The 72,089-nt window shown below is 35.3% G+C and overlaps 2 protein-coding genes, 2 long non-coding RNA genes and 1 pseudogene across 5 annotated transcripts; 3 read left to right on the forward strand and 2 right to left on the reverse strand.

The window, feature by feature from the left end:
- The first annotated feature begins 12,928 nt into the window (after positions 1-12,928).
- On the forward strand, positions 12,929-22,722 carry LOC126764008 (uncharacterized). Its single transcript, XR_007667767.1, has 3 exons — positions 12,929-13,207; positions 21,374-21,992; positions 22,441-22,722. It is a non-coding gene; the product is annotated as an uncharacterized LOC126764008 (long non-coding RNA).
- Positions 22,723-36,031: 13,309 nt separating this feature from the next.
- Positions 36,032-41,018, forward strand: LOC126764390 (uncharacterized). The gene is made up of 4 exons (XM_050482087.1): positions 36,032-38,275; positions 39,845-40,274; positions 40,569-40,775; positions 40,879-41,018. The coding sequence occupies exons 1-4, from the start codon at positions 36,032-36,034 to the stop codon at positions 41,016-41,018; spliced, it is 3,021 nt and encodes a 1,006-aa protein (XP_050338044.1).
- A 1,133-nt stretch (positions 41,019-42,151) lies between these two features.
- On the reverse strand, positions 42,152-46,025 carry LOC126764391 (uncharacterized; annotated as a pseudogene).
- Positions 46,026-62,113: 16,088 nt separating this feature from the next.
- On the reverse strand, positions 62,114-64,058 carry LOC126763948 (uncharacterized). Of its 2 annotated transcripts, none has more exons than XR_007667703.1 (2): positions 62,875-63,130; positions 62,114-62,677 (listed from the first exon to the last, which is right to left on the reverse strand). XR_007667703.1 is itself a non-coding variant. In XM_050481723.1 (2 exons), exons 1-2 carry the CDS (start codon positions 63,932-63,934, stop codon positions 62,471-62,473), a joined length of 597 nt encoding a protein of 198 aa, XP_050337680.1. In that variant the 5' UTR covers positions 63,935-64,058; the 3' UTR covers positions 62,114-62,470. The 2 variants fall into 2 exon arrangements, 1 of the variants encoding a protein (XP_050337680.1); XM_050481723.1 differs by lacking the exon at positions 62,875-63,130 and adding an exon at positions 63,545-64,058.
- Positions 64,059-69,610: 5,552 nt separating this feature from the next.
- On the forward strand, positions 69,611-71,597 carry LOC126764020 (uncharacterized). Its single transcript, XR_007667781.1, has 3 exons — positions 69,611-70,815; positions 70,870-71,049; positions 71,118-71,597. It is a non-coding gene; the product is annotated as an uncharacterized LOC126764020 (long non-coding RNA).
- Positions 71,598-72,089: the final 492 nt, after the last annotated feature.

The following is a 72,089-nucleotide window of genomic DNA, read 5'->3' on the forward strand; positions in this document are numbered from 1 at the left end:
CTTTGAATTTGGGTTGTCCTCTGATATTGAAAAAATCAGGGATTGATAATCGGTGTAAATAGTAGTATTACTAGTGAGACCATACAGATAATTCCTAAGTTTCTTGAGTGCCCAAACGATTGCTAACATTTCTTTTTCGTTTTTTGAGTAATTTTGTTCAGTTCGCGTTAATGTACGAGAAATGAATGATATAGGTTTCTTGCCTTGTGACAACACAGCTCCAATCGCATGATTGCTTGCGTCTGTAGTCAAATCAAATCCTTTTCCAAAATCTGGTTGGAATAATTCTATTTGTTCTTTTAGTTTATTTTTTAGTGTTTCAACTGCTTTAAGTGCTTCGTCATCTAATTTTACATGTACTGAGCTACTTTTATTCTTTGAAATATTACCATTCTCTCCTCGTAGGTAGAGTGTTAATGGTTTCGTTATGGATGCAAATCCTTTTATAAATTTTCTATAATATGAGGTCATTCCCAAGAAAGATCTTAAGTCTTTCAAATTTGTAGGGGTTTTGTAACTATCTATAGCTTCTATTTTTCCTGGATCTACTGTAATTCTACCGTTTTTAATTATATGTCCTAAAAATTCTGTCTTTGAAAACATTTTGACTTTTCATCCGAGATTTTCTTGTTGGCTGCGTGCAAAGTGTGTATTATATTGGTGATATCTTTCATATGTTGTTCAGGGTTAGCTGAATATGTATATTAGGACATCATCTATATACATGTCAACGCATCTTTGAAAGATCGACGGTGCGTTTTTCAGTCCAAATGGTAGTCGTAGAAATTCATATTTGGCATTATTTATTGAAAATGCTGTTTTTTTCCTGTCTACTATTTTATTTTAATTTGATGAAATCCTGATTCCAAATCTAACGTCGTGAAGTACTGTGCTTCTTCTAAGCTTTGGAGCATCATGGAGATGTCCGGAATGGGATATCTATCAGCGATTGTTTGCGCATTTAACTTCTGGAAGTCAATAACCATGCGTCTTTTTGGGTTGCCTTGCTCGTCATTCCCCTTTTTAGAAACTGTCCATATGGGTGAATTGTACGGGCTTTTGCTTGGCTGTATTATTTCATTATCTAATAATTTTTTTATTTCAGTTTCCACAAAAGCTCTATCCGCTTGGGGGTATGGAAGTTAATGCTGCCCACCAATAATATCAACACGCACCTTTGCTGCTGGCAAAAATTTAAATCCTTACTTACTAAAAACTTACATATGTACGAGTTCTTACTAGCTAGAACTTATTTCTATACATCAAATAATCATAACGTAAGCTAAAACCAGTGCGAACCTCAGTTTGGTTGTGAAACGGCTCACATTGCGGCGGCACGGTTTCCGCTTCGGTTTCCGCTTGTTATAGTGCCGACGAAATGTGTTTTTGTTATTGCAATTTTTGGAAATTAATTTTATTTGATTTAATTTTACTTGAGCAATGCAAAATATTGCTGATTTAGATTTTACTTACAAAATTGTCTGTATATTTTGTATATGTGCTAGCTCCCCTTTCTTAAGCATCAGCGTCTCGCTGATAAAATTTCATTTGCTACTGAAATCTGTGGTATTATGATAACTTAACATATTTTTTTGGTTTCTGGCTGTTTCATTTCGGAGGTCAGAATTAACTATTTCTTTAAAGTTTGTTAGATCTTGGAAATTAATTCTCTGCGTTCTTCCAAAGAAAATGTCGGCTGGCTTTTTTTTCGTAACTGAGTGCATAGTGTTATTGTATCTGTCAACTGCAATGTTGATGATTTCTTTAATAAAGCATTCAGAGTATTCCACTTGGAGGCATCTGGTTATTTCAACAATAGTGGAATGCACACGTTCTATTGCACCATTAACCTCACTCTTTTGGGGTGGTGCTAAATAGATCTCTATTCCTAATCCTTCTAAATAATTCAATGTTATTGGGCTTATAAAGCTGCCCTCGTTATCCATGACTAATGTCTTTGGTACAGTAAAATAGTGAAGAAGCTTTATCAGATTATCCCTGATATGCAATACTGATTTATTCTTGATTCTAAAAAATTTCGCAAATTTAGAGAATTTGTCAACGCACGTAATAAACTTTTCACCGGATATTTCTATAATGTCTATATGCAGTATTTCTGTTGGGTATGAAGGTATGGGAGTTGCTTGTAACTTGGGGTTTTGTGGATGTCGGTCGTATTTATTACATTCACAAATTTCACATGACTTAGTATATTTTTTAATAAGTTTAGTCATCTGCGGGAAGTAATATCTTTCCAATATCTGGTCTTTATTTTCCTTACCGTTTCGATGAGCTCTTTTGTGTTCCTGTTCTATTATTTTAAATTTAACTTCCTCATCAGGGATATCAGTAACCACTTTCTGTGTTATCCTGATACGAAATTATGAGAAATATTCTTGGTATACCTGCTGTAATAATGAAATATATTTTTCGTGGATTTTAAAACCATTAATTATATTTGGGTTGAGAACGCTTTTTAAGATTTCAATTAGTTTTTCCTTATTGTAAGCTTCACTTGTAATGCGGTGCCTGTGGTACCTTGGATGAGGTTCTTCGTGAATTATCTCCTCCTTTCCTTCTAAGAATACAATTTGATTTTTGAAAACATTTAATGGCGCTTCACAATGAGGAATGAGTTTTGAGCTATCCTCTTCTGCGCTATGTTGTGAATTTTCATCTGTGGATGTGAGCGTATTTATTTCTATTGGTAACCGTGATAACGCATCAGCGACTACGTTAGTTTTTCCCGGTTTATAAATGAGTTTAGAATTATACTCTTCTATCCTTGCTTTCCACCTTTTGAGCTTGGCGTTGTTGTTACTGTTACTTAGTGCAAACGTCAGCGGCTGGTGGTCGGTAAGGATTTTTATTTCCTTAGCTCCATATAAGTAGGTCCTTAACTTGTCGAGGGACCATACTATGGCGAGCATTTCTGTTTCAATTGTGGAGTAATTCTCCTCGGTTTTATTGAGTGATCTAGATATGTAAGTTATGGGTCTATCTTTACCGATTTCCCCAAGCATCTGTCGTCAAAATAAATGGTTTATTGAAGTCTCGGAATACCAGGATTTCGGAAGACATAAGCAGATATTTTATATCATGAAATGATTTTAAGCATTCCTCTGTTTGAATATTAAATAATTTTGGGTGTTTCCTAGGAATATTTGAAGAACTGTTGGATGGCCTTACTAAAGGTATATTTACCGGTCGGTTCATATAATTTATTTTTTGTGAATGTATTGAAGGGTCTACCTCCATCGGGACCGCAGGCTTGGGTTGGGTTGGCCTAGGTGGAGGTAGCGCTTGAGTTTGAATATTTTTATTATAGATTTGATTTTTTTCGAACGAGTTTAATTCCCTTGGTACAAATACCTGTTTTTGGTTCATTTGGTTTCTTTGCGTTTGGCTTAAGCTACCTATATTCCTTGGGTCGTTGGATGACTAGCATCCTGGATAGTTCACCGTTTAGGCCTCTGATAAATACGTCAAGGGCTCGGTTCCTATAAGTTTCTAGTAGCACGCTACTTGTTTCTCTGGAATAGTCCTGTCCCTTTATTTTATTGATTGTAAAAGATAATTGGTGATTAATTCGAGCATAGAACTGCTCTACGCTAAAGTGCTTTTGAGATAAGGATCCTAGTTCGTGTTCTTGGGTCCTTAGGTCGAGTTTGTCTGCGTAGTGCAGTGACAAGCAACTCTTGATTGTCCCCCAGTCGTCATCAAATATATTATATGATATTAATGTGCCGTAAGATGGCTCTATAGAGTGGCTTCGTCCTTATCACCTCATAGTCCTGTAAAATAGATTCTACATTGTGGATCCAGGAGATAAATTGGATCGGGTCTCCTTCGAATGTCGGTAGGTTCTTTACACTATCAGGCAATCTACTAATTTCGGCTAGGTCTGCCTCTGTTAAGTGAATAAGGTTATTTGGGTTAGCGCTTTCGCTGTGTGGGTTGATTCTAGCTTCTAATTGATTTATTCTATTGTTTAATATCTTAGCTTGCTCGATTTGCGCGTTTATAGCGCCCGTCAAGTGTGTGATGGCTTCTTGTACTTGCTCCATACTGAGGCTCACCAGTTTTTACAATTTTTTCTATTGCTAATTGTTATAATCTTGCTCTTATTACAATTTGTTTTAAATTGCTCAATACATAAATTTGATTACAAAAAAGTGAATAACTTAATTTTAATTCTTACAGTTCAAGCTTTGATTGTTGGCTTGGTGGTTTTGCACTTTTGTCTACACAGTTGAATATGCTGCGAGAATAATTTTCTCAGTTGCACAGTTATTATTGTCGTATTAGAGTCACTTTGAGTACTTGGTGTTATGGCAGCTTTTCTACGTTGATTCCTTCTTGTTTATGGGCAACAATAGTTTTTATTAATGCACAGTTTTGAGTATCTTTGAGCACGTTTTTAGATAACAGCAGTTTTGTTAAGCTGTTTAGTTACTTACACGCGGATAACAGAAGTTTTTATTAATGAGCGATTAGAGTTACTTTAAACACTTTGTTTAGATAACAGCAGTTTCCTAACGCTGTTTTTTTTCTGCTCGCGGGCAACAACAATTTTATCAATGCGCGATTTAGAGTTTTCTAACGCTGCTTTTTTCAACCGATATAGACAATTTAAATTTGAAATCTCGGGCGCCAGTTAATGCTGCCCACCAATAATATCAACACGCACCTTTGCTGCTGGCAAAAATTGAACTCTCTTTATTCAACAAATTTACTTAGTTTTTATAATCAAATTTTGCTTACTTACTAAAAACTTACATATGTACGAGTTCTTACTAGCTAGAACTTATTTCTATACATCAAATAATCATAACGTAAGCTAAAACCAGTGCGAACCTCAGTTTGGTTGTGAAACGGCTCACATTGCGGCGGCACGGTTTCCGCTTGTTATAGTGCCGACGAAATGTGTTTTTGTTATTGCAATTTTTGGAAATTAATTTTATTTGATTTAATTTTACTTGAGCAATGCAAAATATTGCTGATTTAGATTTTACTTACAAAATTGTCTGTATATTTTGTATATGTGCTAACTTGGATACTGTCTGACCCAAATAGGATTATTTGTTTCTGTTCTGATTTCTGCCTCTACTGTAGTTACGTAGGGTAATGTTTTACTCTGCTCATTTCTTTTCATTAATTAATTTATTTCTTTTTTATACATTTCTTCTCCTATCATATAATTTATTCTTGTTAATTTATACTTTTTCAAAATGAATACATTTCTTTCTGTATCTATCATTGCTTTCATTTGCTTTAAACCTTTAATTCCTATCAAGAAATCAAAATCTTGTAAGGTATTGAGTTCTAAAAATTGCATACTGAATCCTATTATATTCACTTTCTTTTTATATTTAATTAATGATTTACCGTGTAAAGTAGCGGCTTGTTTACTTTCGACTTCTATCCTTTTTGCGTGAGGGAATTTGGACATAATTTTCTTCTGCACCACTATCAATTAAAATATACACTGAGTTACCTTCTTCTGTGGTCCATACAAGCGTTGGTAACCCATGCCTTAGAATAAAAAAATATTCATCCTGTTCATATTCTGTATTTCACATTCATTTATTGTCCTTCAAGGTGTACGGACGTGTTTTCTAACTCGCTCCGTGTATTCAAATTGTGAAAAAAGTAACCAATTTATAATAATAAAATAAAAACAAACAATCAACAAAAAATAAGTGCTCACAAATTATTATTTATAAACACAAGCAAATAGTGCACGAAATAAATAGATAAAAACAAAACAAAAAAAAATAATAATAAAAACAAAAATGAGTGCTTCGCAGCCTCACCAGCAAGGCCGTAGGCATTCCCTAAATGCCTACTTCAGCTTTGTCGACCCAACAACAATAACAACTACTGGCAATAAAAAGGGTAACGGCGATGATGAGTCATCGCGACGATCAGCAGAAAAGGGAACGCAGCAAAGAACGCAGTCAGCAGAAGCAGCAGAAAACAGCAATCGGGCAACAACAAATGCACTGACAGCAACCAGTCTACCAGCAAATGCACAGGCAGCGAAGAAAATTACAACGCAAGGTGAGAACGTAATAAAAAAAGGCCCGTCTGTACAAACAGGCATTGACCGCTACGTCAATATAAAAAGGAAATTAAGTCCTTCAAAGGCGGCGGTCAATCCAAAAAAATTTCAAAGCGGCACACCAAATAAAACTAAAACGGAAGTTTTAAATGGCAACAGATTTGCCATACTAAGCAATGGTTCAGACGACGATGCGAAGGGTACCACCACAGTCGTTAATGCCAAACCACCTCCAATATATTTGCGCGAACGTAGCAGTAATACTCTTGTTGCGAAATTAAGTGAAATTGTTGGCACTAACAATTTTCATATAGTGCCTTTGAAAAAAGGCAATATAGACGAAACAAAAATTCAGTCGTACACTGAAAAAAGTTTTATGGAAATAGTTAAATTTTTGTCAAATAAAAACAAAAATTATTATTCGTATCAACTGAAGAGCTCTAAGGGCCTAGTTGTTGTAATCAAGGGTATAGAGTCCGCCGTAGACTCTAGTGAAGTCAAAGAAGCATTGGAAGAATGCGGTTTTGGAATTAAAACAGTTGTAAATATATTTAATAGAAACAAAGTACCTCAGCCAATGTTTAAAATTGAGTTGTTGCCGAACTCAAATCAACTTAAAAAAAATGAAACACATCCAATATATAATTTGAAATATTTGCTGCATCGTAGAGTAACTGTGGAAGAACCACATAAAAGAAACGGTCCGGTACAATGTACTAACTGCCAAGAATATGGGCATACTAAATCATACTGCACTCTACGCAGTGTTTGTGTGGTATGTGGTGATTTACATCCCACTTCTAAATGCACCCTTAAGAAAGAAGAATTAAATAAAAAATGCAGCAATTGTGGAGGAAATCACACTGCTAACTACAGGGGTTGTCCTGTATATAAAGATTTGAAATCGAAGTTGTCACAGGGCATTCAAGCACGTCGTAACCAAATGTTACAAACACCCCGTAATGATATTATAATAACCTCAGAGAAAAGTTCAAAACCTATTACTTCTATCAATAATAATATGCAAGGAAGCTATGCTAATGTGGTGAAAGGCAACACTGTGCAAATGCAACTGCCGCAAAATCCTCCAAATGGAGGTATTGAAACTATGATTATAAATCTTACACAGTGTATGACACAATTTATGTCTAGCATGCAAAACATGATCCAGGATTTAATAAAATCACAAAATCAAATGCTGCAAAATTTATTAAGTAAAAAATGAGCTTACTAAATATATGTATATGGAATGCTAACGGTGTTAACCAACATAAATTAGAGATTATTAGATTTCTGTCTGAAAAAAACATAGATGTAATGCTTATATCAGAAACTCATTTAACAAATAAAAATAATTTCAATATACCGGGATTTAGACTATATGTTACAAATCATCCGGATGGAAAAGCACATGGTGGTACGGCAGTGTTGATTAGAAATCGTTTAAGCCATTATGCTCTAGAATCTCATGCTACACCACAGTTACAAGCTACAACAATATCACTAAAAAATCGGGGTTGTGACCTAAACCTTACGGCTATATACTGTCCACCTCGTTTTAAAATTACAGAAATCGAATTTAAAGACTTTTTTGGAACACTAGGTCAAAGATTTCTAGCAGGTGGAGATTACAACGCAAAACACACGTACTGGGGCTCACGTCTTATTAATCCGAAAGGACGACAGTTGTATCAAACTGTTATAAATAGGCACAATAACCTTGAAATAATATCTCCTGGTAAGCCGACATATTGGCCTAGTGATCGTAAGAAAATACCAGATTTAATTGATTTTGCTGTAATCAAAAATATAGATAAATCGCACATAACAGCTGATACATGTACTGATCTATCTTCTGATCATTCTCCTGTACTAATAAAGTTATTTGAACAACCCATATTCGTTAATCCAAAAGTGGGTCTAACTTCTTATAAAACGAATTGGCTAAAATATAAAAAATACGTCAGTAGCCACATTAATATTGAGTACAAAATAAATACAGAAAGTGATATTGACGAAAGTATAAGAGAAGTTAATGATATAATAACCAGCGCAGCTGTCTTAGCAACACCAAACAAAAGATATACTCGTAATCCGCTTGGCTTCAGAAAAATCTCTAATAGAGAAATAGAAATGCTTGTAAATGAAAAAAGGCGTGCAAGACGTGAATGGCAGATAAATCGCTCCCCCTCCACTCAGCTTCAATTGAAAGCTGCGGTACGTAAATTAAAAAAAGCGCTCAAACGTGAGGAAGAATTGAACACCGAAATGTATATAAAGAAGCTGTGTCCAAATTCAAACAAGCAAAATTCCCTTTGGAAAGCCCAAAAGTCCATGAAGCCACCAACTGACTCCAACATGCCAATACGAGACTTGGGTGGAAATTGGGCTCGAAGTGACGAGGAAAAGGCTAATTGTTTTGCAAATCACCTAGAAAAGGTATTTCAACCCAATTTGCCAAAGAATAACTTTATGCTGTCAATCTTACCCAACACAGCTAAAGAGTCGATCGAGTCTCTTAAGACCTCACCTTCTGAAATTATTTGTATCATCAAAGAACTTAATCCAAAAAAAGCGCCGGGATATGATAATATTTCCCCAAAAATGCTAATTGAGTTACCAATTATTGCTGTAGAGGTGCTCTCTTTGCTCTTCAATGCAATTCTTAGTTTCGGATACTATCCAATTTCATGGAAAAAGTCGCAGATTATCTTGATAGATAAACCTGGGAAAGACTTAACACAGCCGTCTTCATACAGACCAATCAGTCTTCTACCCTGTCTTTCAAAAGTATTTGAAAAAGTATTACTATCAAAGATAACTCCTTTCCTCCATGAAAATAATACAATACCCATGCATCAATTCGGTTTTCGTGCGAAACATGGCACAATAGAGCAAGTAAATAGAATTACTAACGAGATAAGGAAAGCATTTGAGCACAGGGAGTACTGTTCAGCAATATTTTTAGATGTAGCTCAGGCGTTTGATAAGGTGTGGCACGAAGGTCTTTTATACAAGATTAAAAAAATTCTACCTTTAGAACTGTATAAAACATTGGAGTCTTATTTAAAAAATAGACGATTTGTGGTAAAAGTGGGAGATTTCATATCTGATGAACGACAGATAAGAGCTGGTGTACCCCAGGGCAGTGTTTTAGGCCCAACACTATACATCATATATACAGCAGATCTTCCAACAGCTAATAATGTATTAACTTCAACTTTTGCGGATGACACAGCTATAGTGAGCCGTAACAAATGCCACATTTTAGCATCACGAATATTAGCGAAGAATTTAAGTTCTGTCGAAGAGTGGCTAGCGAACTGGCGTATAAACGTGAATGAACAGAAGTGTAAGCATATTACATTTTCGCTAAGACCAAAGATGTGCCCGGCAGTAAAAATAAACAATATATTAGTACCCCAAGCGAACGAAGTAACATATCTTGGTATTCACCTAGATAGAAGGCTCACGTGGAGAAAACACATCTCTAGTAAAATAACATGTATGAAGATTAGAGCTGCAAATTTAAATTGGCTTTTAAATAAAAACTCAAAACTTAGTCTAGACAACAAAGTGCTTTTGTATAATGCGGTCATAAAGCCGATTTGGATGTATGGCATTCAACTGTGGGGTACGACCTGTGCAACCAATATTGATATATTACAAAGGTTTCAATCAAAAATGCTTAGAACAATCACGTGTTCACCATGGTACATGCGTAACGAAAATATCCATAAAGACCTTGGTATCCCTATGGTAAAGAAAGAAGTAGAAGACAGCAGAATTAAATATATATCTAAACTCCGAGATCACCCAAACCCTCTGGCTAATGCTTTGGTACATTCCTGCGATCAAACACGACTTAAAAGAAGAGATATGCCAGCGTACTAAGGAGCAACGTATCACCAAAACAGCTCAATCACTTGCTTGAGCCTGTCTAGTTTTTAATTAGATTTAAGATTTTATAACTTATTGTTAGGCTTTAAGAAAAAGCAGATTCAATAAATAAAATAGAACACATAGTTACTAACAGAAATGCACCTGTGAAGGGTATTTAGCTTCGGTGCCACCGAAGTTAACGTTTTTTCTTGTTTTTCTTGTATTTTCGTCATATCTTAATCCAGAACGTATATTGGTCGTTTGTCGGCATAGGAATCGTCTAGCCTATCGATGATACCTTGGAAGTTTTTCTTTACGTTGTGGTTGATTAGGATCTGTGCTGCTTTGCCAGTAATTTTTCCTCTGATCATTATTAATGCTTAGGCATATATATTATGTCCTTCGAATTGTCGTATGTCTTCCACTAATGTGGTTGCTACTTTCCTCCAATTCCTGTATTCGTTGTAATCACCATTAAATTGTGTTATTGATTTAAACATATTCAGATCCACTTCTTCTGGTCTGGTGTAAGAACATATTTGTTCTGTTGTTGTGTTGTGGAATGGTTGCACTTCTTTCTAATTGTAGTTCGGATAACTCTCGTTGCAGATCGGCGACTGCGTTGGTTAATGCAATTACATAAATTTGCTTGTTCAGTCATCTTGCTGATTTATTTGTTGATTTGTTTTACTAAAGATCGGTCTCCAGTTGTATTCTTGGAGCGCTGCTTGATGTGGCATTCTTTCTATGAAAGCAGGTTGTTTGCCAAGGATTGTATATTGATCCTTTACTTTCAATTTGTTGTTGTATTATGATTTTTATGTGAATCCCTTTTGATTGACGTTGTGTGGGATGATGCACTGGTAAACTTCTTGGATGGTTTAAACGAATCCTTTTTTTGTTTCCAGGGACTAGGTTCTTCCCTTTCAGGCAGACTGACTAAGGATATTATTGATGATCCTTTTTTGTTGCTGCCCCACGTTGGGCGCCTGTTAATTTATTTACTCGTTAGGAATAAAATAAATATATAATTTTAAGTCAGCCAATGAGATTGGTTCTGACTGATCCTTTATTTGTATAATATTTCACCGTATTCACATGTACTTCAATATTGAATATATTACACTTAAACTGTACAAGTGTTACAAGTGGTAACTTGTTACTCGGCAGTCGATAATGATAAAGTGACGTCAAGGCTATTGTACCAGTTGCTTATATAGGCTATGCTTATCGCTGCTCATACTATTGAGATGCTAGTTGTTTACTAGTAAATAACTATTTGGGTTGTTATTGTTTGTTGTACTGATAGTGCGCTTCTATTGTTCTAAGATAAAGTTATTTTGTGATTTTTCTTTAATGTTTACTGAAACATAAGGTGGTGGTTAAAGGTTAAAGTAATAACTCGCTCGTAAAACAGAAGGTAAGTGGATGAAATTTGTGTCATTTTTTACAATATTTTGCAAATAATTACTTCATTTGTTTTTGTAGCATTGAAAATCAAAACAGAATTGGAAATGACAGCAGCAGTTAATATAAATTATTAAGTAAGTATGTGAAAATAAGTGTAGGTTGTTTGAAATTGGTCTGCGCAGTCCAATATAATATGCGAGAATAATTACATACATACTAGGGTGTGTCATTCTGAGGCAACCTTTTTTTTCAACTGAAAAACTTTCGAAAATGTGATTCCGATTCTAAAAACTCGATAATCGAGTTTTCTCGTAAAATAATCGATTTTTCGAATGTCAAGAATCGATTCTTAATTGACTTCGAATACTGAAGATCGATTCCGAAAAATCGATTATTTTACGAGAAAACTCGATTATCGAGTAGAATCCGAATTGAGTTCATCATCCCTACTGGCAGCCATCGCGTGCACATATAATAACCTCCGCACAATAACCACCACAAAAAAAATGATTTTATTTCCATGTTATTTATATGGAAAACAGAAAATTTGAAACAGGCACCTCTTAATATTAATATTAAGAGCTCATCTTTTCAGTGACTTTCTTTTTCACATTTTCGAAAGTTTTTAGCCCGGTTTTCAGTTGAAAAAAAAGGTTGACTCAGAATGACACACCTTAATACATACGTATGTACATATGTGTTTTACGCGTATAAGGCGGTCTGCGCAATCCAAAATTTCATTTTATTTATTTTCAGATATTTGTCTTTTATTTAATCTTCACTTTATTATAATATTTTTTCAGATGTTAATTATTTTTTAAATTAAATATACTTTTATTTACACAATGTTAGCCTTATTATATTTAATTATAATAAATTTTATATGAATATGTATAAAAAATAATAAGATTAATAATATAAAAATTAAAAAGTTTGTTTGAAATTTAAAGAATCTTTAAAAGTAGGAATCAATAAACGCAACCCTGTATCAACTGACGATTAGGGCAATTAGAGCAGTTCGGCTATATTTTTACATATATAATTTATATGGCACTGCTAAATGAGCGCAACAGAGGTGTGTATACGTACGTGTGAGGGGAAAAGTGGTTAGAATCTGCACGCAGCCTATGGCAAACTCACTACTAGTTTTGAGGGTTTGAAAACCTAGTGTTTCACTAGTTTTTTTACCACTTTTGGCTGGCAGGGGTGTCGCTTTGTGTCGAGTTTTTTGAGGTATGCGTACTTTGAGTAGGGGCAAATACATGAAAGAAATTTAATACTGCGTACTTGAAATATGTCCATTTGTATGAATGTACCAGCTAGATTTAGTGTTGGTAATTTACCGATAACATATTTAAGTGGTTTTTGTTCGTATTTATTTTTACAGTTTGTACATATTTTGACTAGTTTTTTTGTGTCTTTTTTCAATGTTGGCTAGTAGAAAGTTTCTGTTACTTTTTAATAGTTTGTTTTGAAAAATTTTGTGCAATATACACCTTATGGTATGTGTCGAATGTATTTTTTATGAGTTTGCGCACATCGTACCATGCTTTCATGCCCGTGTGAAATGCAGTCATTATATTTGGTTTCGTGACCTTTTTTAGTGTTTCCACTAAATAATCTAGTGTGGAAATTTTGATTGTGAATCTTTCATGTTTACTGAAAGGTGTGGTCGTCCCTAGTGAGTCATTGTCGCTATGAATTAGTTCAATTTGCGTTTTGAATGAGTTAAATGGTGATTTTCCGCTTTTGATGTGTCTAATATCTGAGGATTCAGTTGTGTGTATTGATTCGCCTGATGTATTATAAATTTTTCGGGATAGCGTGTCGGCTACAATTTTTCTTATCCAGGTTTGTATTTTAATTTTGCACCGTATTCCTCTATTAGGCATTTCCATCTTTTTAATCTGCTAGCAGGAATGGCAAGAATTTTAAGTGCTAACTTGGACAACCTCGGATATCGTTTGCTATTATTTTTCCACCACTGCATAAAATAAAAATTTTCGAAAAATTCCACATTTTCTTTAGAGTTCGTCTGGCACATTTTCTGTTAAAGAGGTATTCGTACATGTCAACAGATTTGGAAAGAAGAAACTTTCTTCGTAATTTTATGAAGATTTTCCTATAATAAAATCATGAAAGATTTTATTATAGGAAAATCTTCATAAAAATTTTTTTAGATTTTTTTCTTCTGGTATAGATGCATCCGATAACCCATTCACATCTGCTATTTCAGCAGTGCAAAACATTCCAATTTCGTTGAACTGGCTTGCTTGGAGACGCAACGCTGGAGGATAAAAATAATAAGCCACTTTGTGCCATACATTAAATTTTGGAATCCAGGTTCCTTCCATACTTTCCAAAATCTTTAATTTTAACGCAGAAATTGCCTGAATATCATTTTCATCCAACTTGCAAATTTCTCTTATCCGGTTTGTTGCGTGAATTACATAGCACAACGAAGGATTCGAACATCCCTGTAGTTTTTTGAAAATTATTTCAAAATCCTTGCAAATTTTAATTAAGTTTTGAATTACTGATATATTTAAATTAGAAAGTCTCTTCATCTCTGCAGTAGTTGACAGAATTTCATTGATTTTAAACCAATTATCTACAATTGATTTGAACATATAAAAATGTGAACTCCATCGGGTTGTGCAGTGGGTTTGCAACGATATTTGCAGCATGTATTGCATACCCGATTTCTTAAAATATTTTACATATCCCAAATAGCACTTCTGCTCTTCCGATTTTTGCTGAGCTTAGCAATTTGCCTACTAACTCCTCGTTAGGCTTCATTGTGTAATATACACTTGAAATCTATATATGTATATAAAAGAAAGTGACGTTAGTTACTACGCTTATAACTGGAGAACACCTGGACCGATTTCGGTGATTACCACCAATTCGGACAGGTCACCGCCCAAACAAGGAGAATACTTAAGAAAATTCTGGAATATTTTCCGAAAAAAAAAATTATAAAGAAAATTAATTTTCAAATACGATTTTAAAAAGGAAATAAAAACGAACATGATTTTAAATGCTGGCGCATAACTCAAAAACGCCTGGACCAATTTTGCCAATTCTTTTTTTAAAATGTTCGTTGAGGCTCAAGGATGGTTTTTATGGCGAAAAAAATTCGAATAATTGCCGGAAAACCCCTAAAGGAGCCCTTTTCTTTTTCCCATACAACTGAATGAATGCTGTTAGTAACGCTAATGCTCGAGAACAGCTGAACCAATCTTGATGACATTTTCAGAGATTGTTCGCTGTGGATCGAGGAAAGTTTCGAAATAAAAAAACCCTATGCTTTTCGTGAGGAAAAGTCGAAAAGTTGGACAATTCCAAAAAAATAACTTTTTTTCATAAAATTTTTTTTTTCAACTTTTTTCCTTTTGTTTCTCAATTGTCAAATTTGTCGTTTGCTTTCTTTATTCCGGTTATTCAAAAAAAAATTATTGAAATTTATTCCGTGAAAACGTTATGTATGTTTCACACAAAGTGCTCAATTACATATTCAAATTTGTTACGATGCCACGAAGAGGTCGCGTTCGTTTTGGCATCAACATAAGTATGTATATTGACCGCCCATGGCACATGACCGAGTATACCCAGGATGCGATGACATACGAATGAAATTATGGATCGCATCCTGGGTATACTCGACCAATTTCAAACAACCTACACTTATTTTCACATACTTACTTAATAATTTATATTTACTGCTGCTGTCATTTCCAATTCTGTTTTGATTTTCAATGCTACAAAAACAAATGAAGTAATTATTTGCAAAATATTGTAAAAAATGACACAAATTTCATCCACTTACCTTCTGTTTTACGAGCGAGTTATTACTTTAACCTTTAACCACCACCTTATGTTTCAGTAAACATTAAAGAAAAATCACAAAATAACTTTATCTTAGAACAATAGAAGCGCACTATCAGTACAACAAACAATAACAACCCAAATAGTTATTTACTAGTAAACAACCAGCATCTCAATAGTATGAGCAGCGATAAGCATAGCCTATATAAGCAACTGGTACAATAGCCTTGACGTCACTTTATCATTATCGACTGCCGAGTAACAAGTTACCACTTGTAAATTATTTCAAAATCCTTGCAAATTTTAATTAAGTTTTGAATTACTGATATATTTGAATTAGAAAGTCTCTTCATCTCTGCAGTAGTTGACAGAATTTCATTGATTTTAAACCAATTATCTACAATTGATTTGAACATATAAAAATGTGAACTCCATCGGGTTGTGCAGTGGGTTTGCAACGATATTTGCAGCATGTATTGCATACCCGATTTCTTAAAATATTTTACATATCCCAAATAGCACTTCTGCTCTTCCGATTTTTGCTGAGCTTAGCAATTTGCCTACTAACTCCTCGTTAGGCTTCATTGTGTAATATACACTTGAAATCTATATATGTATATAAAAGAAAGTGACGTTAGTTACTACGCTTATAACTGGAGAACACCTGGACCGATTTCGGTGATTACCACCAATTCGGACAGGTCACCGCCCAAACAAGGAGAATACTTAAGAAAATTCTGGAAAATTTTCCGAAAAAAAAAATTATAAAGAAAATTAATTTTCAAATACGATTTTAAAAAGGAAATAAAAACGAACATGATTTTAAATGCTGGCGCATAACTCAAAAACGCCTGGACCAATTTTGCCAATTCTTTTTTTAAAATGTTCGTTGAGGCTCAAAAGGATGGTTTTTATGGCGAAAAAAATTCGAATAATTGCCGGAAAACCCCTAAAGGAGCCCTTTTCTTTTTCCCATACAACTGAATGAATGCTGTTAGTAACGCTAATGCTCGAGAACAGCTGAACCAATCTTGATGACATTTTCAGAGATTGTTCGCTGTGGATCGAGGAAAGTTTCGAAATAAAAAAACCCTATGCTTTTCGTGAGGAAAAGTCGAAAAGTTGGACAATTCCAAAAAAATAACTTTTTTTCATAAAATTTTTTTTTTTCAACTTTTTTCCTTTTGTTTCTCAATTGTCAAATTTGTCGTTTGCTTTCTTTATTCCGGTTATTCAAAAAAAAATTATTGAAATTTATTCCGTGAAAACGTTATGTGTGTTTCACACAAAGTGCTCAATTACATATTCAAATTTGTTACGATGCCACGAAGAGGTCGCGTTCGTTTTGGCATCAACATAAGTATGTATATTGACCGCCCATGGCACATGACCGAGTATACCCAGGATGCGATGACATACGAATGAAATTATGGATCGCGGGCAATCAGCAAGCGATCGTCACGATGTCAGAGGACAACTTTTCAAACAACAGTTGCGATGTTTTGTAAACTTTATCTTAAAGCAACGTATATGTGGTGCTGTTAGATGCTGGATGTACTCTGTTGAGTGGCAAAAGAGAGGTTTGCCGCACGCACATATTCTTCTTTGGATGGTGGATGGTGGTTATACCAAATCAAATTGATGAAATCATTTCTGCGGAAATTCCTGATCCAAAGATAGAGGCAGAATTATACGAAACCAATATGCTTCCTGTACCTTACGAACATCACAATACCACTTCGGTTTGTATGTCTGACAATAAATGTACGAAACACTATCCAGGTGCTTTTCTTTCGGAAACATAAACTAGAAATGATGGATATCCAATGTATCAGCGTCGCTCACCAGATGACAATGGCAGAACATTTAGCATTCAATTTAGAGGCGTAAATATCGAAGTTAACAACACATCGAAGTCGACAACATATGGATCGTACCATATTCGCCACTGTTGTCTAATTCACATTCAAAAGTCATGTCAATGTTGCGTATTGCAGTTTGGTGCAATCGATAAAATATGTGTGTAAATACGTCACCAAAGGAAGCAACATGGCGGTTACTGATCTTGAGCGATACGGTCGATACGTGAACTGCAATAAAGCGCTTTGTATGATAATTACTTTTGCGATTCATGAACGTTTTCCGACTGTTGTGCGTCTCGCAGTTAGTTTGGAGAATGACCAAATAGTCTATTTCAACACGGAGAATACAGTACAGACAAAGAAAACACCCCCAGAAACAAAATTAACATTTACGAGTTTTTTCTCAACTTTCATCAGTGAACCGTTTGCGAGAACTTGCTCTATTCGGAAATATCTTGATAATATACATACAATTACAATTACAATTGCTGGAACATGATAATCACTGGAATGAAGTTCGCACACTTTTCGCGATGATCAGCCATCAAATTAGCGTCAATTATGAAATACGAACAAAAATGACATTGCCGAAGACATTTTACATCGTATTCGCTAAGAATTGGAAATGGGTAAATTCCGGTTGATACTTCCGGTGGTTTGATATCAATTCCATCTTCCCTTTACCAATTACCAAAGATGAACTCATCACGAATATTCGGACATTGGACAAATTATCGTAACTACAATTCCTTAAGTGCACGCGCAATGTTAGCTGCCAAAAATACCGATGTTGTTGACTTAAACTGGAAGACTCAAAGTCAAATTCCGGGAGACTTGCGCTCATACAAATTGATCGATCGTGGAATTTCTAAATTCTTTGAATAGGCTTGGTATGCCACCGCATCATTTGCGTCCCAAAGTTGGATCTGTCGTTATTATGTTCCACAATCTTCAGGCGCCGAAACTGTGTAATGGAACCTGACTGATTGTGAGGCAGCTATCGAATACAAAGGGGCAGAATGCTTGATTCTACGAATTCCTCTGAGTTCTAATGATTTGCCATTTCAGTTCAAACGTATTCAGTTTCCAGTGAAAATTGCATTTGAGACACAAGGATAGTCGCATAGTGTATGGTATACATTTGGAAATGCTATGTTTTTCACTCGGCCAGATATACGTGGCCTGCCCACGATTTAGAAAACCATTTTTTCTATACACCGGAACAGAAACCAAGAAATGTTGTTTATCAAGCTGCGATACATTGAAAAAAAAGTGAAATGATAAATTCAACTTTTTCATTTCTAAACACATAATTTCAAGCAGGACAACGACTGCAGGGTCAGCTAGTAATATATAAATATCAGTATATTTACCTTTACAAAAAATAATTCATACTAAAACACTTACAAATACCGACAATAATGAAACAGTTTCTCACCGCACGATACGAAATTTACACTTTTATTCTTTAAATTATTCAAATTATTTTCGTTCTTTCCTTCAAAAAAGTGAGTAAAATAAAATTATTTGTCTACTATTGGGAGAGTCATAATTTGTTGTCACTCATATGTGTACAAATACTTTGAGGTTTCTTTTTTTCTAGTTACGATTTGGAGAGAACATTTTTCGCGCTATGGAACCTTTTATTTTATTTTTTTGAAATCTTCCTATTTTTTTACGAAAAGCTGTCGAAAAAAAGGGCCAAATCATTAAAATTGGTTTAGATCCTCTTCTAGAGCTCATATTCCCAATAAAATGACTTTCCATTATTTGGTTAGCTTTTCATCCTATACTCGATATACATATTAAGTCACTTGATTGAGTTTGCATCACATATCTCCTTCTTAATTGGCGTAGACACCGCTTACGCGATTATAGCCGAGTTAACACCTGCACGCGAGTCGTTTCTTCTTTCGCTACGTGGCGCGAATTGGATATTCCAAGCGTAGCCAGGTCCTTCTCCACCTGGTCCTTCCAACGGACTCGAGGTCTTCTTCTTCCTCTTCCCGGCAGGTACTGCGTCGAATACTTTCAGAGCTGGAGTGTTTTCGTCCATTCGGACAACATGACCTTGCCAGCGTAGCCGCTGTCTTTTAATTCGCTGAACTATGTCAATGTCGTCATATACGGGTATCACATACAGCTCATCGTTCCATCGGATGCGATATTCGCCGTGGCCAACGCGCAAAGGACCATAAATCTTTCGCAGAATTTTTTTCTCGAAAACTCGTAACGTCGACTCATCAGTTGTTGTCATCGTCCAGGCCTCTGCACCATATAGCAGGACGGGAATTATGAGTGACTTATAGCGTTTGGTTTTTGTTCGTCGAGAGAGAACTTTGCTTCTCAATTATCTTCTCAGTTCGAAGTAGCACCTGTTGGCAATAGTTATCCTGCGTAGGATTTCCAGGCTGACATTGTTGGTGGTGTTAACGCTGGTGCCCAAATATACGAAACTATCTACAACTTCAAAGTTATGACTGTCAACAGTGACGTGGGAGCCAAGTCGCGAGTGCGACGACTGTTTGTTTGATGACAGGAGATATTTCGTTTTACCCTCGTTCACTGCCAGACCCATTTGCTTTGCTTCCTTGTCCAGTCTAGAGAAAGCAGAACTAACGGCGCGGGTGTTGAGGCCGATGATATCAATATCATCGGCATATACCAGCAGCTGTACACTCTTAAAAAAGATTGTACCTGCTCGATTAAGTTCTGCAGCTCGAACTATTTTCTCCAGCAGCAGATTGAGGAAATCGCACGATATGGAATCGCCTTGTCTGAAACCTCGTTTGGTATCGAACGGCTCGGAGAGGTCTTTCCCGATTCTGACGGAGCTTTTGGTGTTGCTCAACGTCAGCTTACACAGCCGTATTAGTTTTGCGGGGATACCAAATTCAGACATCACTACATTAAGTCAGCTCCTTTCGTGATGTCGAAAGCAGCTTTGAAATCGACGAAGAGGTGGCGTGTGTCAATTCTCCTTTCACGGGTCTTTTCCAAGACTTGGCGCATGGTGAATATCTGCTCGGTTGTTGATTTTCCAGGTCTGAAGCCACACTGATAAGGTCCAATCAGTTTGTTGACGGTGGGCTTTAATCTTTCACACAATACGCTCGATCGGGCAATGTAACGTCTGCTCCATCGTCATCGATGAGTAATCGGGTTCGCCAGGCAGTCTGTTTTCTCTCCACTGCGACACGGCTCACAGCGAGCTGAAGTGCGAAGGCGAGTAGAAAATCTTTCGGTTATCAGTTTTTTGCTGCGCAGAGGCGGGTGCGTATCTTGTCTGCAACAAGATAGTGGTCCGAGTCCATGGTAGACCTCGGAGGGTACGCTCGTCTAAAACACTGGAGACGTGTCTTCCGTTTATCATTACATTATAAATCTTGTTGAAGGCTTTTTGACCCGGAGACAGTCAGGCGGCTTGATAAATTTTCTTATGCTAGAATCTAATACTACAGATAACCATATTTCGAGCCCGGCGGTGTCGATCAGCCTCAACCCATTTGGGGATATTTCTTCGTGTAGTCTGAATTTAACGACTGTTGTGCCAAAGATACCGTCCTTGCCCACACTGGCGTTAAAGTCGCCAAGCACGATTTTGATATCGGGCGGGGCCAACTCCACATTTCATAAATTCTTTTCATTACATTTTCTTTTTAACCAAACTTAACAATTCATGCTAAATTAATTAGTTTATTAACTGGTGTATTTCCTTTTGCACCCACTTATAGACCCCTCTAACTGGTTTCAAGGCGGTCAACATTGACAATAAAGTGCAGCCTTTTAATGTAGCTTTTTTTGTCTTGTTTTTCGGAAGATTAAAATTTATGGAATCCTGAGCTTTCAAAGCCCTGATTAGCTATAATTTGGGTAGGCACATCTAACACATACACGATTGCTTTAACGGCTTTGAAAGAACTTGCATTGCTGATTTTGCTTAAATCTCTTTATAAATTATCTTTCCTATATAATATGTCCCCAAAGGTATAGATGGGAATTCGAAATATTGTCGAAGCCAGAAGGGAAATAGGAAACATCTAACAGATATATGGGCGAGTTAGCGACGCGGAAAATAACATAAATAAATATCACACTTAACCTAAACAAACATGAAAATTGCCGAATCCAAAGTGCAGCAGACAAAATGCGAAAATAGATAGATAAGTGTAATAACACTATATTAGTTTTAGTAAGTAAGCAATCATTCTCATAAGTATAAATAGCTGTAAGATTGTAAAAAGTAGTCAGTAAAGAATTTTTGGAATTGAACCTGCCACATCCTGACATTAAAGGATAAAACATAATAAAGGATTGCAATCCTCAGGGCTCAAATTGATGTTTTAACTTCATCTATAACTGAGAATCAACAAATGGTGGCTACACTGGAAAACAGTCTGCTATCTGTAAACTAAACATCAGAAATGAAATGCATATTAACTTAGATATTTTCAAAGCGTTGCCAGACTTCACGGGCAACAGAAACCAGTATAAATCATGGAGAAAACGTGCCTGGACACACATGGAGAACGTCAAGAATTACTCACTGCCTCCACGTACTACACGGCACTTTCGATTGTACATTCCAAAATTCAATGAGAGGCAGCTGATATTTTTAAAAGCCACAAGACCAAATTCAACTTCTATTCAATAATAAACCGTCTCGATTACACTTATGGTCCGCATATGTTTTTATGTTTTGCTCGAATGAATGAAAATAATAAAGCAAAGAAGAAGGACTCTGGCAGATTTCCATTGCGAAGTCATCAAGTCAATTATTCTTGCACTTACTAAAGTGGAGATGGATAAGGCTTTGTTTTTCTCAAGCAAGTGAATGAATTGCCGTGTCTTCAACGCCTCTACAGCGATACGGGCAAAGCAGTTAATATCCTTGTCGACACTGGAGCAACAAATAACTATGTATATAATCTCTAAATGCAATATCGGTGAGTCTATTCTAATTAAACCTACTAAAGTGAAAACTCCTCCTCAATAGCAAAATCAAAAAAAAATAGTATCAGCATTAGATAATCTCCTTTTATTTTTATGAAAGTGATGCATTACAAGAATTTAATATGCTTCTGGGTGAACAGGGACTCAGAACAGTCAAAGCAGAGATTAACCTTTTCGAGTATAAGCTTAGTTATAAATATAGGGCCCAGAAATTAAGGGAAATTTTGCAAAAAAATTAACTATACAGTAAGCAATGAAAAATATAGATCTGAAATTGAAAAAATAATGCAATAAATGAAGGTACTAACTCAATATTACCATTTACTATCACTGTACAAGCCACAATTAGGACGAAATCCGAAGATCCTATCTGGGCAAAACAATATCCTTACCCTATATCTGATAATGATTTTATTAACAAAGAAATAATTAAACTTTTAGAAAGTGAAATAATCCAACCGAGTAAAAGTTCGTACAATTCACCCATTTGGACATTTGCTAAAAAAGGTAACGATGAACAAGGGAAACCTAAACGAAGAATGGTTGTAGCCTTTCAAAAGCTAAACGCTAATGCAAAAATAGGGATTATTCGAGCTTGGCAATACTGCGCAATATTGCGCAAACATCATATTCGATGTAAAAATGTGGCAACTCGTGCAAAAGTCAGACGTTCGAGCGAGTAAAAACTTCACACTTGATGCGCGCCAATAATGGAAGAAGAGAGGCAAGTAAAAGTGGTATTTATTGAATTTAATAAAATATATTAATTATTATATTCACTTGAATATGGGAAAATTATCGTGATTTATATTTTCAGTGAAAAATTAAATTCACGGTTACACAATTACTTGTAAGGTCCCGACTTGACTTGGAGCCCGAGTTTGCTGGCGGGAGAAGGAAAAAGTCCGTCCTATGGGGTAAGGTTCTCGAAAATATGCGTTTTATAAATCCGGAGGTGTCGCAAACAAAAGAATTTATGCAAAGGAAATTTTTAAATTTGTTTGTGACGTATAAGAAGATTAAAAAACGTAACGATGCGACAGATCGAGGTGCCACGGTGTGGGAATATTTCAAAGATTTTGACAACGTTTTTGGAAATAGGCACTCCATTGAGCCTCACATAAGGAACCTCCAGAGCTCACTGCAATATTTAGTTGAAAGTGGAGTGAGTGAGGAGGAAAGGTGCGTGAAAGAAGGCGAGGCAGAAGGTGCCAGCCGAAACGACCAAAACTATTGCTTATGAAACAATGGATTTTTTTTTAAAGAAGAAGGGCGGAAAGAGCAGATTCGGCACGGAGAAACTATGAAGATCGAAAAGGAAAAATTGCTGGTGCCAAAAATAAAAAGTGTTAATTTTGTAATAAACTTTATGTTTATATTAATATAATATATATTATTATTATAAGTATAAGAATGAGTTCCTATTTTCAATGACATAAATATTTATTAATTAATTAATGTTTTATTAAAAAAGAAATAGAAATGGTTTAGTATTCTAGGGTAGGTGATTTTAATTAAATTAACTGATATAACAAGATATCAATCAATTTCATTTATTTGATAAGTACATATGTATATACATTATTGAAGTATTACTTGTATGAAATGAATAGCATTTTCATGTTATTTCGTCTGGTAATTCCTTCATTAGTGTCATTTATATTTTCAGGTAGTTCAATCATATCGTGATCATTTGAATTTTCTAAATTTTCAGGCATACTCGTATGATTGTCTTCAGAATGAACCGGATTGCTTCGCAGTATAAAATTAGGTATAATTTCGCAAGATAATATCACAGTTGATATGTCTTCTATATTTCGCACGTCAATATGATTCAATATTTTGAACTTAGCCCTGAAAGGTGTCCGTTATCTCTAAAAGGAGCAATTAAGTATTTTGAAACAGGATATGCTGAATCGGCTAGAATAATTGCATCTTTCGCAAGTTTCATTTGTCCAGATATGAACCCTTTGTAAAGTGGACTATTTTTCCATACATTGGCATCATGACAGCTACCTGGGTAGCCGATGAACACATCTAAAATACAGAACTTACTATGGCCTAAATAATTGAACATATGTATGTATAACACCTAACTTAAAACAGATATATTAGCCAAGTACATACCTGCATAATAACTGAAAAATTTTCTTTACGGTCATAATAACTAATTGCATCTGTTTGAGGAGTGTTAATTTTGAAATGCGTTCCATCTAAGCATCCTACAACAAAAGGAAATGAATTTACCCGGCTTGTTTGAAAGTTTTCCATTATTTTTTTTTTACTGTGAAACTGACGGTCAACATATTTCGTGTTAAAGTTTGCAGATTGTCTTGATTGTTTTGAGGAAAAGTTTGTGGGCAGTTCCTTGCCCAACATTAAATCTATCGGCAAAGGGCGCGATATGTGACCTTACTATTGCTTAGCTTCCAAAGAGTCATATGCAAGGAATGTTCCAAGGAATATTCCCCGTGTGGTGTTGACCAAAAAGGTTCTAAGCCATTTTTCAAGGCCAAAGACAAATTAATTTATTTATCAGGTACTTCCAAAAAGTAAACAACAATACTTGCTGCAAATGTTTCACGAGTCATTGTCACCTTTGTGACCTTTGTGACCTTTGTCATCTTCGTCATTGTCCTCTTTTTTGAAATTTCAGCGAAGAACCACTTTCTCTTTCTTAAAAATTTTTGTTTTTTATTTTTTCCATACATGAACAGCAAGTTTTTATCACTGCTTTCATAATTATCTATCGCTATATTTATTAAAAAATTCATGGTTAAACTTTCACATTCGGTCACAATTCGCGCAAAACGTTGCAATTATTTTGCTTAAGTATCAGCTGAGCATCTGCAACAGTGTTGCAAAATGGGTATCAGAGCTGCAATATTGTCGCTGTTATGGAGTGCCTTGAATAAGCCCATATATATTTACAACTTTAGATTTGGAATCTGGATTTCAACAGATTATATATTGGCAAATTTGCGTATGTCTATACAGACACAGACACAAGACGATGCTGTGATTTACTCTTCTTCTCCCGAAGAGCATATCGAGCACACACGTATAATTATATAAGTAGCTAACATGAAGATTTCTGATGAGAAGTCATACTTCTTTCAAAGTGTAGAATATTTGGGGCACATAATTAAATACAATAAAATCACTGTCGATCCAGTGAAAATACAAGCTATAAACCCTCTCCTACATCACTGAAGGAGCTCAGATCTTTTCTAGGTCTCGCAAGTTATTATCGAAAATTCATACGAATTTTGTAGCCATTGTTAAACCACTTACCACGTTTCTCAGAGGAGACAACGGATAAAGAATCAAGCGCAAAAATTAAAATCATATACGATGAACCTGCAATAGGAGCAATAAGTCGAATAAAGAAGAACTTCAAGCTCAGGTCGAACTTTTCCAACCAAATTTCAGCAGCCCCCTTGAGATAACCACAGCCGATGGTAATTTTGCTGTATTATCACAAAATAAAAAACCAATATCATTTATTTCACGAACACTTAGCCGAACCGAAGAGAATTACTCTACAAATGAGAAAGAGTTACTCGCATTTGTGGGCCTTACAGAAACTTCGAAATTTCTTATATGGCATAGCAGATTTAAATATATTCACCGATCATCAATTTTTAATTTTCGCCATATCAGAAAAAACCCCAATACAAAATTAAAAAAATGGAAATCTCGATCGGATTCTCCTGCCAAACATACGTGACGCCTGTAAAAAGAAGTACAAAATTGTGAAATTTGCCCTAAAAACAAATATGAATGCCGACCAAATAAACAACCAATAGCTTCAGTACCAATACCAAACAAAGTAGGCGATTACATATACTTACCGTGCGATTCTGTACTGTGATACAGTCTCAAGTATCTAACAGCCCTATTCTGAAAAATTTGAGAGATTTCTTGTGAGGCATATTTTGTGAGGCTATTCTTGCTCAAACCTCATAAGCAAAAAGCTTAAAAAAGTCACCACGTGAGGTAAAAAGCTTTTTGCTGTCAAACCGCTGTTTTAATAAAAATTAACAAACAAAAACACAAATGGATAATAAAGATATGTATGCATCTGTGCTTGAGGGTGAAACAATCCCAATATGGGTACAATCGATTGCGCCGATTGTGCCCTTGATCCCAAATTTCGTGCAAAATCTTTAAGGGAAAATTTATTTATTTATTTATATTTATTTTCATTTATTTATCTTACCCCTTCTTTGTATCTGAAACATCCTGCGCGCTTGAAGGGAAATAAATTTCACTGCCCTTAACATCCATAATTAATTTCGAAATAAAGTGCAGAGCTCTAGACACAGAGGACTGGCTCATAGAGAGCATTTAACTATTACCAACGCATTTTTGGTAAGAGCCATGCTCGTAAAAATACAAACACGCCAGGAAACGCAGATCGAAAGATATACTCGACTTCTGCACATCATGCGGCACCAATTCACCTATAAGTACTTTACATAGCGATTTTGGGAATCGAAATGTATTTATAATTGTTGTGTCTTGCATAGTAAAAGGATCGCTTTTGTCCCGTAAACCCTTCAAAATTTTCCTCCTACCCTCCGATTCCCCCTCCTTAACAATTTCCGCATACACAAAGAACAGTTCCTCCATGCTAGTTATAACACTCAAATATTTTTTTAAAAAATGTCAAATATTGATGTAAAACAAAACAAACACAGATGTTTTGATTATGATGGCTTCTTTCACACGTCACAGATATTTGTGAAAATAGTGAGCATTTGAGCTTTTGAATTTTCGCCAGAGCAACAGCCCTATTCTGAAAAAACCTCTCAACTGAGTTGAGAGGAAAAATTTGAGAGATTTCTTGTGAAGCATATGTTGTGAGGCTATTCTTGCTCAAACCTCATAAGAAAAAAGCTTTAAAATGTCACCACGTTAGGTAAAAAGCTTTTCGCTGTCAAACAGCTGTTTTAATAAAAATAAGCAAACAAAAAACAACCTACTACGTACATTGCTTGTCATCTACATATGCATATCGCTGATAACCAATAAATAAAAAATAAATCCAATATTTGTTTATGCATTCATAAAAATAGATGGAAATAATTGTTGCAAACAGTATAAGCGATAGTAGAAAATCCTAAAATTGAACTCTGGTGCCTAATGAAATATTTTATTTAATTTTTGTTCAATTACCAGATGCAGTATATTTGAAAATGCTTTCTAAAATTTAAATATTTTTGCTTTAATTAGGCAGAGTTTGATATTATATTTCACACGCTGTTCTAATTAACTTATTTCACATCTCATTACATTTTGTTATTGATGAAATTATACCTAACCAAACTAGATATATGTATGTATATGTTGGCTTTACTTTAAACATATTTATTAATAGAAAGATTGGTAAATAGTTTGTATAATATAGAACATTACGTACTGCTTCTACATTAAGGCTGTAAAATCCTTTCCGGTTCATGAAAAGTGAGAGAGGAGTAGTAGCGTCTTTGCTTGAAAGTGAAACAATCCCAATATGGGTACAATCGATTGCGCCGATTGTGCCCTTGAACCCAAAGCATATAACTATTACCAACGCATTTTTTGTAAGAGCCATGCCCGTAAAAATACAAACAGGCCAGGAAACGCAGATCAAAAGATATTCTCGACTTCTGCACATCATGCGGCACCAATTCACCTATAAGTACTTTACATAGCGATTTTGGGAATCGAAATGTATTAATAAATGTTGTGTCCTGCATACTAAAAGGATCGCTTTTGTCTCGCAAACCCTTTAACACTTTCCTCCTACCGCCCGATTCCTCCTCCTCAACAATTGCCGCATATTCAAATAATAGTTCCTCCATGCTAATTATAACACTCAATTCTCAATTTTTTAAAAAATGTAAAATATTGATTTAAAACAAAACAAACACAGATGTTTTCTATTATGATGGCTGCTTTCACACGTCAAAGATATTTGTGATAATAGTGAGCATTTGAGCTTTTGAATTTTCGCCAGAATAAGGTAACCCTCACTATAGTGAGAAACATCACTGTAGTGAGGTTGGTGACTTTTGTGTGCGCATGAGAATAGGGCTGTAAGGTAACCCTCACTATAGTGAGAAACATCACTGTAGTGAGTTTGGTAACTTTTGTGAGGGCATCAGAATAGGGCTGTAAATTTTTATTATTCAGAGATGTTTTTACACTTGAATGAAAATAAATATGTCGATAACAAACATTAAATTTTCTATAACATAATCAAAAAAATTTGTTTCATAATTTTACGAAATTTATGTAAAATGGATTTATTTTTAACCTTTTCGTGTTTGAGATGCTTACAAAATATAAAACACGACAATCGATTAATATCTATGATGATCTCTATTCAGTATATTCAAAATGACAAACAAGGGTTATTTTTAGTTTTGTGGCCTGCTATCTATAGCGGCCTTTACACGGTCACACATACGTGACAGCATGTGTGACATCACACCAAGTTGTATCGTGTAAAGGGGAAAAAAACATGCTTGTCACGCATGTTCAAAGTTTTTAAACTTGTTTAATTTTTCTGCTGGTGTGTCACACATGTGTGACCGTGTAAGGGGCTGCATGATGCACGCAGTGTATTTTTTCAGTCGGAAAAAAAACAGCGTGCAGGAATGGTGTCGCGCATGAACGAGCAATTTTGGAAAGAAAAAGAATGCAAAGAAAGTTTTTGTAATGCTTTGGGCAAGATATTTCCAGTTCTTTTAACAAATTTGTATGCGAGCGTGTTGGTCTTTTCTTACGCCAATCTTGCACCCAAATTCCTTTTTTCTTGCCACTTTTTGCAATTTCTTCCTCTTCCCCCATTTCTAAAATTTCTTCAATCAGAAGAGCTGCCACTAATGCGCGTTTCATTTTTACTCGTTGAAAGCTGAACAAAAATGAAGTTCACGCACATGCATGACCGTGTAAACGAAAACGTCAATCATTTGCATCATGCCATGTTCGCGAGCATGTGTGACCGTGTAAAGGCCGCTTATCTGGTCTCAAATTTGAGTCAATATTTTGAAAGCTGCCCATACACGACAAACAAATGCGTTCGATCGGTATGTGTGCGCATGCGGTTTACTCGTGTATGGGCTTGTTCGCGTACCGATCCATGTTCGCGAAAATGTTTGATGTTTTACGATCGGTGCGCGCACATGTGTGTAGGGTATGGCGTTGGGTGCGCACAAAATCTTATTTCTCTCGTGTCGCTGAACAGTAAAGATCGCGGACAATAGCAAGTGTTAAGGGGAGAGCCTGCTTTCGAGGCTTCAAAAAATCCATTTTTTTGAGGATTTTTTTGGAAGGGAAAAAAATAATTGATTCAAAGAAATTTCTAGGCTTTATAGATATATATTTGACCATCTTTCACAAATTTTTTGGATACGAAATCTTTGATATTCTGCCTTTGGGAAGCAATTGCCCAAAGCATCTCGCATGTGCATTTTTCGGACGACGGGCAGGATGCAGGTCGCAATTTCTATCGAAAACAAAAAATTCAAAGAGATTCATATTTTTTAATAATTTATCTTCTAGTTAAACTAGAAAATTCCAAAAAAAAGGTGTAAAATTTTACAATTTCTTTAAAAATTGAATAAATAGTAGCTTTTGACCAAAAAAATTTTACTTTATGTTGTTTAAAAATATGTTTGCCCTAATTCCATACGACGTTTAGTTTTTTTTCTATCCTGCCCGCCAATTTAAAATAATCGTAAAAATGAAGAACCGAAAAATCGCGCTGTAAAGTTTTCGCTTTTTGCCCAAGCGCTCATACATACATATACTTAAATATAATTATAATTTTTAAAGAGATTTAATCAAAAAAAAAATCGATATCTTAAAGCTTCTAAAGCAGGCTCCCCCCTTAATAAAGATTTCGTATCAGAATTTATTGATCTTATAAAAAATTAACTGGCAATTTGGCAAACGAAAAGTAATATATATAAAAATAAAATTGTGAAAAGTAAAAGTTGGAATAACTTATTAACGAAATACGCAGAAATCGATAAAAGTTAGAAATAAATTCGAAAAAATGTTCCGCTTGCCTGTCGCACATGTTCACTGTGTGAAGAACGAATGCAAATGTCGTGTATTGGCGAAACGAATTCACACAGATCACACCCACATGTGTGTCGTGTATGGGCCCTATTACGCTAGAGACTATTAACCGTGCGATTCTGTAACTTGAGACAGTCTCAAGTCTCTAAATTTGAGATTTTAAGTTAGAGACAATTTTTGAGACTTGAGATGATATTGCTATTCTGTAAGTGACAGTCACAAAATCTATTACATTTCATTATTCAGAGATGTTTTTACACTTGAATGAAAATAAATATGTCGATAACAAATATTAAATTTTCTATAACATAGTCAAAAAACATAATTATCAATTAAATATATGTTGACTTTGTTTCATAATATTTACGAAATTTATGTAAAATTGGTTTATTTTTAACCTTTTCGTGTTTGAGTTGCTTACAAAATATAAAGAAACGACAATCGATTAATATCTATGATGATCTCTATTCAGTATATTCAAAATGGCAGACAAGAGTTCTTTTTAGTTTTGTGACCTGCTAACTACCAGGTCTCAATATTTTGAGACTAACGCTAGAGACTGTTTAGTGAATAGTAACTAGTCTCAAATTGAGACTTTGCCTCAAAATGTCTCAAATAGAGACTAGAGACTGGTTACAGAATCCCGTTATAAGTGAATAGTAGCTAGTCACAAATTGAGACTTTTCCTCAAAATGTCTCAAATAGTGACTAGAGACTGCTTACAGAATTCCACTATTACATTTATTCTGCATGAGCGATAACAAATACATACATTAGCTCAACCGACAAATACTCACAATTTTGCCAATTTAGACAAATACCTTCAAGAAAGGATACATACAAAATGTCGACGAGATATACTTTCACAAACATATCCAAACGCAAAATTTTTAATGACTGATAGCGACTTATCATTTACCAGCATCTGTGCACAACAAATTTACAAACTACTAAAAATAACGCACATTAAAACGCCAGCGTTCCATTCAACTACAAACGGACAAGTTGAGCATACACAACGCAGTACAATTTTATCGCTATAGTGTTGGCTGATCACAATAATTCAGCGGTTCGGCAGTACAACAAAACCATTCATACTGTAACCAACGAGAAACCCGAGAACGTGTTTTTTAATCAAAGGGGGTATCCAGACATCCAAGAACGTCTAAAACGAAACCTGGAAAGAGTCTTGCGACGCAATCGACAGCATATGGTCTATAATCAAGGAGACGTGATATTTTCGAAAACACACAGGCGTAATAAAAACGGAAGGAAATACGCGAAACATATTTTAAGGGAAGACAACGGTAAGACAGTAACGACCAATAAAGGACGGATTATTCTTAAAAATAGCATTGGATTAAAGGCATCTACAGAATAATTGTAACTCTCGATTCTAAAGTAATAAATGAGAATTTAATCATAGCAGAGATTTATAATGAATTGCTAACAATATAAAATACTATTATTTTTGTGAAAAACAACAATTTTTACTCTGGCAATTTGAATGATGTGCACGAATTAATAAACAATATGGAGTTGGATCTTCCACTAAATAATATATTGGAATATTCTGATATCCATAGGCTATAATTATAATTTACAAATACCAAATACTCGAAACTAAATGTATACTATTTAATGTATACCCTTAATCACAAAAGTATGGTAAAATTAATTTGGATCCTAAGATAGCAAAATGTAATAATTACGAGTATCAAAGAGTTTCAAAATGTAAGAATTTTTTCAGTATTTCTATTTGTAAATCAGAACCCTCTGATAATTGTACTATCAAAATATTAAACGATAAATCAGCACAATGTGAAACAATTTATGGAAATAACGCTCCACTCCAAATCTTTGAAAACGGTCACATCTTGACAAATTATGAGCGTTCTTGGAATAATATATCAATATTTGGTATTAATTAATTTTTCGCAATCCACAAACATTGATGGCATTACATATTACAACCATCAAAAACAACTCAGAGAAATCATACACACAGTGGCGTAGCAAAAAGTTCGGGCGCCTGGGGCCAAGGATGTTCTGCCGCCCCCTTTATCTACCTACCTACAAGTTTCATGAGGTGGTTCAAACAAAAGTGAACTTTTACAAAATATGTTCGATATTAAGTATATAAAATTTAGGAGCTAGAAGCCACGCAAATTCTGAAGTTCCAAAATTCTCACAATACGGTTTTGGAGGAAATTGATAGTAAATTTACAAGACATCTACGTTCGACTTTTATTAAAGAGAGCGAAGAAAAAGTTTTATTATACATTTCTTCAATGGGACTGGAAGCCCAAAAGACGTTAGCGTCAGCTTTAAGAATACTACTCACTATACCTGTATCAGCTGCATCTAGTGAAAGATCTCTTAGCAAATTTAATTGATCAAATCTTACTTGAGACCGACCATGAGTCAGAGTAGACTGTCCAATCTTGCGATTCTCTCTATAGAATGTGAAACTGCTTCAACTTTAAATTACAATGGTATGATATGTGATTTTGCAGCGATCAAAGCTAGAAAAGTGCATATTTAAGTTCTATCACTATTTTTAAGAAAGATAATAAACCAAAAGATATAAGACAAATTCAAAGACAGAAGAGTATTCGAGTAAAAATTAATATTTTTCTTTGTTATTCAGATTACTACATTGTGAGTGTACAACTCTTTATCTTTCTTATAATAGATTTTGTAAAAAAATTTGTTGAAGTATTTTTCTAATTATTAAAAAACAGCGAAGATCGTTTTGCCGCCCCTAAGACGTTGCGCCCGGGGCGACGGCCCCCCTAGCTACGCCACTGCATACATAACCAGCACAGCGAACAAATTTAAGTACTCGGTATTATTTCTTCAAAATCAAACAATTAGCAGCAAATTAGCGAGGACGCTCTATTTTAAGAAGGAGAGGACTCCTCCGACTCCGAAAATAGCCTAAATAAATGCCATACTTAACTTAAATAAACATGAAAATTTCCGAATCCAAAGTGCAGCAGACAAAATGCGATAAGAGATAGATAAGTGTAACAAAACTATGTATGTTTTAGCAAGTAAGCGATCAAGTATAAATAGCTGTAATATTGTACCAAGTAGTCAGTAAAGATATATAATAAAACTGGCAACACGAAAGTACACTGCCAAAAAAAATAATATATATTATTTTTTACTAACAACAAACTAACCTTTCGTTAACTAGCGCTTGAGCAGAAAGCGAAAACTTCGATGCGCGAATTCTCGGTTTTCATTTTTACGATTTTTCTTAAGTGACGGTCATGATAGAAAAAAAACTAAACGTCGCATGGAATTCAGGCAAAGTTTATTATCTTTGGCATTAAATTATCTTCTATTTAAACTAAGTAAAGTTAAGTTTGTACATATTTTTAAACAACATAAAGCATTTTTTTTTCTTTCAAAAACCACTTTCTTAAATTAAAAAAAAAATTGTAGAAGTTTACAGTTGTTTTTTTTTTTTGGAAGACGGGACAAGTACGTACTCGTTTAAGAAATTTGTTCCACTCATCTTCTCCGTTATGTCCATAAGCACCTTGTGCCACGAAATGTCTACCTTTGGAATCGGATGTAATTCAGCTTGCAATTTTCCAGCCATCTATTTGACAGGTGCTATAATTTTCGACAAATCTACGAACATACTGTGACATATTTTCGAACCATAGACTTAATCCAACATATTTTTCCAACCTAAATGCATAATAACTTCTCAATTTATGTGTTATCAAAATTTTTGGCAATTCATTATTTTTTAGCTTAGTTGATAACTAAGCTACTTTGTGAGTGTCGGTGAATGAAATAAACGGTTCCACTAAAACTATTTATTTATTTAAAAACTGTTCAGAAATATTGTACATTATAGGTTATCCATACAGTTATGTTTTGCAATCGTTATACCGCGAGTATTTTGAGAAAATGTGTTTCGTAAAAATGATTATGGCTTCTGATGCTAAATTCAACTCCTAGAGATGATATATCAGAAACTAAAAGCAAGCAATCATCAGATTTTATGGCGCTGGCTACACGTTCAATATTTTTATATTAACCGCGATCCCGAATTGCAATATTTATTGAACGTTTAGTATGCAATATTGACGTATCGTGGTTTTTCGATGTTGTCGTGAATTTTAACATTGAAAATTAAACGAAATTAAACTTGCAAAATAATTTTAAATAAAATCTAACTGACACAGTATTCCCCCGTCAGTGGCTGAATGATAATTAAGTCAAGGAAAATATGAAAAAATAGATACCTAAATTCTTGATGCTATTATGTGGTATTTGTTACGGCTCACTAAAGCTGTGTCATCCGCAAAAGTTGAAGTTAATACATTAGCCGGGTTTTATTTGACCATCATAAGTTAAAAGCTAAATCATGGACAAATAAAACGCATTTAGCTTATTTCACATTTTCGCTTAAATATGCATTATGTTGGCAACGCGGGCAATAACAATAAGCTGATATTCAATTTATTGCGACGAAATGTTTGACATGGAGAAAAGGTAAATTTGAATTTTTAAATTTGTAAACAAACTTTTTACAAACTAAATAGTTATTTATTTTGTTTATATACAGCAAAAGAAAAGTTTGGACAAAGGCCGAGACACTCCTATTTCTGAAGTGCTACAATGAGAGGAAGGATGAGTTTTTGCATGCGCGGAAGAAAAAGTTCGCTTATGAAAACGTCTTGGAGGACATGATATATCAAGGATTTACAGTAAGAGTATTTTAAAGTTATTTTGTAAATATTTATTACATTTGTTTCCACAAGATACAACGGTTAATGCGGCTGCCGTTGTAGCAAAAATGCGAACGCTTTTGAAGGCGTATAAAACAGCGAAAGACAATGAGAAGCAGACTGGAACTTCTCCGTGCACAATACCGTATATGTCGGAAATGGACGAAATTTTTGGTGAAAGTTATTTAGTGTCCAACAACCATACCATAAACATTGGGACAGATCCTGGGTCACCGATTGCATACCACTGCATACTTCAACCACACGTTCTTATATATTTTTTGCAATTCCTACTTCTTCTTATTTGCCTAATATTCAAGGTTAAGCATTAGAAGTCATTTGCATTGTGTTTGCTTGCGTTTGCTCTCTACACTTTGCTAACGCTATGTTTCGCTCACGCAATTACACGTATGTTTGTTTGTGCACATTAGTTAGTCCTATTTAGCATGTACTAAGCTTATATGTAAGCAGCATATTGCAATGCTGCATTCCCATTTTTTCATTTCTCTTTTAATAACTAAATTATATATGAAGAGGCAATAGCGTTAAGTAGGTACTTAGTTTTATGGACTGTTAGAAGTACATAACATATATATAGTATTTATATAAGAATTATACAAAGCGGAATTATGTACATAGTTAGCGGTATCGAAATATTGTACAGAATGTTATTTAAGGAGAAGAATTGTGCAAATAAAGTTAGTCTAATACCTGACCACCTTACAGTGTCATTACTCGGCCCTTTGCAACAATTTCGCTTATACTTTCGCTATTTCGTAAATTTTCGCGGTTATAAAAAAAGCTTTATAGCCCTACATTTTTTGGCGCCCAACGTGGGGCACGAGTAAGTTGTTTCGTTGTTCGCATATCTTTCGGAGTTTGGTGGTCAGTATTAGACTGCATCGTGGGACATTATCGTCATTGAATCTTCACCATTGGACATCTTCACCATTGGACACATCAGCATCGCTCGCACACAGCACAGATCATCTACTTGTCGCCACCACGTTTCGCTAGTACCATTTCCAGGTGATATTCGCATATTTGTTGCTTCGCATATACACATATATTAATCTCGTTGATACCATTTGAAATAAATTAACAAATCATTTATTACCCAACTACTCACTAGAAGGAAAATTATAATTATTTGAAATACTTTGAAGTCAATATAAAGCACGTAAATAGAATTCCGTTCTACAATGTCTTTGGACGAACTAAAACAACAACGCACCAGCACCAAGAAAAATATCACACGTATTAAAAATATCATCGATGCTAGCCTACGACCAGGTGGAAAGGTTCTTTCAGTGGCGGAATACAAATGTCGTTTAGGCATCCTGGAGTCATACTTCAAGCAGATTCTCTCAATTCAAACGGACATCGAAAGATTGGATGCTGAGGACGGAGGACGTGCTGACCTGGAAGAACTTTACATAACAACTAAATTGATTATCCAGTCGCAACTGGCAGAAGATAACAACGTTTCATTTTCGGATACAACTTGCGTGGTACAATCAAGTTCAAAACTTCCACCACTTAAGCTTCCTACGTTTGATGGCAAGTATTCGAATTATCAAAATTTTATTACCTCGTTCAAACAAATAATTGATCACGAGTTCAATTTAACAAATATTGAAAAATTCAACCATTTACGAAATTGTCTCCAAGGTCAAGCCTTAGAAACTGTAAATGCGTTTCAGGTTACAAATGAAAACTACCCAAAGGCGTTAGAACGATTGAAGGTACGTTATGACAACAAAACACTAATTTTCTTGGAAGGAATAAATTCGCTATTTGATTTACCAGCAGTTATGAAACCAAATGGCATTCAGCTAAGAGGTTTGATTGATAAAGCTTCAGCTATTTATGGTTCTTTGACATCACTGGGTAGTGACAGGCAAATTTCTCAAGCAATGCTAATTTATCTAATATTGCAGAAGTCTGATGAACAGACCAACAAAAGGTGGAAGGAGTCGCTAGATTTCAGAACTCTGCCGTCATGGGAAGATTTCATCGCAGTTTTGGAAAGACACTGTCAATATCTGGAGTCACTCGACAACACGCATGGTAGTACTTCGCCAGCTCAAGGTTTTAACAAACACTCCACTCCGAAATCAAGGAGTCAACCAAAAGGTTACACATTTTCCTGCTCTACCATATCGTGCCAATTCTGTTTTAACAACAACCACAAGATTTTTAATTGTGAACGGTTTAAGTCGCTAAACATAACTCAACGTTTCGATCATGCAAAGAAAATTGGACTTTGCATCAATTGCTTATCCAAGGGACATCAAGTAGCCAATTGTTCATCATCGCACAGGTGCAAGGTTTGTGCACGACAACACCATAGTTTACTTCATCGCGGTTCACCTTCAGGCCAACCAACAACTACTCAACTATTTCCTACACAGGAGGCAGCCGTACATACACATATGAATAATTCATCGTTGGATAATGTAATCCTTGCAACAGCAAAAATTTTCGTTCGTGATTCATCGGGGAGCTATAGATTGGGTACAGCGCTGCTAGATTCCTGTTCGCAAGTCAATTTCATCACAGATGATTTTTCGCAAAGGTTGCTGCTGCCAAGAAACAAACAAAACTTAGAAATTCAAAGCATTGGTTTGTCATCAACAAATATTAAATTCAAAACTTCAACTAACATCAAGTCGCAAGTCACCGGTTTCGAGCTTCCATTAACTTTTTGTATTACATCGCATATTGCTTATCAACCAGATCCGGAAATCAACATTTCAACATGGAATATTCCAACCAACATAGAACTCGCTGATGATGAATTTCATATACCAAAGAAAATTGACATGTTGCTGGGTACGGAAACGTTCTTCAGTCTGCTATCTGTTGGTCAAATCCATCTTGGGTCTAATTTACCCATCTTGCAAAAAACGCTCTTAGGCTGGATCGTTTCGGGACGCTATAATACCGGCAGTAACAATATATCTAAACCATCTTGTTTATTTTTAGCCAATGAACCTTTAGATGCCAAATTGGAAAAGTTGTGGAAATTGGAAGAAGTTACTACCATCCCAGAGCCTTGGACTCGTGAACAACAGATTTGCGATCATTTATACAATGCAACCGTGTCAAGAAGACCTTGCGGCAGAATAGTTGTCAAACTCCCTTTCAAGGATGATCCGACGTGCTTGGGCGAGTCATACACTACGGCATTGCGACGATTCAATGCACAAGAACGTCGATTAGCCAAATCTCCACAATTGACAGCACAGTACGTTGAATTTATGAACGATTACGAGAGCCTGGGTCATATGAGCATTGTAAAGAATCCGAATCTGAGCGAACCGCATTATTTTATACCACATCATTGCGTTCTTAAGCCAACAAGTACAACAACAAAGCTTAGAGTCGTATTTGACGCCTCCTGTCGAACTACGTCCCAAAAATCACTAAACGATATTCAGATGGTTGGTCCTACAATCCAATGCGAACTTTTTATTCTTCTTCTTCGTTTCCGATTCAATAGGTTTGCACTCACTGCGGATATAGTCAAGATGTATCGGCAAGTATTAATGCATGAAGATGATCGAAAGTTCCAGTACATTCTGTGGAGGAGTTCACCGACAGAGAACATTCGGACATACCAACTAAATACTGTAACGTATGGAATGGCTGCTGCACCATATCTTGCTATACGGAGTTTGCTGTACCTAGCTGAACAGCATTCAGAACAATTCCCAATTGGCGCAAAGATCGTGAAGTCATCATTTTACGTAGACGACTTACTGTGTGGTGCTGACAGTCTAACCGAACTTTCACAGATAAAGCAAGAGGTAACACAACTGTTAGAATTAGGAAAGTTTAAATTAACAAAGTGGCATTCTAATCATCATCGATTCAGAGAAGACGACTCGTTAAAGGATCTAAACGTAGATTCATCCATCACTAACGCACTTGGACTAAAATGGAACCAAAATCTTGATTGTTTTATTTTTTCATTCGAAGCAAAACTAGGACTCACTGGTCGTCTTACAAAACGTTCCATCCTATCTGTTGCATCGTCACTTTACGACCCACTCGGTATTTTGGTTCCTGTTGTTATAACTTCAAAAATCTTGTTGCAAGAAATATGGCTACTTAAATTGGATTGGGATGAATCAGTGCCACAGAACATTGAATGGGCTTGGAAAAACTTTCTGAATTCCTTATCGGATCTTTCATTAATCAAGGTGCCTAGGCCTTGTTTTTCGGCAGATATGGAGTCTCTTCAGCTACATGGATTTTGTGACGCATCAATTCGTGCATATGGCTGCGCAATTTACACTCATTTTATCAACAAATCTGGCACTACTACTATTCGCTTACTCACTGCTAAGTCCAGAGTTGCACCCATCAAAAAACAATCGTTACCAAAGTTAGAACTTTGTGGCGCTCTTCTCCTCGCTCGTTTATTAGCAAAAATTAAACCAGCAATTTCTCATAAACCTTTTAATATTTTTCTTTGGACAGACTCACAAATAGTCTTACATTGGCTGAAGATGCATTCTGCAACACTTTCGACCTTTGTTGGTAATCGAATTTCGGAAATCCAGGACTTAACCAAAGGTGCCCATTGGAGACATGTACCAACTCATTGTAACCCGGCGGATGTTGCGTCTAGAGGATGTACCGTAAAGGAACTTGTTGATTCAATATGGTACACCGGACCGAGGTTTCTATACGAAAATTCAAATAAATGGCCAAAGGACAGCTGCAATGATATCGACATGGAAGTTGTCGAAAAGGAGAAGCGAAAATCTGCATTCAAATCAATCGTTAGCACCAATTACATTTTGGAAATCGTGAATCAGCGAAGTAACTACTCTAGCAGCCTTCGATTAATAGCTTGGATGTTCCGCTTCATCAATATTTGTCGACATAATACAAAACTTAACGAATCATCTACTCTCTCACCACAAGAGTTGCATCACGCCTTACTTTGCATAATTTGGAATATTCAACATATACATTTTGCTAATGACATTCATCTTTTACAGAAAGGTCTCACGACAAATGGCCCATTGCGTTATTTAAATCCGTTTTTAGAAAATACCGAAGGATTCCAAATACTCAAAGTTGGAGGTCGATTGGAATCAGCAGATATTCCAGAAGAAAGGAAACACCCAATGCTGTTGCCAAGCAAATGCGAATTCGTTGTGCATTACGCTCGCCACCTACATCGGAAACACTACCATGCAGGACCAAAGGCACTCGTAGCACTAATAAGACTTCAGTTTTGGATAGTCAATGCACGCGATTTAGCAAGACGTATCGTCAGATCGTGCACACATTGTATACGTTACAAGCCAAAGCTGATGAATCAGGTAATGGGGCAGTTACCTGTCGAGCGATTGACTCCATCTCGCCCCTTTGCGCGTTGCGGTATTGACTTCTGCGGACCAGTCAACGTATACTTGCGTATTCGAGGTAAAACACCTTATAAATCGTACATAGCGATATTTGTTTGTCTAGCGACAAAGGCGGTTCACATCGAACTTGTATCAGACCTTACCACGGACGCATTCTTAGCATCATTGAAGCGGATGATTGGAAGGAGGGAGCTACCCTCTGACATCTTTTGTGACAACGCAACAAATTTTGTGGGCGCTTGCAGCAAACTAGCTGAATTAAAGTCATTTTTATTTAAAACCGAAAACAAGGATGCAATTATGAAATACTGTGCTAATGAATTTGTAAATTTTAATTTCATCCCTCCCAGAGCACCTCATTTCGGCGGTATTTGGGAGGCCGCAGTCAAATCGGCTAAGAGTCATCTCAACCGTACCATCAAAAATGCAAGACTTACCGCTGAGGAACTAACAACAGTGCTGGTGGAGATAGAAGCTGTGTTAAATTCTCGGCCACTAACACCATTGTCATCGGATCCAAACGATTATGAAGCATTAACTCCGGGGCATTTTATTATTGGTAGCGCACAAAGAGCACTCCCTGAGCGAAGATTGTCAGCTGAAACAAGCAGCTTACACAGATGGAATCAAGTCACAAGCATTAAACAGACGTTTTGGAATAGGTGGTCAAAAGATTATATCAACGAACTTCAAATACGATCAAAGTGGTTTTCGGAACAGCCAAACATCAACAACAACTCAATGGTTATCATCCATGAAGACAACTTACCACCACAAAAATGGCATATTGGAAGGGTTATAAACTGTATTCCAGGAAAGGACTCTAAAATACGTGTGGTGGACATTCGAACAACGAAGGGAATCATTCGGCGACCAATTCACAAGCTAGCACTACTACCTGTTTGAAATTCCTTTCAACGGGGCCGGGATGTTGGGTCACCGATTGCATACCACTGCATACTTCAACCACACGTTCTTGTATATTTTTTGCAATTCCTACTTCTTCTTATTTGCCTAATATTCAAGGTTAAGCATTAGAAGTCATTTGCATTGTGTTTGCTTGCGCTTGCTCTCTACACTTTGCTAACGCTATGTTTCGCTCACGCAATTACACGTATGTTTGTTTGTGCACATTAGTTAGTCCTATTTAGCATGTACTAAGCTTATATGTAAGCAGCATATTGCAATGCTGCATTCCCATTTTTTCATTTCTCTTTTAATAACTAAATTATATATGAAGAGGCAATAGCGTTAAGTAGGTACTTAGTTTTATGGACTGTTAGAAGTACATAACATATACATATAGTATTTATATAAGAATTATACAAAGCGGAATTATGTACATAGTTAGCGGTATCGAAATATTGTACAGAATGTTATTTAAGGGGAAGAATTGTGCAAATAAAGTTAGTCTAATACCTGACCACCTTACAGTGTCATTACTCGGCCCTTTGCAACAATCTCGCTTATACTTTCGCTATTTCGTAAATTTTCGCGGTTATAAAAAAAGCTTTATAGCCCTACAGTTTTATTTAACGGAAATAAATATAGGGTTTTCACAAGTCTCATAAAGTTATAAGTTGTAACGATTCGAAAACATAGCATTGAGAATTGTAAATGTGTAAACCCATTTTTGTATGAAATCCAAAAACAATTTTTTAAAACAAGTGTAAAAATTTACAATCTTACGATTTTACGATGCTTTACGACGGGTTTTGAGTATCCCAATAATCAAGCTTGTCATAGAATTAAAATTTTTTACATACAAATCTTGAACAAATGCATACGTATATGTAAGTGTTTGTATAAAACAAATATGTCGTAAAATTATAAATAGTTTTAGTATTTGAGATTGAGTCGTGAATATTCGTACATACATATCCACTGGAAAAATGTTGCCCTAAAAGTCCATTTTAAAATTAAAAAAATTAAAATTTATTCATTTCTTCGTGTTAAAATTGTAAGCAACTGATTCCGGCGATCTCCACTTGCTTCTCTCACCCGCTCATTAGCAGGTTCTGGCTCCGGTTCGGCACTTTCAATTTGATGGTCAACAATAGTATCGTCGTTTGCAATAATACATACATATATTGTGCATAATGCATGCACTTGCAACTAAATTGGAAATTGCACATAAATTTCTGTGCTCCGTAAATTTAAGAAGCCTTCGCAAACGTCCTTTCAGTGCTCCAAATGTATTTTCAACAACTATTCTTGCTGAAGAATGTGTTTTGTTAAAGCTGATTTGATTAGGCGTTAACGAACCATAACCTTTAAACACCGGAATGAGGTAATTTCTGCAAGGGTATGCCGAGTCCCCGAGAATAAAAGTAGAATTTAGAAATAAACTTTCCATATTATTTTCCGCATTTCTATAAAATGCTGACCTTTTTAGCACTCTAGAGCAGACTTTCCCAAAGTGGGCGATAACGCCCCCTTGTGGACGCTGCAGGTGACTGAGCTCTCGACTCTCAACAACAACTTGTGAACATAAACTAATATGAATTAAAAGATTGCTCAAACTCGATTCTATATTTCTCTCCGCGTAGTTCATATATAACTTTCCTATTTTATTGAATGTAGAAAAAATGAAAATCATGTCAATCGGTCCCTCCGTTTCATAATGAAAGTAGACACAAACAAACAAATAAAAAGGCAACAGACACACTTTCGCATTTTTAAAGTTATTAGTACTCGTAGATATCTATCAGGTTGTTAAATAACCCAAATTGTGCATTCCTGTATCAATCGGCGTGAATAAAAGTATACGAAATTTATAGTACGTTTGATAAGAAATAAATTTTGTCTGTATTGTCACAATCTTAACAACGGAATTATAATTTTTAAAATTAGAAATGTTACACAATTTAATGTTAATAAAAGTAAGTGGCGACAAACGGGGTGGTGAGAATCCAGTTCTGACTTGCTGGAGCTGGCGATCGAGCTCTCGCGGATGGAGGTCGAAAAGATTTGTCCCGGTAGAGTAGCGGCACAGTGTCTCAGCGAAAGTTGATTTGCGGCTTGTATGGATCGAATTGCTTAGATCGAATTGTGTTTAAAGTTGTAGACGCGGCGCAGCGTAGAAGCGAATGTTCCAAGAACGAATGTGTCCGCAATCCTTTTGCCCAGCCTTTTTGTTAAGTGGGTTGATTGATGGTGAGGTGTGGTGAGTTGCGTTGTGTGGTGATGTATGAGTGTGCTGTCATCGAAAGTGTTGTATTAGAGTGTGCCAGTTTTTCCGGGTGGAGGGGGCAGATGCTTAACTCATTTAAACACGGCGGGTTCATTGAATACTTGTTCGGACTTGTTGTGTACGATTGAGCGTCGAATGAGATAAACGAGTTTATGCATGTTTGTTTTATTCTTGTCAGTGCGTGCTGCTTAAGCATTCCTATATAAACAACGTAATACATTATTTATTTTATTTTCATTTGTGGTTTTGCACGCAATAGATGAGCAGTACTTACGCCTAGTTTACACTACTCGCGAAGTTGAACGTATTTCTCAAAGCAAAGAAAGACAAGAATGTAGCATATTTTCAAGACCTAGAGAAGAAGCAATTACTCAGCCAAGTGTAGCAAAACTATTTTTGGCGGCTGCTAAACAAGATGACGACGGGTTTCGAGCTTCGTACAATATCTCTTTGTTAATTGCTCAAAAAGGCAAACCACATAACATCGGAGAAGAGTTAATATTGCCAGCAATAAATGAAGTAATAACTACTGTGCTTCATAAACCAGCCGCAGATATTATCCGAAAAATTCCTTTGAGTAATAATTCTTTGCAAAGACGAATTAATGAAATTTCTGAAAATATTGAAGAATCATTGTGCGATCACCTGAGGACAACTCAATTCTCAATTCAGCTCGATGAGTCCACTTTACCATCTAATGAAGCATTGTTGTTGTCTTACGTGAGGTTTATTAAAGATGAGAAAATATGTGAAGAACTATTATTTGCTAGAAATTTAGAGACCGATACAAAAGGCGAAACCGTATGCAATATACTGATGGCGCTTCGGCTATGACAGGGTGCCATAAAGGCTTCATAAAGTACTTAAAAAATAAAATTGCAGATGGCCTTGGTGTACATTGCGTTATTCATAGACAACATTTTGTTGCTAGAAACTTAATTCGCAACAGCTCTCTGAATGATAGATTATTTCATCAGCTTTGTGTTACTTATGACAAGGATTTCAACCGTTTGTTGTTTCATACTGAAGTTCGTTGGCTATCAAGAGGCAATTGTCTGACTCGATTTTACAACCTGTTTGACTCTGTTATAGAGTTCTTGGAAACTAAACATACAGAATTGCAAGACCAGCTCATAACATCAAAGAATGATATAGCTTAAATAACAGACCTGTATAAATTGATCAACGATATGAATCTCCAACTGCAAAGCGATAAACTAAATTTATTTAAAACAAAAAGCTTCGTTGCTGCTTTCGCAGCCAAACTGCTTCTACACAAAAAGAATCTGGGCAGACGTGAGTTTCACAATTTTCCAAATTTATCAGTATCATGCAGTCACGACGAATTGTTTGCCTACTGCCAACATTTGGAAAACCTCCACATTGACTTCACCGAACGATACCAGGACAGTTTGAACTTGGAAATACCAGACTGGGTGTTGGATCCGTTTTCAAATGTCAACACAGCAATGTCACCTCAGCTGGAAGAAGAACTTGTAGAATTGACAACGAACGAGGAAATAAAAATCAAGTTCAAAAATGGTTACCAAGAATTTTGGCTACAAAAACCGATCCCGCAATTGTACCCTGGATTGTGGTCAATCGTTCAACGATTCTTGAGAGCATTCCCATCGTCATATTTGTGTGAACGTGGATTTAGTGCTGTGACAACACTGCTTACAAAAAAGAGAAATCGTTTGATTGTTACCGAACGTGGCGACTTGCGACTGTTCTTAAGTAAATTGGAACCTGATATTAGATAGATTAGATAGTTAATTTATTTAATTTGAAGTTACAGTGGTTTATAAATAGGTGAAAAAATGGGGGCGCTAAAAAAATATTTATTCTCAAAGTGGGCAGTAGACAAAATAAGTTTGGGAACCACAGCTCTATAGTCATGATATGATCCGGGTTCATCACAATAAATATCAATAAATTTTTTATCAGCATCGACAATGGCCTGCAGAACAATAGTATAATTACGTTTACGATCAAAATATATATGTTTGCCTTTTATTGGAGCATTAATTGTTATGTGGGTGCATTCAATAGCACCAATAATACCTGGTATTTGTTTCCTTTGTAAAAACTTGAGAGTTGTTTCTTCCAACACATCTCCAGTTAGCCACTTAACATACTCATTGGCTATTGAGATACCTCACGCGATAACCCGACGAACAATCGCCCATGATGTGGACTTCGTAACACGGGTTCGTTCACTTTCTTCATATCTTCCTGCAAAAAATACTGATAAAGAAAAGTCTCGTAGCAAAAGCAAAGCACACGTATAAGGTAATCTAAAGTAGTGCGACTCAAACGAAAATGCGATTCGAAATCCTCATCTTCAAAATTATCAATAGTGTCCACAAAATTAGAGCATTTTGGATGCTCTATCTGCTCTTGTTCTGAATCCTACGATGACGAACTTGATTTAGCAGCTAAACCAGCCAGGATGGTCAATATTTCCTTATCCTCTTCATCATTTGAATTTGTGTAAACAGTACCAAGCAACTGGAAACCACACAAAGATTAATTTTGTATTAATTTTAATTTAAAATCCATACTTACCGTATCTATTATAAAATTTTTAATTTCGTGATCTTCTATATTTGTCATTTGTTTACATTTTTATCTGTCAAAATGAGGTTTCTCACTATTGCCAACTACTTGGGAAAAATCATAGCTATTGTGAATGGAAAAAGTATTTTAACTGGCAATGCCTCTAGTTCAAAATACATCAAGAATGATAGAATACAAGATTACGACGACCGCCATTACGAAACGTCATAGTTCCGTGTTGAGAAGAACAAGAGTGAAAAACTGTCAAATGGCTTGCAAATTGTAAACAGAAAAGTAAACACTTTTGTAAATTCGCAAAATATTATTAATTCTTTCGATTTTAAAGAAATGTTTTAGTGACGCGATTGAATATTGTTGAGTGAAAAGATTTGAATCATTTCTAAAGAAATATATCGGCCTATTGATAATAAAATTGTCTATTAAGTTGTGATTCAAATGGAGAAGACGTTTCTTGTGTTGTATATAAATATATACATATATTATAAGTTCAGATGTATCAGATTTATGAAATTATGATAAAAGAATTGTGAAATTATTAATTTAGTATTAAATATATCATTTCTTTTGCAAAATAACACCCACTTTTTTGGAAACTTTTAAATCGGCCGGAAAACTGAAAAAACTCGTTTTCGATCCTTTAATTGCATAATAATTATTACAACAAGCCACTGCACATTTCATTTTAAAAGATTAATATATTTATGCTTAGAAATTTAAATAAATACAACAGTACACTTACACTGGTTTTCTTCATTTGAACAATTTCCACACATGCTACTCTATTTATTGTAGATGTGCCTAAAACTAATTATATACATATTTTCTCGCAACAATATTCTAAACATTCTATTGAAATTTTTCCTGCAAAGACGAATGAATTAATATTATTTTGGGAATTGCAAAAAATGTTTACTTTTCTGTTTACAATTTGTATGCATTTATATGCTTGTTCTTCTCAACGCAAAACTGTTACGTCACGAAATTGTTGAACAATGTATTTGTTTTTGTAAGAGTTGTCAAGAGCTAAACCGAAAAAAACTAACTGTAAACTAGTGTCGTAATCTTGTATTCTATCATTCTTGGTATACATGCTATGATAGCTTATGACAAGCCAACATTATTATGTTGGCTAAGTCTTCCATACAAAATAAGCTAATAGCTTAATTTGCCGGTCAAATAAAACACGCCTATTATTAGCTGTTGGAAGATCTGCCGTATATATGATGTATAGAGTTGGGCCTAAAACACTGCCCTGTGGTACACCAGCCCTTATCTGTCGTTCATCAGATATGAAATCTCCCACTTTTACCATAAATTGTCTATTTTTTAAATAAGACTCCAATGTTTGATACAATTAGAAAGGTAGAATGTTTTTACTCTTATACAAAAGGCCTTCATGCCACCCCTTATCAAACGCCTGAGCCACGTCTAGAAATAAAGCTGAACAGTACTCTCTGTGCTCAAATGCTTTTCTTATTTCGTTAGTAATTCTATTTACTTGCTCTATCGTGCTATGTTTTTCACGAAACCCGAATTGATGCGTTGGTATTATATTATTTTCGTGGAGGAAAGGAGACATCTTTGATAGTAACACTTTTTCAAATATTTTAAAAAGACAGGGTAGAAGACTGGTTGGTCTGTATGAAGACGGCTGTGTTAAGTCTTTCCCAGGTTTATCTATCCAGATAATCTGCTACTTTTTCCATGAATTAGGATAGTATCCGAGATTAAGAATTGCATTGAAGAGCAAAGAGAGCACTTCTACAGCAATATTTGGTAACTTAATTAGCATTTTTGGGGTAATATTATCATGTCCTGGTGACTTTTTTGGTTCAAGCGCTTTTATTATTCTAATAATTTCAGAAGGTGAAGTCTTAAAAGACTCGAGTGACTCGTTAACTGTGTTGGGTAAGCTGGACAACTCGAAGTTGTTCTTTGGGCAATTTGGTTGAAATACCTTTTCTAGGTGATTTGCAAAACAATTAGCCTTTTCCTCGTTACTTCGAGCCCAATTTTCTCCCATGCCTCGTATAGGCATGTTGGCGTTAGTTGGTGGCTTCATGGAAGTTTGGGCTTTCCAAAGAGAATTTTGCTTGCTTGAATTTGGACACAGCTTCTTTATATACATTTCGTTATTGAATTCTTCATCACGTTTAAGCGCTTTTTTTTTAATTTACGTGCAGCTGAGTTCAATTGAAGTGCCGAACACAATGACAGCGACAGACTGCAGCAGCACGACAGTGAACTGAAAATGGCGTTGAGCATCCTACTACATGAACATTCGTAAGAAGACTGCAACATAACAATGGCCGGCATGTACACAAGACAACACAGCTGTCCATTTTGCATGTACACAATTTCGTTGTGGCCATACTAATACCTTTCACTTCAATGAAATTTTAATATTTTGTTCAAAGCGAAATTTTTTATGCAAAAAATAAGTAAATAGGTAAATATTTTTGTTTTAAATTATCAATTGTTATTACAAATGATATAATAGAGCTGAAATAGAGCTATTTTATGTTTTTATTTGTAAAATAACGTCAAGTTTGTTAGAGCGGTGAATAATTTTACATTTTACATATTAGTGGCATCACCACTGTACCTCCTCTTTCCATCTTCTATTCTACTGTCAACTCTACTGTCGTCCTACTGCCGTTGGCAAATATAGGAAGATATTGAAGTTAGCTAGAACGACAACTGTCGGCCTGCAATCGTGTAGTCGTGCAGCTGTCAAAAAGCCTGTGTTCATATGAAAGTGTGTATTTTTAATATTTGACAGATGTCGTTTGCAGTTGTCGAGCTCTATGTGTTCCGCACTTGAGGCTGAGTGGAAGGGGAGCGATTTATCTGCCATTCACGCCTTGCACGCCTTTTTTCATTTACAAGCTTTTCTATTTCTCTGTTAGTAATTTTTCTGGCACCAAGAGGCTTATAGTCTTTGTTTGGTGTTGCTAAGAGAGCTGCGCTAGTTATTATATCATTGAGTTCTTCTATGCTTTCGTCAATATCTCTTCCTTTATTTATTTTGTACTCAACATTAATGTGGCTACTCACGTATTTTTATATTTTAGCCAATGCGTTTTAAAAGAAGTTAGACCCACTTTTTGATCAACCAATATCGGGTGTTCACATAATTTTATTAGTACAGGAGTGTGATCATAAGATAGATCAGTACATGTGTCAGCTGTTATGTGCGTTTTATCTATATTTTTGATTACAGCAAAATCAATTAAATCTGGTATTTTTTTACGATCACTAGGCCAATATGTCGGCTTACCAGGAGATATTATGTCAAGTTTATTGTGCTTATTTATAATAGTGTGATATAGCTGTCGTCCTTTTGGATTAATTAGCCGTCAGCCCCAATACGTATGCTTTGCGTTGTAATCTCCACCTGCTAGAAATCTATGGCCAAGTGTTCCAAAAAAGTCTTTAAATTGGATGTCTGTAATTTTAAACCGAGGTGGGCAGTATATGGCCGCCAGATTTAAATCCCCGCAGCGATTTTTTATAGTTATTGTTGTAGATTGTAATTGCGCTGTGGCATAAGATTCTAATGTGTGGTGATTTAACCGTTTTCTAACCAACACTGCTGTTCCTCCATGTGCCTTTCCATCAGAGTGGTTTGTAACATAGAGTCTAAGTCCCAGTATAAAGAAATTGTTTTCGTTGGTAAGATGAATTTCTGACATAGCACTACATCAATAATATTTTCATCCAGAAATTTAATAAGTTCCAATTTATGTTGGTTAACACCGTTAGCATTCCATAAAAAAATGTTCAGTACACTCATTTTTTACTTAAAAAAGTTTGCAACATTCGGTTTTGTGATTTGATTATCTCTTGAATCATATTTTGCACTGAAGCCATAAATTGTGTCATACATTGGGTAAGGTATCATAGGTATCATAGTTTCAACGCTTCCATTTGGTTGGCTTTGGGGCAATTGCAATTGTGTAGTATTGTCTTTCACCACGTTTGCATAGCTCCAGTGGTGTAGCTAGGGGGGCGAAGGGGGCCGTCGCCCCGGGCGCAACGTCTTGGGGGGCGGCAAAACGATCTTCGCTGTTTTTTAATTTTTAGAAAAATACTTCCACAAATTTTTTTTACAAAATTTATTATAAAAGATAAAGAGTTGTACACTCACAATGTAAATAATCTGAATAAAAATGAAAAATATTAATTTTTACTCGAATATCTTCAGTCTTTGAATTTGTCTTACTTATATCTTTTGGCTTATACCTTTCATAAAAATAGTGATAGAACTTAAAGATGCACTTTTCCAGCTTTGTCTAGCGACGTGTCACTCTCACAGATAGCTTTGAATGTAACAAATTCTTTTATTTCTCCAAATTTTCAAAAATGGTATTTAAAAACTCCAATTCGGGCAAAAATTCCTACAAATTGTGGAAATGGGTTTTTTCTATGGCTTTTAATAAGATGTCTTGTAAATTTATTATCAATTTCCTCTAAAACCGTATAGTGAAAATTTTGGAACTTCAAAATTTGCGTGGCTTCTAGTTCCTAAATTTTATATACTTAATATCGAAGATATTTTGTAAAACTTCACTTTTTTCGAACCACCTCATGAAACTTGTAGGTAGGTAGATAAAGGGGGGCGGCAGAACATCCTTGGCCTCGGGCGCCCTAAGTTGTAGCTACGCCACTTCATAGCTCCCTTATGTAGCATTGTCTTTAAGATTTACTGGTTTTAAAATATGGACGGGGATTTTAATATTTTTATTAGATGGAATATTCAGCATTTGGTTACGACGTACTTGGATGCCTTGTGACAACTTCGATTTCAAATCTTTGTATACAGGGCAACCCCTGTAGTTAGCAGTGTGATTTCGTCCGCAATTGCTGCATTTTTTATATAAATCCTCTTCTTTAAGAGTACATTTTGAAGTAGGATGTAAGTAGATCACCACACACTACACAGACACTTCGTAGAGTGCAATATGCTTTCGTGTGTCCATACTCTTGGCTGTTTGTACATTGTACTGGACTATTTCTCTTGTGTGGTTCCTCAACGGTGATTCTGCGATGGAGAAGATATTTTTAATTGTAAATCGGGACTATTTCATTTTTCTTTAATTTGTTAGGCATCAATTCTGGCATCAATTCTATTTTGAACATTGGTTGTGGGACTTTGTTCCTGTTAAAAATATTTATTACTGATTTAATGCTAAAACCACCTTCTTCTAGTTCTACTTTAACGTCGTTAGAGACTCTATACTTTTTATGACAACAACTAGGCCTTTTGAGCTCTTCAGTTGGTAAGAGTAGTAATTCTTGTTATTATTTGATAGGAATTTTACAATATCCATGAAACTTTTTACATTGTATGTTTGAATTTTTGTTTCATCTATGTTATATTATATTGTTCATTTTGGAAACAAGCGCATTTGAGCTACGCTCACGCAAATAGATTGGAGGGGGTTTGGTATTCACGACCATCGTGGTACCCTTTGCTTCGTCGTTAGGCTCTTTGCTTAATAAGGCAAATCTGTTGCCATTAAGAATTTCTGGCTTTTTACTGTTTGGCGTGCCTGCTTGAAATTTTTTGGAATTGACCGCTGTTTTAATAGGACTCAATTTCCTTTTTACATTAATGTAGCGATCAACACCAGTCTGAACTGATGGCCCTTTTTTGCTTGGTATATTCTCACCTTGCATTTTATTTTCCTTCGTTGTCTGGGTACTTGCTGGTACCTACATAGAGGCTGCTGTCAGTGGATTTGTTGTTGCCCGATTGCTGTGTACTTCTGCTTCTGCTGACTGCGCTTGCTTAGCCTCTCTTTCATCTGATCGCTGCGAAGACTCATCATCGCCGTTACGATTGTTTTTGCCAGGAGTTGCTTTTGTTGGCTCGACAAAGCTGAAGTAGGCATTTAAGGAATGCCTACGGTTTTGCGGGTGAGGCTGCGAAGCACTCATTATTGTTTGTTTTTTTGTTTTGTTTTTTGTTTTTATATATTTTTTTGTGCACTATTTGTTAATGTTTATTATTAATAGTTTGGGTACATTGTTTTTTTTATTTGTTTGTTTGTTTTTATTTACTATTATTGTTTGCTTACTTTTTGCAAAAATCAGAATCACGGAGCAAATTCAAAACCACGTCCGTACTGGTTGTCCATTGGTGATGATTTGATGACGAACAGCTGTTTTCGTTGCTTTTGTCTTGTGAATGCAAGTCGGTGTCGTGAGATCTTTAAATTCAGTTAGCAGCTTTTTACATACGTTTTCGCTGTAGATTAAAAATACCCGCTCATAAATGATGAAACTAGAAACACATTTTGCTTCGAGTTTGGTTTATCTCTCAATGAGTTGGTTGCCTTTGACATCAACCAGAAGACCAAATTTGTAGAGAAAATCTGCACCCAAAATTGGTTTTGTGACGCCTGCGATTATGAAACTGAATGTGAATTCTAAGTCCTAAGTCGATTGAATTTAGTTTGTTATCTTACCGCATGTGTTGATGATGATGCAATTTATCGACCCAGAATGTATTGATATCATTGTCAGTTAATGCACCGCCGGACAAAACGCGCATTTGTCGAAGTAATTGAGATGAGTTTTGATCGCCCAAGTCGCACTCTTTGACCATTCGACTCAGCTTCTTATTTTCTGAATCGGTGAAATCTTTGATCAATCGGCTTTTAATTGAGTCGTATCTCCCTGTTGCTGGTAGTGCACGCACAATATCGGTAACATTTGTGAGTGTTTCAACGTAGAGCGAGTTGATAACGTGATCGTATTTTGTTTGATCGATTGAAATTCCAGCGTTTCGCAATTGTGCTTCCATTTGGATGAAAAACAAATCAGGTTCTCGTTTGCTAAAAACCGGTGGTTTTATCCCGATTTTATACACCTCTCCGGAGACTCAAGGTGCGCTGTTAGCTGTGGAGTAAATGATACAGTTGCTGCCATTGTTTGCCGTAGTATTGGTTGTGACTGTTTTTGTAGTTGAAATTGCCGTTTTTGTAGTCATATTTGTGATGTGAAATGTTGTTTCGGTCTGCTGAGTACTGCAAAATTTTACTGCACTATGTATCTTTCGAGAATGTTCGTCGTCGTTCGCTCTATGACCGCGTGTTCGGTTTTTAGTTTACAACACTTTGCCGCACACTGTTCGTTGAGCGAGTTCGTAGAATGGCCTGATTGTAAAATTTTCGGTTACACCGGAACTTAGTCATTCTTTAATTGTTTTATATTTGTCATTTGCCCATCATCTAACAAACTAGCCGCAATGCCAGGTGACGAACCTGCCAATGCTATTTTCAACACGATGTAACCCTTCACGTGATTATGCAAAACAGAGCGTTGACGACGAACCACTTCCAGAACAGAAATCAACATCAACTGAGGATCAACACGTAAAAAAAAGGAATTTGTGCCTGAGCATCGACGATTAACAGTTAGAGATCTTACTAGCATCGTTGGAATATCAGAAAAGTTAGTGAAAACCATGTTGAAAGATCATTAGGGCCTAAGAAAAATTAAAGCACGATTGGTTCCAAACTCACTAAATTTTTTTGAAAAACTGCGTCGCGTTACTGTCAATGAAACAATGATAAAGGCAGGAAAACTTATTATTACTGGTTCTATTCTTATTTATCAATCGGCACACACTAAAGATATTATTCGCGTAAAAGCTTTTTCCTTTATATTAAACGCTTCTTGATTTGTGTACTGGAAACTGACTAATCAAGTGGAATTTAATATTATGCTATATGAGTTGTTTTCCGATTTCGTCCAATTACCCAATATGACATAAGAAAGTGAGAAAAATGCCACGTACTAACGTCGATATCAGTTAGTCCGGTCCCGAGATATGGGATTTCAGCAAAAAGTGGTGCCACGCCCATCGTCCAATTTTCACACCAGCTCCTATGAAGCTCTCTCATACCATATTGGTGGTAAAATTTAATGCCTCTGGCGTATTTAGTTATTGATATATCGCGTTTTCAGTAAATTTTAACAGTACCGTTATATGGGGAGTGACCGGAGTCATCCTCCGATATCATCCATTTTCAGACTGTCGGTAGAAGTTCTTAGATTTGCACTCAGCAAATTTGGTTGTTATAGCTTAAGAAGTTTAGGACATATGTACATTAAACTTGTTAAAGGGCGGGGCCACGCCCACTTTTACAAAAATGTTCGCTGCCCATTGCTACTGCGATCCTCCGTAACAAATTTCAGCTTTATATCTTGATTTAGTGCTTAGTTATGGCACTTTATACTATATGTTTTCAAGTTTCATCCAGATATCTTAATTTTTCCTCAAGTTACAGCTAGCACGGACGGACGGACAAACGGACTGACAGGCAGTCAACCGGATTTCAACTTTTCTCGTCATTCTGATCATTTATATATATACACATATTCCTATACCCATCTCGCTTAGTTTTAGGTGATACGTACAACCGTATAATACTCTGTAGAAACAGGTTGCAGGAGTATAAAAATACTTGAATGTGATCCGTTCGGTTTCGTCGAATAATGCAATTATAATTCTTACAGAACCCTTTTTGTCACAAAATATTGCCAGAATTTGAAGGTACTAATTGCTCGGTTTTGCTTCTTCCAAAGTGCGAGTGTAAAAATTGTTCAGTTACAGCCGAACTTAGCATTATCCACAATAATTTATATCCCTTTGATTGCTTAAATCTTTAAAACTAAGCAACGGATTTTGATGCGTTTTTTTTTAGCAGATAGAGTGGTTGAAGAGAAAGATTTATATGTATAAGAATATCCATTAAATAGAGGAGAAATACTTATTTTTAAGGTTTCTAATGTGATGTCGTAAATAATAACATTTTTTTTGAAGTGAAACTTCTTTAGAATCGTTGTGATTTCAAACCGGGTGTAACGGAAAAAACGACAGGTAAAAGACACAAATACGAAAATTTGTAGGATGAAGGCAGGAAAGAATGAGACAGAAATATACATACTACAAGGTCTGTCGCAAAAGCAACAGGACTGTTAACAACAAAAAATTAGTAATTTTCAAAAGTTATATTTTTTTATTCAATGTAGTTTCCTATTAGCATTTCAAATGAGTGTTTAACGTCATTTTGGGAGTGCTCTTGAGAATATCGGTCGTCGCCTTTTGGATAGCTGAAATGTCCTGAAACCAGTGTCCTTTCATGGGCAAATTAAGTTTTCCAAATAGGTAAAAATCACAGGGTGCCTGATCAGGTGAGTTGGGTGAGTGATTAATGGTTAATATGGAGTTTTTTTGTCAAAAAATCAGCGACAAGCGTCGACTGATGACACGGCGCATTATCGTGCAACAGGCGCCAGGACCCTGCCTCTCGGTATTGTGGTCGAGCAAGAATCGTTTGGCCAGGTGGGACGAACTCTCGGTGTACAATACCCTCGGAATCGTAAAAACAAATCAGCATCGTGTTTATTTTTGACTTCTGAAGACGACCGACTTCTGATCGTCACAGAGGTCCTCACGACCTTCTTGGAATCGCTTATACCACTCAGGCACATTACCACGGGATAGGCACTGATCACCATAAACATTTTTCTTCATTTGAAATGTTTCAGTAAACGTTTTCCCCAAGTTTAAAACAAAATTCAATATTTGCTCTTTGCATTTTACGACCGATGACCAAAAGCTGCTGTCACTTTTTGATCGATAACATCGATTGTAGTTATCCAATTGTCTTAAAATTTTTACGAAATGTCAACAAGAGATCAAACTTTTTATTTCATATACCCACAAAAAGGTGGCGCCACCAGAAACAGTTATATTTAAAAAGTTCTGTTTCTTTTGCGACAGACCTTGCATTTTATATTATCGGCATATACGTACATATATTATTTCTTTGGCATATTTGTCTGTATGTTTACGAAAGCAAATGCGAGCCACATACATATGTACATACATTCATAATAACAAGTATCAAAGAGTCAATCTGTCGAAGCACTGACGAGACGACAAAGCGCCACAACGTTGTGTTGTTGGTAGAAAATCCGAGCTGTGCCGAAAGAAACTAACAAACAATCGCCGATTGTTACCGCTTCCCTTGCTGCTCGAACAGCTTCGCCAACAAGCTAGCGTATATATGTACATATGTTTTTGTATGAGCTTGCATACATACCGACGCTGACTTTTGCCAGCCACGGAAAAATATTTTAGAATTTACAAATATTGTAAATAGACAACAGCTATGTTGCCAATTTTCTCACTTTGTTCTTAGAACAAACACCAGAAAGATGTTCAATTTATGGTTTTTAGCTTTTGCCATCGTCGCGAAAAGACGCTTGCTGGCAAAGGCATGCTCAGGGAGATGTTACGGCGTCTGTTTTTTATAAATGTAACAAGGTCGCTTATGGAATTTGCGTCTACGTTTATGAATTAAATCGTTTTTGTTGTAAAATTTACTATATTTGGGCTTATTAAATATGCAAGTGCAAATTGAAATATTATTATGTATGCATTCATACAAAATTATACTCATATCATAATTATTTTTACATGTCAATATGAAATTGCTGAGGGCAAAACACAAAAGCACATACAAGCGATTTCCTGGTTGAAAGCAAAAATTGAAGCTTGAAAATATCAGATGGATTAGCAAATAGTGCGACGGGAAAAATCTACAATTGATCTACAACATGAATTTCAAAGGCTGAACTTAAATCGACTTCAGACAATTGGAAATGTTTTATATGATTTCTTAAATAAAAGAAAAGGGATGCCACTGTTTACCTTTAACTGTCAAAGTTGTCATGTACAAGATCTGCAATATGACAATATAGTGTCGTCGTCAAATTTTTTAATTCTTTCGGAGACATGGATGAATAATGAAGATATTGTAGACATTCCAAATTTTAATATTGTTGTTAATTACAAAAGACCACGTACGAAGGCAGGTGGAGTAGAAATTTATCACAACGTAAATGATGGAGCCCGTGTTGTTACGCCACAAATGGATCTCAATGCACAACAGCTGGAATCATTGTCTGTTCAGCTTTCGAAAGTTGGAGAAATATGTGCCTGTGAAATCAGAAATGACCAGGGAGATTTAGTTCTGATTGTATCAATTTATATCTCTCCCAACTAATCAATAAAATCAGTTACTGAATTTATACATGAAAATTTGATCAAATATACCCCAGAGGTATCGCAAGTTCTCAAAAAGAATTATGATAAAATTCCGATGATTTTAAGTGGGAATTTTAACATAAATTTTGCATCAGACACAGCACTTCCTTTGATTGAGTTTCTCGATACAACATTTAATTTAAAAATGTGTAACAGTCGCACTCAATCAACTACTAGATCAAAAACGGTAATAGATGCAGTATTCCAAAAATATATCAATCAAATTGAAACTAAAATATTTGTATCGTATTTTAGTCATCATAAACCTCTTGTATCATTTGTGGAAACTGAAAATATGGAACTTAAGCAATAGATTATGCAACATATGTTAAATAAAATATAAAATACCTTTTAAAATTAATCAAAACACTTTCATTTTTAAGCAATTAAACTTTGTAATTATCCTACCCTTGTTATACTATACATATTCATCCCATTCTTTTGCCGATTTACTGAAATTTCCCTTCTATCGTGTGTGAATCGCACACACAAAATTTTTTTGCTTACATTGCAAACATAGGCTGAACGCTACGAGATTTATCAAAATAATGTAACAAGCAGCGTTTGAAAAACTACGCTACTCTCGTAGCATTTCATTTTACTCTTGCTACCGCTCTCACTTTGTCGGGAGCCACAGCATAGCCTTAGCATAACAATGTAAAGTATGTATGTGCTCTACTCTGCTCCGAGTTTTGTTAGGTAAAAAACTATAGCTGGAGCGGGAGCAAAAAATTAAATTCTGCGCTATGCTCTGGCGTAGCGGTAGCAAAAAATTGGGAGCGGTAGCACAGCAGAGCTAATGAAAATTTTCATGTGCTACAGCTCCCGCATGTGTTTGTTGTTTTTTTTCTTTTTTGCTCTTTTCTGTCATTTACAAGTATGGTACAAGATTTAAAAGAAAGTCGTTTATAACTCAAGAATGGCTGAACCGATTTGGCTTAAAATTGGTGGGGAGGTAGCTTAGAAGCAGGATAAGGACATAGAATACATTTTATCTCTTTATGCTAAAATTCAATACTACTCATAAATACAAAAATTATATTTCAAATCATAAGCATTTGTACAAAATTTATGTAAGAATCATTTGAAAATTTTAGTAATTCAAAAATAGAAAGAAATAAGTAAAAATTTTCATATCCGAACATGCTTAGTATATGGGATATACTGATTTTGCTCCTTAAGTTAAGTAGTTTTCTTTTAAGACGAACCCGTCCGATATATTTAATATCACAACAAAAAATGGCATTGAAATTTTCATCGTCAAGGCACTGCGGATACTTTGCTAGATTATTGGTCAAGGACGCAAATGCATTCATAAGCAACCAAACGGGATATCTAACATAAAGATTTAGCGAAATAATTAGAGTGTTGATAAAAAGGTTTATTATAATTTTAGATATACAGAAATCTTTTCGATTCTTTGCAATATACATTGAAGTATGTATATGCGTACAATTTCAAACTGATTCTTCCTAAAAAATGATCAAATTACTAAATATTGGGAATGGTAGAATAGAACTGCAAATACGCAGTGCAATGGATTAAAACTGGTACTGGTAATCAGTAGATGAATATTAACCAAGCGTATTCCAAAATATAAAGGCGAGGTATCTAAACCTGATTTTTACACGAAATTCGCATTTTTTGTATAACTGACAAGAGCTACAGCGTCTAAAGTCAAAGCGATGCCATAAAATACCTCTGATCTGTAGGAATTTAAACATAAAAAACCAAGATTGTAGTGTATTTTCTATGGAAAATTTTTACATGCCTCGGTCCAGTTCTTAATGTTAACATGTAGGGCTAAAATTTTCAGGGAATTTTTTTTTGGGTATTTCCAAGGAAATTTCGTGACGGGACCGAACAAAATTAATAATTCAAAAAAATAAAAACACCCTAATGTATATAAAAAGGGGGAAAGTATATGTAGTTAAAATTAATTTCGAAAATTCAAAGTAATTGAGTATTGTAATACATTTGGAATAGATGATGTTCTTGGTAATATAAAAATGGTAAATATTTTACATAATAAAAAAAATTTTAAAATGTATTCAATTATTATCTAATTCACTTTATTAATATATTTCTTAAAATATTTGATTTTAGATTTATAAAGTCACTTGACGCAACAAGTGCCAAAATGATTTGCATAATATTTTTTTGTTTGAATTATTCAATTAATTCAAATATTATGACAGAAAATAGCAAAAAAGAAAAAAAACAACAAACACATGCGGGAGCTGTAGCACATGAAAATTTTCCTTAGCTCTGCTGTGCTACCGCTCCCAATTTTTTGCTACCGCTACGCCAGAGCATAGCGCATAATTTTTTGCTCCCGCTCCAGCTATAGTTTTTTACCTAACAAAACTCGGAGCAGAGTAGAGCACATACTTTACAATGTTATGCTAAGGCTATGCTGTTGCTCCCGACAAAGTGAGAACGGTAGCGATAGCATAGCAATAATTTTAGAAATTTTGCTTCTACGGAGTAGTAAATGAGAACCCTGGTAACAAGTATTGCACACAATGAAAAGCTCTACAGAAACACCGCGATGTTTTATCTCTTATGGATACCCCGCAATATAATTTTGTTGTAATTAACTTTTTATGACAAATTATGGCTAAGCATTAATCCTTAAATGCCTTATATAGATTGTTGATTTAATATATGTAGATCTATGCGGCCCTTTACAGCATATGTTTTAAATTAATATTTTCGAAGATATTAGAGATTTAAAAATTGCGGATCGGCCGACCGGGGCTCTCCTTATAGATCTTCGAAGTTAGCTACGATCGGACGCGTTTATTATCAGAGCTCTCTAGCGACGAATATTTACACGGAAACAAAGAAGATATCCATACAATTTCAAACTGATCCTTCCTCAAATATTATACAATTGATAAATATTTAAAATAGTAGAATAGATCTGCAACCAAATACGCAGTGCAATGGATTATAACTGGCTTAGTAATCAGTCGATGAATATTATGCACGTGCATCCCAAAAGACTGATGTCATAACCTTGCGAGCCGACTCTCGTCTTTCCACGCTTGAAAACCCTGACATTATGTGCAGTGTGGAATGATAAGACCATGTTTCTATTGTCACACACCGACGCAAATATTCAGTTTTTTTTTTCGATTAAAGACAACTCAAACGCTCCTCAGAATCAACAATTCGTTGTTTTTGTTAGATTAAGAACTTGCGACGCACCCACTTTGAACTAACATTTCACCTCTTTAGGGCGTCATTATCCTCGGTGCTCATTTCGCCTCTTTCCAACTTAGCAAATCTCTTTTCACCGGTTGATTTCCTTGGTGCAGAGCCCAAATTCAACAGTATTTTCCCCCAAAAAGTAATGCTTTATTAACACACGAAATACCTTATGATTCAGTTTTTTTATAAACTAACACAAGTTGCTTCACAAAAATGCTTTATCTTATTAACTAATAGTTATAATCTAACTAATAATGCATGTGTCGGCCACAGTAAAGCGAAAACGGATCCTCTAGTTTAATTATAATTTTAATTTTATTGATTGTTAAACCCAAATTTGAAAGCCTATGTGATTAGTTTAAAAAATAAATATAGAGTACAAGGTTTTTCATATGTAAATCACACAAATTAAAAATAGAAAACAAATTTGACTGAAATCATGGATATTGAAAAATTGTAATATCGCTGATCACTACATTCTACCTAACTGACTGTGGGTAACTTCTATGTCTTCATTAATCGGCCTAAATCTTCCTAACTTTTAATTGGAAATTCATGGACTATTGCCGATGGTGCGTTTCCTCAGAAGCTGCTGTATTAACACTTTCTGCTGTGCTATTTCTTCTAGGAGCACTTGGTACAGTGCAGAAATTTTACTTATTTTTCTTTCCTCAGTTTTAGGAATAAAAAATACATAAGTATATATAAATGAAAAGAGGAATATTCTTGTTAGTAGCTTATACCTTCAAAGAAAGCCTTTAAATCTTCCTTACCTTCGCATTTACATGAATTTTCGTTATATCGGACCATCCATATTGCTTTCTAAATTATTATTTAAATAATAATTATTAAACTAGTTTACACTTTTATTAGACTTTTTTACTATAACTCACTTTTTCACCATATTATATATTTATTATTATCAAAATTCACGCAACGGATCAAAGTGAATTGACACGTCAAATTTTTTTGAAAAAAAATTGTACCAGAAAAGAGACAAAAGTATAATTTCCATTAAAAATAAGCATGCTTAGTTCAATTGACGACAGGCGTCCGTTATCTAAGTATGTCGTTATTCGTATTGTCTTCGTTGTTAGTACAGCTTCTTTGTTAAGCGGCCTTTACACGGTCATTTTTGTATGAAGACATGGTATGATGCAAAAAAAACTGGTTTTCGTTTAAACGGTCAAACATGCAATCATACTTTATCCCTCTATTATTTGTGAACGAAGCAACATGGCACGTGCATTAGTTGCAGCACTTGTAATTGATATTTTAGAAGAAGGCGAAGTGAAACAAAAAAAGCAAAAAAGACAGAGAAAAACTTGGGTAAAGGAATGGCGATCAAGAAGACCAGTTTTTTCACATATAAGTTTGTTAAAGGAACTTGAACTGTCCAGCCCGGCGGACTACAAAAATTTTCTCCGAATGGATCCTTCTGTATATAGGGAACTTTTGGAAAAAGTAACACCTTATATAGAAAAACAAAATACTATTATGCGAGACGCAATTTCGCCTGATGAACGTCTCTCTGTAACATTGAGGTATTTGGCAACTGGAGAGAGCTAAGAAAAGAAAGTTTGAAATTCCAGTCGTATATTTCAACTGCAAGTTTAAGCAACATAATTATTGAGACATGTGAAGCGTTGATTAAAGTTCTTAAAGATTTTATTTCAGTAAGTATACATATGTATATATATTAAACAAAACAAAAATGAAATATTTCTTTAAATCAATAAAAATAACAAAAATAAAAAGAAAAAGAAAAGTTTGCTTATGAATAGTCAGAGTCGTTCAACAAGTCCGTAAATGTCTGATATTCCGTGTTGTTTCCGTATTGTTGAGTATTTATGGTTTCCTGTGGTTGTATGTTGATGCTGGAAATTTTTTGATATTGCTGTGGCTGAACTGTTCTATGAAGTCTGATGTGCTGAACTTGCGGTTGAGGAGTAGATATAATTTGCGATGGACTCAGAAGCGGGGGAGAAATTAAGTATTGCGGACGACTTTGCAATGTTGTTGAATCAAAACATGTTGACGAGTTGTCACTATAAGAAAAAGGTGTTGATGAGCATCTTGTGTTAGGTACGTTGAACATCTGATGGGAATTTTCGTTCAACCGACCCAAAGCTCCTTGTTACAACACCTCCATAATGGTTTTATTGGCAAATAATTGTTGATTAAAGTCAAGTTTCCTGAAGAGGACTTCCCAAGTCGAACTGAAGGTACTTGCATCGTCATTGCGTCGCGTCGAATCTTCTAAAGCTTTGACTGCTTTAATAAGCAACTGTTGTTTTTCTTTTTTACCAAATTCTCCTTTGTCTTTTTTGGCGCAAGGTGCAATCTGAAAAGAATAAATAAAAATAAAAACTATTGTCTTTCCAGTTGCCGAAAAGTGAAGAAGAATGGAAAACGATAGCTTCTGAATTTTATGAACTGTGGAATTTCCCGAATTGCCTTGGCGCTATCGATGGAAAACATGTAAACATTACGAAACCACCGCATTCTGGATCATACTATTTCAACTATAAGAAGACTTACAGTATTGTTTTGATGGCCATAGTCAATGCAAAATATCAATTTTTAATGGTGGAACCTGGAGCAAACGGAAGAGTTTCCGATGGTGGTGTTTTCGGAAATACTATATTTTCGACTATGCTTGATGACGGAAAGTTGAAAATACCTTCCCCAACAAAACCGTCTGGTTTTGAAAAAGAGCTGCCGTATGTTTTTGTAGCAGACGACGCTTTTGCACTAAGCGAACATTTTATGAAACCCTATAGTCAAAGTGGTCTAACCCAGCATCAACAACAATATATAACTATCGTCTGTCACGGGCAAGAAGAGTTGTAGAAAACGCGTTTGGAATTATATCTTCCAGATTCAGAATATTGCTGACTACAATACATTTATCTCCCGAAAAGGCAACGAAAATTGTTTTAGCAATTTGCTATTTACACAACTTCTTAAGCACAAAAAGCTGTGAATATTATCTTCGAATGATAAATGATGTAGGTGAAAAGTCGGTACCTGCTTTGATGCAAATAGAAAAAACCACAAGTCGGAAGAGTACTACCAACGCCAAGAAAATTCGAAACTCATTTTGTGAATACTTTAATGGTGTCGGATCAACGTAATTTTGCATTTCGTTTTATAAATAAAAATAAGTATATGCATAAATAAATAAAAATGTCCTGTTCGTTTTACTTACGTCTTCCACAGTCGTGTCCCCATTTTCCTCATTTTCTATTGATGACATGCCAGTCATCTGTGTTTCTTGCTCTTCCAAAAATGCTAGGTCATGAAAGTACCACAAAGATGGTATATATATTTCATCAATTCCTGCTCCAGACTTCTCACTTCGCTTAATTTTTTTTAATTTACGTCGATAACATCCGCGAAGTGAGTTTATTTTGTATTTTAAACTTTCCAAATTTGCTTTTGGATCTATCTCCTTATATTTTTTTAAAAGTGCTTCATAAGCAGCATTCTTCTTTATTTTGTTTTTGTACTTCTCGCTTTTCACTTTCCATACTTCTGGATAGCTTCGATAAATTTCAAAGAAGTCCTTCCACAGTTCTTCGTTTATCCGTGACGCCATTACGCTTCGATGTTTGCTTACAACTGAAAATATATACTGCGTGCATGATGCAAGCGTTTACACCATAAAACATGTTCATAACAACATCATGTTTTTAAAAATTTTTATAAACCATCGCACATGTATGACGAACACGAATTTATTATGTTTACACGCTCATTCTTCTCATCACGTCGCACATGCTTGCAAACTTGAATGACCGTGTAAAGGCCGCTTTACGGATGGGTTTTGCTAATTTATTTTTCGAGGAACGCCTCCTGGTATTCCAAATCATTAGCGAAATTACTAATTACCAGTCATGTGGCGAACACATAAGTAGAGGGCGACGCGATAAGCCTGCTAAATGAACATTTGTAAGACAGTAGCGACATATTAAACAGTTGATGTACACAACACAATGTCCAGCATGTACACAAAACAACGCAGCAGTCCATTTTGTATGTACACAATATCGTTGTTGCCATACTAATACCTTTCACTTCAATGAAATTTTTGGAATTTTAATATTTTGTTAAAAGTAAAACTTTTATGCAAAAAGTAAGCAAATAAGTAAATTTATTCGTTTTAAAGTATGAATTGTTAAAATGAAGGATGTAACAGAGCTATTTTATACTTATCTTTGTAAAATATCGTCAGATTTGTTAGCGCTTTGAAAAAACATTTACATATTATTGGCGTCACAACTCCTCTCTACTGTTCTCGGCAAAATTAGAAATATTTTTAATTTAGCGAGAGTGACAGTACTGTCGTGTAGTCGTGCAGATGTCTAAATAACTGAGTTAATAAGAACGTGTGTATTTTGTGTTTACAGCATAGTAATCGTTAGTAGGTTTAGCGAACTGGTAATTGCTTGAAACCAGCCGAACTGCAGAGATATTTCCGTTGCATACGTGTCTCATATACATAAATGTATCTGTGAATACATGCTTGTTCTTAATAGGGCCCATACACGACACAAATGTGCGATCGATCTATGTGAGTTCGTTTCGCCCATACACGACACACAAATCCATTTTGCGTTCGTTCTTCACACAGTGAACACGTGCGGCAGGCAAGCGGAACATTTCTTCGAATTTACTTCTAATGTAGCACTTTTATCGATTTCTTTGTATTTCGTTAAGGGGGTATTCTGGTCTAGAAATTTAAAAAGAATCGAATTTTTTTTTATATTTTCATAGTTTAACTATTCAAGAATATGTGTACAAAAGGATTTTTCAAAATTCAAACTATTTTCGGAGATATAGGCATTTTTCTGACCCGGCATCCAAACTGGTTCGGCCGGAACTAATCGAACAAAAGACTTTACGCCAAACTTTAAACGCGTTTTTCTCAAAACTGACTTTCTCCCGATACCCACGATTTCTCAGGTTCTACTGGACCGATTTACTTGAAATTTATATAGAGTCTTCTTTATAGGCTTGTCTACGGTTGGAACTAGCCCCATCCCCAAATTCTTGTTTTTATTATTTTTAAAAAATTTGAAATAGTCAGAAAAAGTGATCCAAAAAAACTTTTTTTCAGGCAGTCGCCATTTTGTGAAAAAATTTTTTTCCCACATTTCCGCAGTTCCGGCCATTGCGACATTATTCTAGATTAATAATTTTTTTTTTTGGTTTCAGATAACTAGGAGGGTTGAAATCATGGGTATGGTCACGTGGAAATTTTTAGAGACCCCCCACATCGTCAACTCATAATTTTTGAATTTTTTTTACTTTTTTTAGTTTTTAATTTTTTTCTGTACTCTTTTAAAATTAGCAAATAACTAATAAAAAAATGGATGGTAAAAATATTAATTGCCTTTTTTTACGACACTTCAAAAATTACCTGAAATTCATGCTTCTAGACCAGAATACCCCCTTAATAAGTTATTCCAACTTTTATTTCTCTCAATTTTATTTTTATATTTATCACTTTTCGTTTGCCAAATTGCCAATTAATTTTCTATAAGATCAATAAATTTTGATACGAAATCTTTATTACGGGGGAGCCTGCTTTAGAGGCTTCAAACAATAGATTTTTTTCTTTTTTCTTTAAGTCTCTTCAAAAATTATCTAACAATATTTCCCCAAAGTTATAGATTGGAATTCGAAATATTGTCGAAGCTAGAAGGGAAATAGTGACCGAGCGTCTAACACATAAGTTTATGATTGAGCGCTTGGGCAAAAAGCGAAAACTTTAAAGCGATTTTTCGGTTTTTCATTTTTGCGATTATTCTTAATTGGCGGGCAGGATAGAAAAAAAAGTAAACGTCGTATGGAATTAGGGCAAAGTTTATTATTATTCGCATAAAGTTGTCTTCTATTCAAACTAAAAAAAATTAAGAAAAGTAAAGTTTTAATATATTTTAAAACAACATAAAGTAAAGTTTTTTGGTCAAAAGCCACTATTTATTCAATTTTTTAAAAAATTGTAAAATTTTACACTTTTTTTTGGAATTTTCTTAGTTTAACTAGATCCAATAGAAATTGCTACCTGCATCCTGTCCGCCGTCTGAAAAATGCACTTGCGTGATGCTTTGGGCAATTGCTTTCCAAAGGCAGAATATCAAAGATTTCGTATCCAAAAAATTTGTGAAAGATGTTCAAATATATATTTATAAAGTCTAGAAATTTCGCTTGAATCAATTATTTCTTACCCTCCCAAAAAAATCCTCAAAAAAATGGATTTTTTGAAGCCTCGAAAGCAGGCTCTCCCCTTAACACTTGCTATTGTCCGCGATCTTTACTGTTCAGCGACACGAGAGAAATAAGATTTTGTGCGCACCCAACGCCATACCCTACACACATGTGCGCGAGTTAACAAACTGTTGTTTGTCGCTAGTAACAGAAATTATATTTATTTGGGCAGTACACTTATTTTCGTGTTGCCTTTTTTATTCATAATTTCTTACTGACTACATTTTATAATCTTAGTGCTATTTATACTTATGGAATGCGGCTGCTGTTATCTGCATGCAACTTCTTTGTTGTAATTCGATATCTCTTATCTTGCAAGAACAAAGATAGTTTTGTTATGCTTATCAGTTTTTCGTTATGGAATTCTGTCTGTTGTGTTTGTAAGAGCGCTATTACACGAAGCAACTTTTGTTGCGGCAACTCTTGGTTTATAGGCGAGGGGGCGACGAGGAGACGAGAATCGCACCGAGTTTCCAGTGTTCAGCAACTCGCTTTGTGTTCTTATTCGTAACAGTTCGCTGCGACGTTTTTCGGCATTCGTGTTCTTTCTTTCGTAGTACATAGTTGCATTTGCGTATCTTTTTTTGAAATTAATATTTTGAATATATTTAAAAAATTTAATTTCATCTTTTGGTAAGTAATTTGCAAATATGTATACAAATATACATAATATTATATACATATTTTAGAAATTGGAGTATGACGAAAAAATCGAATTAATTAAAGATATTGTGAAATGTATGGAGGAAGCCATACAAATTGATTCAGACGATAGTAAAAAGGGTGATATATCTTTGTTTTAATAAATAAAATGTATTTCTTAATTGACAGAGCTGATTAATATATGTGATAGAGTGGCCCAAATAGCTATAAGGAAAAAGAAACGACAATGGGTTAAAGTAAAGTGAAAGGGAATGAGAAAAAAACTCCAACAGAGTTGCACAACACAAGTTGCTCGTGTGAAGGTAATGGGCGACAGCAAAAGAGAATCGCCCGAGAATTAGCAACAAAAGTTGCTTCATGTAATCGCGGACTTATGCAGGAATTTTATTGTTTGTTTATGTTAAAGTGGTGAACACAATGACTGCGAACGACTGCAGCAGCACGACAGTGAACTGAAAATGTCGTTGTTCATCTTAGTACATGTACATTTTGAGTAGCAACAACAACACAATGGCCGGCATGTACACAAAACAATGCAGTTGTCCATTTTGTATGTACACAATTTCGTTGCGGCCATACTAATAAAAAAATAAGTACATAGGTAAATATTTTTGCTTTAAGTTATCAATTGTTATTAAAAATGATATAATAGAGCTATAATATAGCTATTTTATGCTCTTATTTGTAAAATAACATCAAGTTTGTTAGAGCTGTGAATAATTTTACATTTTACATATTAGTGGCATCACCACTCTACCTCCTCTTTCTATCTTCCATTCTACTGTCAACTCTACTGTGGTCCTACTGTCGTTGGCAAAAATAGGAGGATATTGAAGTTAGCGAGAACGACAACTGTCGGCCTGCAGTCGTGTAGTCGTGAAGTCTGTCGCTCTCTATGTGTTCAGCGCTTAAGTGTGAAATTTACTTAGGTTATCTTCACGTCGCTAACTCCGCTCCTTCTTAAAAACGGAGCGTCCTCGCTATGCTGCTACTGTGGGCACTCAGACAAGTCGTACCACATCTGGCAGCACTGTTTGTCAGTTATTCTATTATTTCATTCTCTTTATATTCTTCTTGGAAATTTACAGTTTCAACTGAATTCTAAGCTTTTAGTTTTAAGAAGCGTCACTTCTTGTATAGACGCCAACAAGTGAAGAAGTCTTTTGAGTTATCTTAATAAATAATCAGTAATTATAATAAATGTGATGCATAAGTCGCCACACTACAAATTGTTGTTGTTGAAGACGATTCATTTCGACTTCGTATAATTCGTCAATTTGCGTTTGTCTGTGAAACATTCTTCTATTTACGTGATATCGGTAGAGGTGTACCATACCGTAAGTGGTGACTACTAAAGTAAGGAATCCCATTATGATGAAGAACGTAAAATGTACTGGATTTTCTTCAATAGGTATCAAAAATGTTGAGAGTGTTTGGATATTGCTGAATTTGTAGATTGAGTTTGAAGAAAGAATACGGAGTACTTCAAGTTTTTCGTTGTGTTGATTGTGTATTATTTCTCTGAGTTGTAGTGTACCAATTTAGGGCTTGATATATAAGTAAATGTTGTTCCAAGTATGTTGGTAATCTGTCAAAATGTATCCATTCTCTAGGATGGGAAGTGGAGCATTATTTTCATGGGTTGTTTCGCATTGGGCTGTTTTGTCTTCTAATATTTTTATTGTACAATTGTCAGCGGGTTCTGATTTACAAATAAAGTTACCCATATAATTTCTACTTTTAGATATTCTTTGATAATCCTTACACTTTGCGATCTTAGGGTCTAAATTAATTTTACCATGCTTATATGCAAAAGGATATTCATTAAATAAGCTATATTTAGTTTCAAGGATAGGGTATTTGTATATTGTAATTATATCTTATGGATCAGAATATTCCAATATATTAATTAGTGGAAGATCCAACTACTCATGGTTTATTAATTTATGCACATCATTCAGATTGAGTGTGGCAGAGTAAACATTTTTATATTTTTTTTTATTAATAGTATTAGTTATTGTTTGTAATTCGTTATAAATTTCTCCTATTATTAAATTCTCCTTTATTGCTTTAGGATCGAGTGTTTCAAGAATTCTTTCAAACTGCGAATTAATGCTCTTTTGTTTGTCATTATTTTCTATTAGCATATTAATCGAAGTTTTTATTTCGATAAGGTCGTCATGATCTGGTGTACCAGTTATAAATTTAAGTACAGAACCAAGAAAGTGAAGAGACCTTTTGGGCCTATAGATATTTGGCATAAGTTGATTTTTTATGTTTCTATTTTATTAATTAATATTTTTGTTTCGGATTGTTTTTCTAAATTATAAGAAGATCTCATTATGTCTTCATAGAGCGCATGTATTTTTGATAAATTTGAAATATGATATAGGAAGGAACTATTATTATATACGTATACGGGGTCAGTTTCTACGGGAACATATTTTTTGTTACTTAAATGTATTATATTGTCGCATAATGCGAAAGGGGAAATTGAAAAGAAAATTATTCCGTACACGCCTTTACTCTTATGTTATCCTTATGTATAATCCGTCCTTTATTAGTCGTTACAGTCTTTTCGTTATCTTGTTTTACAACTTGCTTCGCGTATTCTCTTACGTTCTTATTTCGCCTGTGCGTCTTGGAAAATATTACGTCACCTGGATTATAGTTCAGCTGCTTTCGATTGCGATTATAATGACGCAAGACTCTTTCCTGGTTTTGTTGTATTCGTTCTTGGATGTCGGGATATCTCCTTTGATTATAAAACACGTCCTCGGGTGTCTTGTTGATAACGGAATGTATGGTTTTGTTGTACTGCCGAACAGCTTCAAAAATTTGGTCTTCCGGTGCTGAATTATTCTGGTCAGCTAAAACTTTCGCGATTTCAATAATTGTACTGTGCGTACGCTCAACTTGTCCGTTTGTAGTAGAATGGAACGCTGGCGTTTTTGTGTGCGTTATTTTTAATCGTTTGTAAATTTGTTGTGCACATATGCTTGTAAACGATAGATCGTTATCAGTCATTAAAAATTTTGCGTTTTTGGGTATATTTGTGAAAGAATCTCGTCAACGTATTTGTATGTATCTTTCCTTGAAGGTATTTGTCTAAAGTAGCAAAATTTTGAGTATTTGTCCGTTGAGCTAATGTATATGTTATCGCTCATGTAGAATAACAGCTCTATTCTGAAAAAAAACTCTCAACTGAGTTGAGAGGAAAAATTTGAGAGATTTCTTGTGAGGCATATTTTGTGAGGCTATTCTTGCTCAAACCTCATAAGAAAAAAGCTTAAAAAAGTCACCACCTGAGGTAAAAAGCTTTTAGCTGTCAAACAGCTGTTTTATTCCTAGGCGTACAAAACGGAGAGGATAACTCAGGAGCAGCTGCAACATTACATAATGTTTTGCAAGCAGCATCCTGAGTTACAACGGGGGAAGCTAACTCCGACCAACCCTCAAGGGCTGCAAATACTTTGGTCGGAGCTAGCAGATAATTTAAATGCCTTAAGAGGTCCAACTCGGTCGGCAGCCAAGTGGAGGGAGGTAAGTTCATAAATGCTTGTGTATGTTTCACATTATTAAAATATGTTTCCATAGTCATTGATGCATTGGAAACATCAGTTGCGATCGCGAGCGCGCCAGCTGAAGGCACATGCGCAAGCGACTGGTGGAGGCCCTCCGATAAATGGAATGAGCGAATTCGATGAGCAAGCAATTTGAACTTTTGGAGCAGCAGCGGTGGATGGATTGCCGGGTGTTGCGACTTTGGGTCACCAGGTAATATTTTAAATTAATATTTGTCGGACTATATATGAGGCAATAATTGGTCCGTTTTATACTTACAGGTTTTGCCGTTGTATTTAAATACAGTCACATCGCCTGCTCCAGCGCCAACACCAACATTCACATCGCCTGCTCCAGCACCCTCCCCAGCAGTCACATCGTCGCATCGCCTGCTCCAGCATCCTCGTCAGCAGTCACATCTCCTGATCCAGCTTTTCCTGCTCTGACTTTAAATTTTTCTTCCTCGCCATCACCTCATTTTTCTTCCTCACCATCACCTCCATCTTCTTCCTTATCTCCTCCCATCTTATCTGCTCATATGCCAACTCCTTCTTACATCCCTCCTGAAAAATTGACTGCAGCGAAGATGCTTGGGACAGTGCTAAAGAAAATGGAGGATCGGGAAAAGCGTGAGGAGGAGGCCATTGCTCTACAAAGGAAAATTGTTGAGCAAAATGTGCAGATGACAGGGGTGCTGACCCAGATGACAAAAGCACTAACCTCGCTGTCAGAGGTTATGGCAAAATTGTCTGAAAAATTAGATAAGCAATAATAAAAATGTAAAAAAATAAAAAAAATAAATAAAAATGTAAAAAAAATAAAAAAAATTAAATAAAAATGTAAAAATATAAAAAAAAATTAAATAAAAATGTAAAAAAATTAAATTAATTATTTAATAAATAAAATAAAATAAAATGAATTATTTAAACATATGTAGATGTCTTTTTATTCATTCTTAAGGAAGTAAAATGTACAGAGACAGTAAGTAACTTACATATATGTGTATATGTACATATATATATTTATATATATATTTATAGTACATAACGCCACTGGAAATATATACATATGTATATTATAAAGATATGATGTAACGTTCTCTTACTCTAGCGCCCTCCCTAAAATTGGAGTTTTCAAAAACAATTTCGGTGTCTTGTGATTCTTCTAAAACTTCTTCGAAGCCAAGGTCTGCAGCCACACCATGCTTCAGTAAAATGTTGTGAAGAATTGTACACGCGTAAATAATCATAGAC

The sequence above is a fragment of the Bactrocera neohumeralis genome, unplaced genomic scaffold (genome assembly GCF_024586455.1).
Source record: "Bactrocera neohumeralis isolate Rockhampton unplaced genomic scaffold, APGP_CSIRO_Bneo_wtdbg2-racon-allhic-juicebox.fasta_v2 cluster09, whole genome shotgun sequence".
Classification (NCBI taxonomy): Eukaryota; Metazoa; Arthropoda; class Insecta; order Diptera; family Tephritidae; genus Bactrocera; species Bactrocera neohumeralis.

Bases quoted from the DNA above. Each gene is read 5' to 3' on its own strand.
- LOC126764390 (XM_050482087.1), top strand. From the start codon at position 36,032: ATGTCTTTGGACGAACTAAAACAACAACGCACCAGCACCAAGAAAAAT. The intron at 38,276-39,844 runs GTTGGTCCTACA...CATCTTTTACAG, and splicing joins CACTAAACGATATTCAGATG to AAAGGTCTCACGACAAATGG. The intron at 40,776-40,878 runs GTAGCGCACAAA...GTTTTGGAATAG, and splicing joins TCCGGGGCATTTTATTATTG to GTGGTCAAAAGATTATATCA.
- LOC126763948 (XM_050481723.1), bottom strand. From the start codon at position 63,934: ATGGCGTCACGGATAAACGAAGAACTGTGGAAGGACTTCTTTGAAATT. The intron at 62,678-63,544 runs GTAAGTAAAACG...TATTCTTTTCAG, and splicing joins GGGACACGACTGTGGAAGAC to ATTGCACCTTGCGCCAAAAA.